The sequence below is a fragment of the Magnolia sinica genome, chromosome 4, assembly GCF_029962835.1.
Source record: "Magnolia sinica isolate HGM2019 chromosome 4, MsV1, whole genome shotgun sequence".
NCBI classification, from domain to species: Eukaryota; Viridiplantae; Streptophyta; class Magnoliopsida; order Magnoliales; family Magnoliaceae; genus Magnolia; species Magnolia sinica.
The window spans coordinates 16,683,766-16,755,854 of NC_080576.1; the positions used below are offsets into that span (position 1 = coordinate 16,683,766).

Sequence of the window (72,089 nt, forward strand, 5' to 3'; positions counted from 1 at the left end):
AGCACTCCCTCAAGTGACAACATCTAACGTTCGCAATGACCAACACTCCCTTAGTTGTGACCTCGATTGCTGAATCGCCACAATAAACAGTGCAATGTCATGTAACATGTTAGTACAGTTGATTAATTAGATTCATTCATCCAGCAGGTTGGGGAAACTGAAATACTCTTAGCAGAGTTATTGCCCTAATCCGATTACGCGGCTCGAGGGTCGTGGTCATATGACTCTCGGTATCCTTGGCCCTTCATGGGTTCGTTAATCCCGAAATTTTTATACTCAGACGAAGATAATTGGGACTTTAATGTCCTACTCGGCTCACGAGTTTATGTGCTCACTGGTCACTACGGGGAGGCTCGTCACCTCAACGTATACCGACAGCGCGGGCATAATGTCCTATACCACCATCCCTGGCTCATGAGTCTAATGAGCCGTAAATTACAGTTAACCATGGGCGCAAAGGTCTTATGGTACTTTAGGTTCATACAGGCGTGATCAAACATGGTTAACGTACAAGGATAGCCGATTTGTGAGCTAATGTACCCTGACAAGCTGAACCATAAACTAATCGGCCTTAGAACAATGTCTTGTGTAGTTTAACTACGGCCAACAACTTACAGTTCAACTAATCAGGCCAGATTTACTCGTGGGCAAGTCCAACAAAAGGTCGCCCAAGTGAATTCCAGGTAATTGGCCGATCCATAAGGGTATATGCACTAATACACAACATGTATTGTCAAATTTAAAGATAATTCGCACATGACAGGCATAAATTAGCATTTTAAGTACATGGATTGCAATATACCAAATTTCACTAAACCATACGGGTCATGTCCAACATGTTCCAACATATACAACCATAAGGACAACCATGCACCAATACACAACAATTCAGTCTTCCATGGGTTAACTTGAATCATGTAATTCAGTTATATATGGAGAATCAATGCAAGTAATTCAATAAATCAGTAAATTGACAACAATTCATACCTTCTCTCCTAGCATATTTGACATATAACAACGGTTCAACCACAATCAGCAACATTTGGAGAAAATTAAATGTCTATACCCTAGGAGAACATGCAATCGTCAATTCATACATTTGGGAGTATTAGGGACTCAAACCCCTTTTCCCATTTTTGGGAAATCCTAAGTCTATAGTCTCATTTATGCAATCCAAAGAAATTCCAGCAACATGTAATAGCAATGCACCACATATATTTACTAAACCTATGCTAGGCGCGATAATCGGCCACCTAAAGGTAATGATCCGCACCTATTGTTGATCAGAAGTTGTTGAAATCGTCCTAACGTCACCGAGTCTGCAAACTCGACGTGCCGGGGCCCTGCATTGTATGGAATAGGGGTGAGTTACATGCATGTAGCTAGAAATTAGGGAAAATGTTTAGAGCTCAATCTTACCTTAGATTGAACGGGGTTTCACTCCAATGGCGATTAGGTCGGCATTTTTAGGTACATGAAAGGCATAGGTGTTGGGATTTCCAAATCCCAAGCACCCTAAACCCACTCAATCACCTATCTCTCTCCTCCCTCCTCTCTCTCTCTCAGCTAGCTACTGGAACTTATGGGAGTGAGAGAGAGGGCTCAATATAAATATCCAACAATTTATTTCAATTAACCTTGCTCTTTTGTAAATTCCTCCAATGGCCCTGAGGGGCCCATTTCTGATCATTAGGGTTGTCCTGATAGTCCCCTTGTAAGACCCGTATCATAGCTCGTACCGTTTCGTATACCTTCGCAGTTCTCCCAGTCAAATTTCGGTGACCCGCAATCTATTATCAGCGTTTGTGCGCGATGCTGAGTCGTGTCCCGTATATTAAAATCGGCTCGACTCGAGACTTGTATCTTTACGACCGCACCGTCGCCGCGGTTTCAACGCCTCGTCTTGCATACCGATCCGATACCCTGGCAGGGAGATGCGGACCCACATTCAGTTCAAAGAAACACCGCGCTTTTGTAATCCCAAGAGAATCTCTACGACATGTCAAATCAATCCCATCAATCACCTCATGTCAAGTACAAAGCACAGCCCATGCTTTCTTTCTCCACAAGTCAAGCAAACTCAAAAGTCAATTAATCCATCACCTCACCCATCACTCACATCCATCACCCATCTCTCATCACTTTTCTTTTAACCACCCTCTCTCTCTCTCTCTCTTTCTCTTCACAAATTCTAAGCAACCAAAATGAGCTCACGTCCAAGCTCTTCCATGAGAGAAAAGTGAGTTATGTGGCCCACTTTCCATCTCAAAAATCCATCATCTTAGCCCTTCATTTCTCATCCTCTCCATCAAAGTAAAGCACAGGGAGACCGACGTTCCAACAGACCGAGAAGATCGAACTGTGGTTGCTTCTAAAGGCTAGTTTCATGTTTTTTTTATGATGGGCCAAGTGAGGCCTACCAATCGATGGTATGGATCTCACTTTGAACCCTTGATGTGGCCGATGGACCACTTGGATTCTCATAATCATTCCATGATGGGGCCATTCTCCATGGACCCCATCATGATGTTTATTTTTCCTTGCATTATTAGAGGTCATTTAGACCGTCCATTTTGGGTGGAGAAGGATCTCCACCGTTGATCTTCGATTTGATGGGCTCACAAGTAATGGGACCCACTTGATGTATGATTGAATGCAAGGGAGGGCCCATAGTGTTGCGGTCCCTCCATCATCACGTGTCTCTCTTTCTCTCTCTCTCTCTCTCTATTTTTCATTTATTTTTGTGTGTGATGATATGATTGTGTGGCCCACTTGGATTGACCCCACCTTGATGTATGTATTACCACACCATCCAACCCTTTCTTGTGGTGGCCCCCGTCCCTAGGTGGGTTCCACCTTAAATGAACGTATAGGGTCAAACCGTCCAGCGTCCAGGGACACTGGACTTAAAAAGGAAACAAATATATATATATATATATATATTAGCCTTGTTTTAAGGAAATTTGGGTGGGCCACTTATACAGGCCCTACCTTAATGTATGTGACTAATCTACACCGTCCATTCCATTCTCGAGTCCATTTTAGGTGTTGAGCCGAAAGATGAAGCTAATCTGAATTTCTGGTGGGCCATAGCATAGGAAACAGTGGTGTTCACCATTAAAATACACCCTACTATTTTTGTATGCCAATATGTGCCCAATATTGGGCTTGTTTAGCTTGTTTTGAGCCATGGGGGCCAGTGGGCGGGGTGGATTCACCTAATGCGGGCCCCACATGAGGAAAATCGCAGGAAAATGGGTTTTTTTTAAAAAATAAAAAATGATAAGAAGCAAGGCAGCAACGCCTACTGCTGTCGCTGTCACCACCAGAGGACGCACAGGCGTCCTGCATTGCGGGCGGATGGCAGCGACCCATGGCCCCCAGCCGTGGGCCCCACCATGATGTGTGTATGACATCCAAACCGTTCATTAGGTGGGCCTCTGCTTGAAGTGGGCCCCCTCCAAAGACCAGGCCGATCTGACGCTCAGGTGGCCCACATCAGAGGAAATAGTGGAATTGAACATCTGGCATTGCAACCCTTTTAGGTGTTCCTGAAGTTTTGGATCGTCATGAAATTTGTTTTCCTTCTTCATCTGGCTCCATGTGACCTTATCAACGGATAAGTATGGCATATAAACATTATGGTGGGCCCCACGTGAGACCCACTTACAAGTGGATTGGCTGGCACACGCACACAGCAGCGTAATAGCTGCTGTGTTGACGTCCCCTAGCCTCCCAGGCCATGTGGGCCCCATCACAAGGTATGTGCTATATCTATGTCATCCATCCTAATGGGACCCCCCTATGATGCATATGTTGCATCCAAACCGTCCAATCATTTTAAAAGCTCATTTTATGATATGAGCTAAAGAATGAGTCAGGTCCATAGTTCATGTGGACCCCCACCATGATGCATGAGTTGCATCCAAACCATCCACCATTTGGCAAGCTTGTATTACAGGCTTGAAGATAAAAATAAGACAGATCTATAGTTCAAGTGGACCCTACCTTGGTATATGTATGGGGCTTTTCTTGAGTTATTTGTGGCTATCCATTGAGGCCCACCTTGGTGTGCATATAAGGCCCAAGTGATTAGGCCCACTTGCCATATTTATGGCTCATTATTGAGGCCCACTTGAGGTATGTAAGTCCCATGTGCGAGGCCTGTCGTTACGGCCCACCTTGATATATGTATTTTATATACACGCTGTCCATTTGGATGGTGCTGTATAGGCCGACCATGATGCATGTGCTTTGCAGCAACGCCGTCCATCTATTTTGTGGGATGGTGGGCCCCTTGATGCATGCGTTCTATACCCAGCCGTCCATTTGTTTTGTCATAGGACGAGTAGGGCCCACCTTGAGATGTGTTGTATATTCACACCGTCCACCCACGTGGCCCCCATGTGACATACATGCTTGATCCAAGCAGCTCGACGTGATGTATAAGGCCCATTGACGCGGCCCATTGCGATGTGTAAGACCTATACGATGCGTGCCACTTGATGTATATGATATCCATGTTTGAGGCCCAATATGATGTGTACTCGACCCATGTGTTGGGGCCCGATGTGATGTATTTATGCCCCATGCGCAGGGCCCAGCTGTTGTGTATTTATGGCCCATTGATGTATTTATGGCCCATGTGCATGGCCTAGCTGTTGCGTATTTATGACCCATTTAGCGAGGCCTATTGTAATGTATTCCCGGCCCATATGACGAGGCCCATTGTAATGTATTTCCAACCCATTTAGTAATGCACATTGTAATGTATTTGGGGCCCATGGGTTGAGGCCCATTGTGATGTATTCAAGGTTCGTTATTGAGGCCCACCTTGATGTATATGAGGCCAGTTATTGAGGCCCACCGTGATGTGTATGAGGCCCGTTGTTGAAGCCCACCTTGACATATATGAGGACCATATGATGAGGCCCATTTGATGTATTTGAGGCTCATGGGTCGAGGCCCAGTGGGATGTATATAAGGTCTATCTCATTGTGTGATTCCACCATGGGTTATGTAATGACATTTATGGCGGGTCGTGCCTTGGGAGTAATGTTGGTTTGACATCTACATTGTAAGAATAATACCGGTTAAATGTCCGCATTATAACTCTCCCTAGGGCCCATCAATAGGCCCATACTTGTTGTATGTAGGCCATTAAGGCCCATCTTCGTTGTGAGGATTGTTCATCACCATATAAAATACTTAGTATAACTTCATGATTCATACCCATACGCATCATATGTATGCCTGATATGAGGAATATTTGATCATAGCATACGCTATTGGGTAGACTATTTACGGGACTCCTTATGAGACGGAGTGCCCACATTATCGCGCCGTACACGCATGATTGCTGCATGACTGGATAGTGTGATTTATGCATCTCGTATATATGTGACTTGATCATTGTACGTCCTAGCGACATCAGGGCCGTGACCTCCACAGACACATTGTGGATGACCAGATAGGACACAAAAAATGCTTGGTTCTAGCTCTGTGGGCACGCAGGATGTCCTTAGGTAAAAATCTCAGAACCTTTTTGGTACCAGGAGATGCTCCAACGTTTAGACCGAGTGGAATATGAGCGTCGGTGCCTATACCATGAGGTCATGTCTCCCACTGTGTCGTGGTCGGTTGGAAGGGGATGTGGCCTTATCCGCCCGAGTGAGGGGGCTATAAGCTAGGCTGAGTATGACCAGCTCGTAATGGGTCCGGTATCGACGAGCCAGGCCTGATATTGGCAAGCGGATAGTGAGGTCACTTCCACTCACTGGGCTGTGCAGCTAGGGAGGAGGCAGTCGGAGTGGAGTGTAATAGACCCCGGTGATTTCTCCAAAGAGCAACCGTACTGATATATGAACTTATTGAGTAGGAATTGCATATCAATTCATTCATTCATTCATTATCCACTCAAACTGGTGGTGCGTAACTATTTGTTACGTGTACCTTCGCATGGCTAGGATTTCGGTTGGGCGCGCGACTAACCTGAGATCAGGAGTTTACCACACTGAGTCGGACTATCCAAATTTAGGTATGAGACTGGTTTGGATAGAAGTCCCTTGTAGTGGACCCCGTAGCCTGCAATACTATATACTATCATCCCGACTCCACATTCCAGCATGATCATTTCATTCGCACCGCATATTACATTGCATCTGCAGTACTTAGCATTTAGATTACTATATTTTTACACTTATATAGCTTAGATGAGGTTGATGGTATTCGTGGCTTGTTAGGATTTGCATATTGCATTGCATCCTCAACATTTGTTATTGTCTTATTATGTTTTGCATTGCATAGCTTTTATATGGCTGATAGCATTCATGATATTGTCAATATATTTTCGCTTACTCTGATATCGTATGATTCATGATCTTGTCAGTATTTTTGTTTATTCCGATGATGTATGATTTATGGGCTTCATGGTATACTTGACACTTATCTTATGCACACACTTTCACTATCTCTAAGCTTTTGTAAGCTTATGCATGATAGATGCATGCAGGTGGCGATAGGTTGCAGCAGCGTTGAGCTTGGAGTGTGCAGCTATCCTTTGGAGCTTTGATTTCGATATATGTATTTCCCTTTCAGCATTGTATTCAAATATTTATATTAGTGGATATGTGGTGATGATGTTGCCTTTATGATTTGGGTATACTTATGGTTACGCTTCTTATGAGATAAATGTACGTTGGAAAATCCTCCTTGTAACACGTGATGGTGAATTTTGTGAGCCCAGTTTTCGAGTTTGGGGTGTGACACCTTTGGCCCATCTGATTCATGGAACACGTGCCTTATGGCCCAATGAAGGGTTGGGTAAAGTTTGATCATAAATAGATGTGGGGTTTTGTTGCAATGGCTCAATTTGCGATCAACGGTCACCGTTCCTCGATCAATGGTCAAATTTTTATGGACGAGTGTAGGGGAGTATTTCTATCCTTCAGTGAAAATTTAGAAGAGATCCGACGGCTGAAATCCCCATAATCAATGACTCAAATCATAAGGTCACTTGATTAAAATTTCAACAATTAGGGTTTTAAGTAGAGCGATTTGCGGTTTGCAAGCGCCGACTAGAAGGCACAATAAGTCCATTTCTGGGCACCATTCGAGCCTGACGTTCGCATTGGACCTCAAGCCCAGCGAGGCCCTTGGCCACCCTAAGTTTCAAAATTTTCTATCCTATCTCGGTCGTTGCACGATTCATACAGGCAGCCACCAAGTACTATGGACCTGACTGGTCCTATGACCCATGCTCGGCCCAATGTAGTTGGATTGCATCACATTAGCGGCTTAATCCGAATTAATTTACCAGTAATTCACCTGCACGTGTGATTGATTCATACGGTCCTGCGCCAACTTGCACGTGGGTGCCTCAGGACATTGTTCTGGTTTGGGCGGGTTGTTATAGGACCCCATAATGTTTATTTAGTAGGATACTATGTTATTCAATACACAATCCATATCCTCCGGTATCCTACAATTGTTTAGCTTCCAATAGGTTGATTTAATACTCAAGTGGGCTACCCCATAAAATTATTCTTAGTATGGCCCACCTAATTTTTAGAATTATGTGACTTTTGGGTAGTGCTTTCAACCTTAGAAGGCCTATTAGATGAGTGGATTTGGTGACATATAAACACCATGGTGGACCTACACAACTATGGATGGTGGTAGTCCCCATTCTAACTATTTCCTAAGTTATAGCATATATGAGCTTCAGATTATTGTGATTTTTTAGTTCAATGTTGAATGAGGCAACATATTTGATAGACGTGATGGATCTCATGAAAGTTCACACACAAGGATATCAAACGTGTTCTTGTTTTCAAGGAGAGGTATGCTTGAAGACATCTCAATGTAATGCAATATAATATATCGGGATCTTGCAAATGGGTTTGAGTAATCAATGACCCAAACTATTTATGGTTGTTTACACCCATTTTTTACACATCCTCATGAACTAATAAGATGTCACCATGTGTTGACACTACGCGCTTAATAGTGTTAGAATCATACTCTCGCTCAATGAGATCTTTTCCTTCGATAATATGCCTCCCATCATAAATGTGGTATTACAGAACCGTATGCATACCTTTAAGGGAAAAGAAGCGTCAAATGACATGTAACCTTAATTCATATGGCATGTGACCTAAAAATTGCACTCATCACAGTTATAAAAGACCCACCGAGGCAACGATTCTATCACATATTTGGATATGCTTGGTAAGTAAGGTCGTCTCTTATAATCCTTCTAAAATGGGAGTTCTTCCTAAAGACGTTCGGAGCTCTCGTGACAATTATAAAGATTCTAAAGATCCAAATATTAAACCAATATCTAAGCAATTTGGAATTGATTGATCGGGGCACGACCAAAACCTAGTGGGACCAATTCCCCGGTACCATAAATATTGAAGGTCATAAAATGGGATATATGGAGATGACTCTATCGAGCCAGATTTAAATGCAATAGAGCCCTGAAAATGATTTCTGATATAAGGAGATTTTCATAACTATGCTGGCAAGAGATCCAAAAATACTTTTAGATTTATAAAAATCCCTTGTGAAAAGAGTATATAAAAGTCGTGGTTGCAAAGTATCTTGAACTAACAAGAGATGGCTTGATAGGAGCCATCCGAGATGGCTCCATCGAGCCACATTTAAATGCAATAGAGCCATGAAAATGATTTCTAAATGGTTTTAGATTTATAAAGATCCTTTATGAAAAGAGTTTATAAAAAGTCGTGGTTGTAAAATATCCTGAACTAACAAGAAAACCAAGTGAGAGTTTTGTCGCCTTAAAAAATTATAAAAGGAGAACGAGATGAAGAGTTCAGAGCTTACACCAAACACAATCTATCTGCATAATCTATACCTTTATCTTTTATCTTAGCATAGTCCAGCTTTAGTTTAGATTGTTACTGTCCAGCGTCACTGTTACAATACTGTATGAGTAGATTAAATATCCAGAACCTTTTGTAATGATCATTTGCCTAGATCATATGTTCCCACGGGTGGTTCAAGTAATTATATTTCTTTTTGTTTTATTCTCTATTTTATTTAGCACTCTGTCAATTGTAGTGAGCATTATTTATGATTTTTTTTTTTAAATCAACATTGTTTTTACTTCTTTTCATTTTATTTACTCATCTTAATTTATTCCTTTGAAAAATATATTAGCTGTGATTAATGGTGAATGAACAAATTTTTAAGACATAAGGTAAAAAGAATTCATCAGGGATTAACCCTTACTCTTTCGCAAATCACTTAATTGCTATTACAATCTGTAGTTGAAAGTGCAACTAAATATTTGAATCTGGTGTTAATTGGTCCATTTTAGTGTGGCGTAGTGTTCAATCAGACATTAAGTCAAGTATGACTATGACATGCTCGCACTTCCTAATTGCATGTGTAAATTGAATATAGACGCTTGCTAATGATGGGGATTTTCTCCTCATTGTTGGGTTCGATGAAATCGAACCAGTTTCGATATCATCGATAATTGTCAAAATTTTCACTGCTGGTCGCTGGACAGTTTTGTGTCCTGTTTCGATATCATGGAATGATTTTAAATGATATCGAAAGCTGTCATCGAGAGACCTTCAATGACATCGATAATTGTAGGAATTTTTCACCCCTGGTCGCTGGACAGTTTTGGTCCTATTTCAATATCATCGAAGGCTGTCATCGAGAGACCCTTCGATATCATCAAAGAGTTACGCAGATGCGATTGTGGAAATGCAGATTCTGCGGAATTTGTTTCCTATTTTGATTATACCTCTTTCTATTCTTATATAAAGGGGTGTATGCGGGATTGGGGTGTATTCTAGGGTATTCTAAGGTTTCCTAAAGGTTTTTTAGGAGGGCTTAAGGCTATCAAAGGAGAGAGAGAGAGAGGAAGCTTGTGGAAGGGAGATTCTGCTCGTAGAGGTGATCTACTTTGCAGTTCACGTCTCAACGCTTTTACGTCCTCGTGATCGGTGAGATCCCTCTGTTTTTCATTATTCTTTTATTGTTCATCCACTCCTGTATGAGTGAAGAAGGTTTGATCTAAGCAGTGTGTACTTGTGAACGGTTGTAACGTTCTACTTTATAATAGATTGTTGATCTGGACGAGGTCCCGTAGTTTTTACCTCCTTGAGGATTTTCCACGTAAAATTTCCTGGTGTCATGTGGTTTATGCTTTGATTTATTTCATTGCTTTATTATCCCATAATTCTGATTTGTTTCGGGAGGCTAGATCCTAAGGTTTTGTGCAAGGCCCCCAACAAAGTGGTATCAGAGCTAAGTTCATTAAATGGGTAGGATCGATTTTGAATTATGGAAAGTGGCTCATCAAGGATGATCAGCCTCAATGGTTCTAACTGGACCATATGGAAGGCTAAGATGGAGGACTTGCTTTATTGCAAGGACCTATATTCTCCAATTTTAGGCATATCAACAAAATCCAAGGATATGTCTGATAATGATTGGAAGAAGATGGACCGAAAGGCGGTGGGGTTTATTAGACAATGGTTAGATGATTTCGCATTCCACTATATGTCTACGGAAACCTTAACCGCTAGCTTATGGCTGAAATTGGAAAGGTTGTATGAAAGGAAGACAGCTGATAATAAAAAATTTTCTGATAAGACGACTTATGAATCTCAAGTTCAAAGATGGTGGTTCTATGGCCAAGCACATGAATGAGGTCAGCAATATAGTGAACGAGCTCTCCGCTATGAAGATGGTTATGGATGATGAGTTGGAGGCTTTGCTATTGCTTAGTTCATTGCCTGACAGTTGGGAGACATTGGTGGTGTCTCTAAGTAACTCCGCACCAGACGGAAAGATATCCATAGAACAGGTTACTAGCTGTCTCTTCAATGAGGAGATAAGGAGGAAGTCTTAGGGATCTACTCAGCAAGAGGCCCTTGTGACACATGAACGGGGGAGAGAAAAGAACAAGAAGAGTGGGAAGGATAAATCAAAAGGCAAGTCAAGTAAAAGGATGTTAATTGCTGGAATTGTGGCAAGAAGGGCCACTACAAGCATGAATGTCGTGGTAAGAAGAACGACAAGAAAGGAAAAGGTAAGGAGAAGGAAGATTAATCAAATTTCACTGCGGTCGCTTCAGATGGCGACGTTGTAGTTATTCTTTCAGCAGATCACGATATATGTCTTAAGGCTATGAGTCAGGACACCGAGTGGGTGATAGACTCGGGAGCCTCGTTTCATGCGACTCCACACAGGGACTTCTTCACAAGTTACAAGTCAGGTGACTATGGGACCGTGAAGATGGAAAATTCTAGCATATCGAAGTTCGTAGGAGTCGGTGATATTTGTATGAAGACCGATGTAGGCTGCACATTGGTTCTCAGGAATGTGAGGCATATCCCAGACCTTCACCTCTACTTGATGTTGACAAGAAGGTTGGATGATGATGACTATGAAAGCCGGTTTGCTGGTGGGCGATGGAAGCTCATCAAGGGTTCGTTGATCGCAACCAGAGGAAAGAAGTGTTGCACCCTTTACAAGGCAAGTGTCAGTGTGTGTAAGGGTGGGTTGAACACAGCAGAAGATTCAGCTATTGACATGTGGCATAGGCGTCTAGGCCACATGAGTGAAAAAGGGCTTCAGGTACTAGCAAAGAAGCGACTCCTTCCAGACGTGACAGGTACACCTCTCAAAACCTATTTGATTGTTTATCAGGGAAACAATATAGAGTTTCATTTATTAAATCTATTTCTCATGTTAATAAAGTACATATATTAGATTTGGTTTATTATGATGTTTGTAGTCCTATGAGGACAAAAGCCTTGTGTAGGGCATTTTATTTTGTCACTTTATAGATGATGCATCTAGGAGGGTTTGGGTGTATGCTTTGAAATCCAAGGACAAGGTCTTTGGTGTGTTTAAATTGTTTCATACTATGGTCGAGAGAGAGACAGGTAGATCATTGAAGTGCATCCGCACTGACAATGGGGGTGAATACATTAGCAACTTTCATGAGTACTGCAAGTTCCTGGGTATACGGCATGAACTGACGGTTCCCAAGACCCCCCAACATAATGGTGTAGTTGAGCGAATGAATCGCACCATTGTTAAGAGAATCAGATGCATGTTATCTCATGCGAAGTTGCTCAAGATGTTCTGGGGGAGAAGCAATCTACATGGCGGTGTATCTGATAAACGGGTCTCCATCAGCCTCGTTGAATGGAGAAGTGCCTTTGAAGGTGTGGACTAGACATGATCCATCGTCCAGTCATCTCAGGGTGTTTGGATGCAAGGCATCCGTTCACGTACTAAAGGATGAGAGGTCCAAGCTCGATATGAAGATCAGGAAGTGTGTGTTCTTGGGATACGGTGATGAAAAGTTCGGTTATAGATTATGGGATCCAACCGAGAAGAAGCTCATTAGGAGCAGAGACGTGATTTTCTTTGAAGATCAGTGTATAGAAGACATTAGTAAGCCAGAGAAGAACCAGCTTAGTTCAGGTGAGTTAGAAGACATGGATCCGATTATTCCTCCCGTGGTGCCTGATGACGGGGGAGTACAGCAAGGTGCAGAGGATGAGGGAGTTCCTTACGAAGATGGACCAGGAGAGCACCCCTCACTTGATCCACCTGTTGAGCCACAGGTGAGGAGGTCATCTAGGGACAGACAGCCGTCCAAGAGATACTGCATGAGTACATTATGCTCACGGATGGGGGAGAGCTAGAAGATTATTCTGAGGCCCTAACCGACGAGCGTAATGGGGAGTGATTGAAAGCTATGCAAGAAGAGATGGAATCCTTGTATAAGAACCACACCTATGATATGGTGAAATTATCTAAGGGTAAGAAATCTTTGAGCAACAAGTGGGTGTTGAGAAAGAAGGTTGAGCAGAAGAATTCACAGACGAAGTTCAAGGCTAGACTTGTGGTGAAGGGGTTCGGTCAGAAGAAAGGTATAGACTTCGAGGAGATATTCTCACCAGTGGTGAAAATGACATTTATACGGGTGTTGCATGGGTTGGCAGTGTGCATAGATCTGGAGATAGAGCAGTTAGATGTTAAAACTGCCTTTCTCCATGGTGACCTGGAAGAAGAGATCTACATGCACCAACCAGAGGGGTTCGAAGCCAAGGGCAAGGAGCATATGGTGTGTAGGCTGAGGAAGAGCTTGTATGGGCTGAAACAAGCTCCACAAAAATGGTACAAGAAGTTTGACTCGTTTATGTTGAAGCATGGGTATGACAAAACGGAGTTGGACCACTGTGTATTCACACACAAGTTCTTAGATGGTGATTTCTTAGTTCTGCTATTATATGTTGATGACATGCTCATCATGGGAAAAGACATCAAGAAGATCAATAGGCTGAACAGGAGTTGGGCAAGACGTTTGCGATGAAAGACCTAGGCCCAGCTAAACAGTTCTAGAAATGGAGATAACCCGTGATAGAAGCAGCAGGAAGCTTTGGCTGTCACAAGAGCGGTATATTGAGAAAGTCCTAGAGCGGTTCAATATGAATGCAGCAAAGTCGGTCAGTACTCCACTGGATGGTCACTTCAAATTAAGCGACAAACAGTGTCCCCAAGACGAAGGTAGAGGTGGAAGAGATGCAGAAGATACTCTACATGTCAGCAGTAGGAAGTTTGATATATGCTATGGTGTGTACACACCCAGACATATCATATGCGATTAGTGTTGTCAGCCAGTATCTTGTCAATCCTGGCAAAGAGTATTGGGCAGCGGTGAAATAGATACTGCGGTATCTAAGAGGCTCATCTAGGTTGAGCCTATGTTATGGTGACAGAAAACCTGTATTAGAGGGCTACACAGATGTAGATATGGTAGGTGACATAAACTTTAGAAAGTCTACATCGGGGTTCATGTTAACGTTTGCAGGGGGAGTGGTTTCTTGGCAGAGCAAGCTACAAAAGGTCGTAGCATTGTCGACGACAGAGGATGAGTACATTGCAGTCACAGATGTAAAGAGATGCTTTGGATGAAGAGATTCCTATAGTAACTTAGCCAGAAGCAGGAGCAGCACGTGCTCTATTGCGATAGTTAAAGTGCTATACACTTGAGCAAGAATCCAATTCAGCACTCCAAGTCAAAGCATATAGAGATTCGGTATCCCTGGATCAGGGATACTTTGGAACAGAAGGTGCTACAACTTGAGAAGGTCCACACGGATAATAATGGGTCAGACATGATGACCAAGGCTTTACTCAAGGGTAAGTTTAAGGTTTGTAGAAACCAATCTGGCTTGAAGAAGATGAATTTCTCCTGGTCGAAAAGAGGAAGATTTGATGAGGATTTTCTCCTCATTGCCGGTTTCGATGAAATCGAACTGGTTTCGATGAAATCGAACTAGTTTCGATATCATCAATAATTGTCGAATTTTTCACCGCTGGTCGCTGGACAGTTTTTGGTCCTATTTCAATATCATCGAAGGACTTTAGATGATATCGATAGCTGTCATTGAGAGACCTTCGATGACATCAATAATTGTAGGAATTTTTCACCCCTGGTCGCTGAACAGTTTTGGTCCTGTTCCGATATCATCGAGTGACCTTAGATGATATCGAAGGCTGTCATTGAGAGACTCTTCGATATCATCGAAGAGTTACGCAGATGTGATTGCGGAAACGCAGATTCTGCGGAATTTGTTTCCTATTTTGATTATACCTCTTTCTATTCTTATATAAAGGGGTATATGCAGGATTGAGGTGTATTTTAGGGTATTTTAAGGTTTCCTAGAGGTTTTCTAAGAGGGCTTACACCTATCAAAGGAGAGAGAGAGAGAGAGAGAGAGAGAGAGAGAGAGAGAGGAAGCTTGTGGAAGGGAGATTTTGCTCGTAGAGGTGATTTACGAGCAGTCCAAGTCTCAGCGCTTCTACGTCCTCGTGATCGGTGAGATCCTTTTGTTTTTTTATTATTCTCTTATTGTTCATCCACTCCTGCGTGAGTAAAGAAGGTTTGATCCAAGCGGTATGTGCTTGTGATCGATTGTAACGTTCTACTTTATAGTAGATTGTTGATCTGGACGAGGTCCCATGGTTTTTACCTCTTTGAGGGTTTTCCACGTAAAATTCTCTGGTGTCATGTGGTTTATACTTTGATTTATTTCATTGCTTTATTATCCCATAATTTTGATTTGTTTTGGGAGGCTAGATCCTAAGGTTTTGTGCAAGGCCCCCAACGGCTAATCAATGTTGTCTCATGTTTGATTGAATGACACCAAAAGTTCTATCGATCTCTCCTGGTATGGGGATGCACAAGAAATACTAGATTGAGTATTTCGACGGTTTGATTACCTAAATGTTACGGTGACCGTTAACTTTTAAAGAAAATTACTGGGCAGTTGAAATCATACAATTTAGAGCTTCTACTCGTTGGTATTCCACCATACAGAGCTCGGCATGTCATATAAACAGTTGGGATCATTGGAGGATGAGCCAAATTCGTACAGATTAGAGGGACGCCGATTTCGTACAAAAGGCCTTCGCAGGAAATTCCTGCACAAGGATGTTCCGTGGGGCCTACTGAGATGTTTGTCAGAAGTCTATCCCGTTCATCTATTTTGATAGATAATTTTAAGACATGTGACAAAAAATGATGTGTATACAAAACTTAAGTAGATCACATGAGAGGAAACTGTGGATGTTCAGTGTGAATTGTTGAAACATGCTCGTGGCCATAAACTTTGTATCAGGCAATTTTTATTTATTTATTTATTTTTTTTTTTTGGGGTATTTTCACTTCATCCCAGTGGCAATGACCATATAAATGATTTGGATGGTATATAAACATAAGGTGGAGCCTAAGCAGGTTTCAACTGTATGAATTTCTTTCCCAATTTTCTATCTAGTGTGACTCACTTTAGTTTTGGATCCACTTTATTTTTGCTCGCATGTTCTAAAATGAGCTCTCAATACAGATGAACGTGGTGGATTTCTCACAAACATCTGGTAGGCCTCACCCAGCATCCTTCCGTGGAAACTTCCCAGGGAAGACTTTCGCAGGAAATCGGCGTCGGATTAAAGGATTAAAGGAACGCAGATTTCTGCTAAAGCCTTTGAAAGGAAGTTATAACCGAAGGATGCTGGGTAGGGCCACTGCAATGTTGGTGAGAAATTCATTTCGTCCATACGTTTTATGATCTCATTTTAGGATGTGCGATTAAAAAAGAGTAGGGTCACATGAGAGGGAAATTGGGAAAAGAAATCTCCACCGTTGAAATCTTCCTGGGCTCCACTTGATGTTTATATGCTATTCAAATAGTGCATAAGCTCATTCCCACAGGGATGAAGTGAAAACAGCAAAAAGATAGCATGATAGAATACTTTTTTATGGCCATAAGAATGCTTCAACGGTGCTCACTGAGTGGTCACTGTTTCCTCTCGTGTGGCGCATTTGAAAGTTACATACACCTAAATTTGGTCGAACGTCCTTAAATGATCTTGCCAAACGGATGGACGGAGTAAATTTCTCAACAAACATCTAAGTGTGCCCCACCCTGCATCCTTGCGCAGGAACTTCCGGCTTTCGCAGGAAATCCGCGTACGGATTAAAGTACGAAAATATAAGTACTTTAGTACATCGGGATGCATTGGGCAGGAAACGGATCGGCTACTTCCCCCGACACCAGCCCCGTGGCTGGTGGTTGGTGCTCGGTGGGCCCCACCATGATGTATGTGTTTCATCCATTCCGTCCATCCATTTTTACATAGCATTTTATGATTTGATACAAAAAAAATATAGGGATAAAAATCTTAGGTGGACCACACCATAGGAAAAAAAAATAATGATTGGATATCAACCATTAAAATCCTCCTAAGGCCCACTGTACTGTTTATTTAACATCCAATCTGTTGATTAGGTCATAAAGACCCAGATGAAGGGAAACAATAAATATCGACTTGATCTTAAACTTTTATGGCCCCAAAACGTTTTTAATGGTCAACAGTCATTCAACACTGTTTCCCGTAACGTGGTCCACCTGAGATTGAAATATAGCTCATTTTTTTGCTTCTTACCATAAAATGATCTATAAAAATATATGAACGGAATGGATGAAACATATAAATCATAGTGTGGCCCACGGGGCACCGACCACCAGCCAATGGCTGGTGGCTGGGGGAGTAGCCAATCCATCTCCCACCAGCTCCTGGCTGGTGGCCGGTGCTCTGTGGGCCCCACCATGATATATGTGTTTCATCCATTCTCATCATCCATTTTTACAGAGCATTTTATGGCTTGATACAAAAAATAATAAGGATAAAAATCTTAGGTGGACCACATGACAGGATAAAAAATAATGATTGGATATTCACCATTAAAATCCTCCTAAGGCCCACTGTACTGTTTATTTGACATCCAATCTAATTACGTCGTAAAGACTCAATGAACGGAAACAATAAATATCGGCTTGATCTAAAACTTTTATGGCCCTAAAACGTTTTTAATGGTCAACGATCGTTCAACATTGTTTTTTTACCGTGGTTCACTTGAGATTGAGACATAGCTCATTTTTTATTTCATATCATAAAATGATCTATAAAAATATATGGACAGAATGTATAAAACATATAAATCATAGTGGGCCCATAGAGCACCGACCACCAGCCAATGGCCGGTGGCTGGGTAGTAGCCAATCCGTTTCCCACTAGGGAAACCTCCTCCAAGAATTTTTCGCGACGTATCGTAGTTACGATACATTGATTCTTTACCCAACAAATATGGCAGTTGTCAAATTTGCAGAATGTCTTATCGGCCAAACCGTAACTCATGCCATGATAATAATCGAATTGGAAAATTAGTTCGATCCATTCATTGGATGGGCCACAACAGCATACGGAGTCCTGCCATTGCCGGATAGGCTTGATTTTCATACCATGTCATCATCATATCGTGGCCCACCTTTTGTACGGATAGGATATTCTGCATACGCGGTGCCTTGCCGTGAAAAGAACGGTTGTATCATGAATTGATGCAGCCGCTGTATCTGATATTTCTCCTTTAAGTTGTACTATGTATTGCCGAAAAATGGACCCCATATATCAGAAATGAAACCCGCGTAAATCCGTGCAGAGACGCCCACACGGGGAACGGATTGGCTACTCCCCCTGACACCAGCCCCGTGGCTGATGGTCGGTGCTCTGTGGGCCCCATCATGATCATGATGTATGTGTTTCATCCTTTCATCCATTTTTACAGATCATTTTATGACTTGACCCCAAAAATGAGAGTTATATAAGTTTCAAGTGGACCACACTACATGAAAACAATATTGATTGGACATCTATCATTAAAATCCTCCTAAGGCCTACTGTACTGTTTATTTGACATCCAATTGGTTGATTAGGTCATACAGCTCCAGATGAAGGGAAAAAACAAAAATCAGCTTGATCCAAAACTTTTATGGCCCCAAAATGTTTTTTAAAGGTCGACGCTCATTCAACACTGTTTCCTATAATGTGGTCCACTTAAGATTGGGATATAACTCATTTTTGTTCTCAGATCGTAAAATGATCTTTTAAAATAGATGGACGGAATGGATGAAGCACACACATCATGGTGGGTCCCACGGAGCACCGACCATCAGCCACTGGCTGGTGTCAGGGGAGTAGCCAATCCGTTTCCCCCACACGTATGGTCCAACGAGGACCTGATGTTTCGACAGGTTAGTAGGGCCCACCTGGTGCCGGACCATCTCCCACACGCTTTTTAGTAAAATAGTTTCATACACACATTGGCACGTGAGAGTTGTTGTATGTTTTACACACGCACTCACACCCCACATACCCCCGCTGCAGTGGAATTTCACCGACACCGACGCATGAGTAAGGATACATTTGGTTGTATGTGATCATTTAAGAGCAACGGTCAAGATGGACCACACCATAAAATGTATTTCTAACCTACCTCTGCAATATAGTGGGCCTAACATGCCTAATCATCTTTCTGGCGGGATCTATATAGTTGGGCAAGATCAGGGAAATTGACGGCAACGTGAGACTTACCATCGAATTTATGACCTTTGATCGTCTAATTTAATTTTTTTACTTGAACTATCAATTTAAGTACAAAGAGGGACCAACTAGATTTTATTTATTTTCTATCATCTGTCCATTAATGTTGGAACTTCCTGATGAACGGTTTGGATCATTGATTGGTGTCCATATGTACAGTAGCTGGCCTTGCGAGGTACGATTTATGGCACTCCGACGTATTACCTGTCGTTTTCCCATTAAAAAACCGCTAATTCTTTTGGCCACTACTCAAACCTTTGCCGGCCAACCATTCAGGGCATTTTCGTTATAAAACATACAACCAGTACCAAATTCGTAACCTGCATAAAAAATACGATTCGTGTGCTTACCTGACTTCACCTACATTGTATTTAATGGACGCGTCTCATCGCATGATTTTACAAACCCCACTCCAAAAAAACTCTGAAAACCTATGATGGTTGATACACAGGCACATAGTAAATACTTAGAAATTACGTACGTTGCATGCAGGTAATTACAACTGACCTGTGCAAATTATGGATACCAGTGTAGATGTTTCATGAATCAAATTCACGTTCATAATTTTATATAGGATTTTTGGATATTTATTGGACGGTTAAAAATGAAAAATATGTAGGGGTCCCACTTCAACCAGAAATGTCCCGAATCCGAGGTTATGATTGCTCAATCGATGTCGTTTTAGGGCGGTGATTTACAGGCGCAGTGGGCTCCATAACCTTGTCGGTTTGATTAGAGGTAATACATGCAGCGTGTACAAGTTCCGAGTGCCAGCGCATCAAACGTCATGCCCTGCCAGAGTAGCAGATAACTGGACCCGTTACCTGGCGACCCTGCCACTAGCCAATGGCTAGTGATCGGTGTTCCGTGCGGGCCGGCATAATGCATGTGTTTCATCCATGCCGTTCATTCGTTTTTTCAGATCATTTATGATATGAGCCCAAAAATAAGGTACATCCAAATCTTAAGTCGACCACATCACAAGAAACGGTGTTGATTGAACGCTCGCCACTAAAAACTCATCGGGCCACAGAAGTTCTGAACCAAGGTGATATTTGTTTTTTTTTCCCTTCATCATGTCTGTATAATCAACAGTTTGGATGTCAAATAAACATTACAGTGAGCCGCAAGAGGATTTTAATGGTGGAGATTCAATCACTACTATTTTCCTATGGTGTGGTCCAATTGAGAATTATATCTGTCTAATTTTTGAGATCAACCCCTAAACTGATCTGGAAAAATGGATGGACGGCGTGGATAAAACACATATTTGGGTCTGCAAAGCACCGACTATCAGCCACTTAGCTAGTGGCAGCGTCACGAGCCAAACCGCGTCCCATGTTAGATATTACTACCTCAAAATTAAATATAATAAAAAAGAAAAATAAAAGTTATATTAATATTGTAAGTCCACCGATACGAGTGCACGTTTTTAGGACTGGCTGACAGAAAGCTCCTTTAGTCGGAAGTTCTGTGGGACCTACAGAGATACCCTTCACAAATCCACTCGGTCCATCGCGGTGTGTGCCCCACCACACAAAAAATACGGAACGGGTTGAAACCAACTTCCAGGAGCTGACTATGATGCATATATGCTATCCAAACCATTCATTGGGTTATTACCAATCAAATAAACGGTAGGCAGTAATATCATCACGATAAAAACCTTCTATGGCCCCACGAAATTTCCAATGGTGGCCGTTCAATCCCTTCTGTTTCGTACGGCGTGGACCAAATGAGTTTTGGATCTATCTGATTTTTAGTATCCTGTACTATTGTCATCTCGCAAAACGGATGTATACGGTGGATTTGTCACGAGTATCTCCGTGGGCCCACACAGCTTCCGACCATAAGAACTTCGTGTGCCCCGCAATCCTCGTAGGTATTATGCGTACGAAACAGACTCGTTTAATTTTCTCCATATAGTGTGGTTCGCCTGATGAGTGGCTCGGATCTTATACACGTATAGTCCGTTGATCATTTTATTCGTGTCTTATTCGATCAACGATTCTAGACTGTTGTCCCACCTGATGAACGGCTCTCTCAGAGGTGTCAGTTTGGCACGTGCGAGGCGCGAGTGAAGAACAATGCATTCGCTGGAGCTAACGGTGCCACCTACAGGGGCACCAGATTTCAAGCGCCAAACACAAGCAAGAGGATTGCGTCCTGCCCTGCCTGGACAATCATCCGTACAGGCAGGGCTCTGTAGGGCCCACCGTGATGTATGATTTTTATCCATGCCGTCCATCTTTTTTTTAAAGATCATTTTAGGATACGAACCCAAAATGAGGCAGATCCAATACTCAAGTGGACTACAAAGTGAGGATTAAACGATCACCATTAAATGCTTCTTGGGAGCCGTAGAAGCTTTGGATCAAGATGATATTTGTGTTTTCCCTTCATCCAGGTCTATATGACCTTATTAACAGGTTGGATGGAAAATAAACATTACGATGGCCGCTAGGAATGTTTCAACGGTCAGTATCATTTTCACCGCATCTTCATTCGGTGTGGTCCCCTGAGCCTTGGATTTGCTTATTTTTGGGTCCGGCACAATTGATGGACGGCGTAGATAGAACTCATACATAACGGTGGATAAAACTCATACATAACGGTGGACCCCACAAAGGCACCTCGACTGCCGGCATTATGGCATATTCGTGTTGGACCTGACGTTAATATCAGATGGTCAGACCGATAAGTTTGTCCCATCCAACACCAAAATCCGACCCACTTATCAAGCGAGTGATACATTTGCCTTGAATCTAGACCGTTGGTAGTCATCTTCCTATAAGTTTCTTTAATTACGAACTACATGTTAAAACTACATTATACATTTTGTTGACAGCAACAACCACACAACAGAGAACAATAAGAACATCCCGGATTCGTCACGGATGAGCAAAGCTAGCACGTGTGCACCTTTTATAATTGGCGCTTCAAAATGTTAAGGAGAATTTCCCACCATTGAGCTACAGTGCTCCTAGTTGCATTGGGATACCTAGACAGTCCAATCCATTGATCTCGACTGTTCATTAGCTTCAAACCTCATTCACGCGCTGCCTGCCATCATAACAGCAATTAAACAGTCTTAACCATCCAATCAATAGCATTTAATATTGATTGTCAGGATCATTTACAACAAAATAGTTCCATTCAGCAATTTAATCCGTGAATTGCTAATGATAGTAAAGTATAACTTTTTAAGAAATCCTAATCATCCCATCAATGGAATCATCTAATCGTTGTGATTTTAGTAAGGTAGACCATTATATGTTTAATGGAATTAACGGACAGTTCAGATCTGTAGATCAGACTTCTTAAATGACCCAACGAAACTAGGAGCACTATAGTTTATGTAGTGCTCCAAGCACCCGAGCATTTCTCAAAGATAAAACCGTTTCTATCTGCATCGCCCGCCAGATTTTTTTCCACGCATCGATGCAGCATTTATTGCATTTTTCAAGGAGGAGTCCTCCTTAGTGGACAAGAGATTCAAGAACAAAGAGATAGAGAGAGAAAAAACAGTTAATTCCGGATAGAGAGAGGGAAATCAGTGAATCATAGAGAGTTCATATTCATTTCGTCCTTATCCAGAGCCCCGGTAAATGAAACTGGTCTATTTCTAGTCCTGACACATAAACAAAGAACCCCATCTCCCTCTCTCTCCATACAAGGTGGGGCCTACACGCCAGCTCTATATATGCCCATGTGGTTTCACTGCTTTCATGCAATACGATAGGAACTGAAGTTGGGTCCTGAAATTCAGGCTCTCTTTGATTTTCCCTTTTTTTTTTTTTATCAATTTGGTTTTCTTGTTTTTCAGTGTTCTTGAGTTGCAGAGATGGATGCGGTGCGGTTCCTTCATTTCTTGTTTGGAATTTTTGGTTAGTTGTTTTAATCTTCTTCCTTGGTTTCTTGTTGATCTCTGGTTTTTTTTTTTTTTTTTTTTTTTCTGAAATTGTCTTCGGATTCTTGGAACAGGGAATGCAACTGCTCTGTTTCTTTTCTTGGCGCCAGTGTAAGTAGCAGAATCTCAATCCCCATTTCTTTTCATTCTTGGATCATCTTGATTTCATCCCTGCTTGTGATTTTTCATGGGTTTTTTCTTTCTGGTATGGAAAAGGCAGTATCTCCATCTTTCTCTTATCCTTCTTTCCACCTGATCTTGAATTGGTGTTCTTGATGAGTTTTCTTTCTTAGATTTATTTTTCTCTTCTTTTTTCGATTCATGAATGGTTTTGCATGGATTTCAGGCAAAGCCAAAAGAAACTAAAAAACAGTTCCTTTCTTGGAAAAATTCATTGCGTTTTTTCTTTAATCTTTGAAAACAAAAAAGAAATCAAGACTCTTTTTCTCTTCTTTGAGGTTCTAGATCTCAATGGTTTGCTCCTTTTCTTCCCTTCTTTTCTGCTTTGTTCTTACTCTCTCTGCATAATCTCTTCTTCTTCTTTTTTTCATTTTATTCAGTTTTTTTATTATTTAAAATGGGCGTAGGATAACATTTCGAAGGATCGTAAAAAGCAAATCAACCGAAGAATTTTCAGGCGTACCGTACATATCCACCTTGCTCAACTGTCTCCTCTCCGCATGGTACGCTGACTACTCGCTGATGTCCACACCTCTTTTTTCTTCTTCTTTTTCGTTCTTGTAAACCTCTGATTTCCCTTTCTACGCTTATTCTCTTTCTTATTTGAGGAGGGATTCACCTTCAAGGTTTTTTAGGTTAAAAGCTTTCTCCGCACCGCGATGTGTGGGGCCCACCATGATGTGTGCATGGCATCTCGTGTCCGCTAGCTCAGGTCTCTTTGTCCAGTAAAAAAACATGCCCGTACAAAAACTGAAGTGGGCCACAGCTGCAATGGGTACTCAGCATTAAAAACCTGAGAGATTGTGTGGGCCCACCATACTTTTTAAATGGCATCCACCCATGCAGATGATGCTCGCCCAAAAATCAGGCCATTCCAAGACAAAGGTGGGCCACATCATTTATAAGAACTGGAAACGCGTGTATGCACTTAAAAGATGCGGTCACCGTCTTATATAATTATAAAAAGATACACGTGGCCTGCATCTTTGCATGGCTTACACGGTTCTTCATTTCTCACACGTGGGTGTTATGGTCCGATAATTAGAACCGTTGGATCAGCCTTGGATGGACCATTCCATTTGTGACCAAAATACAGACGGTTAAGAAGTGAAACTGAATTAACTACGCACTTTCTACTGAAATTGGTGCGACCATTGGACGGAGGGATCTCTGCCGATTGGAAATTTCTTGTAGCATGGGACATGGGACCGACGGTCCTGATTACCGTACCATGCACCCACTTGTCTGAACGAGATACACGTGGAAACTGCTCAAACATGCGGGCCACGTTTCGTACAATCCCTCGCCTCTCTAAGCAATTTTTATATAAAGCTGGGGGTATATATGTCTTTTGCTCAGACCACGTCGATCAAACCTGCAACGTACAATACGTGGATGCGAACACGTCGTCGTGACTGGTGGTGTTAAAAGACAAGAGTGCCCTTATCAGATCACGCTACGTCGATGCCCCTCTCAGACGGGCGACGTATGAGACGTTGCGTTAAGGGTACTGTGCTCATTTGACGAGAGATTCTATCTTCTCTGGTTTTCATTTTAACACCTGTTTCCGACTCCAATGCGGTGTTCAAAAAGGAGTTCGTTTCGACACGTCGCGACTCAGGATCCCACGTGTTTCAGCCACTGGGCCCACGTGCTGAGTTCATCTGATAATATGAACCGTCCATATCTCATGATCTAACCTGTGATGTTAGGAGTTGAATTGGAGGCAATGAGAAAGATTTCTGGGTCATGGAAGGTTCATAATCGTGAACCGTCCAGGGTAATTTTTTATAGTTTTTTTTTTTTTTTAACACGCGCACACACACACCCCACACACACGCTCACACACGCACACACACCCAACACACGCACGCCGTGGGATTTCACCACTGGTGGGTACTGGAACCCTTGACCCGGTGTTGAAACTTCTGGGAGTCTACCACCCGGGTAAGAGTAAGGACCCAGGTAATTTTTTATAGTTATTTGCACAGAGTATAGTTCATAATATGAGTCGAGATCCTCTGTTATCTGGTCAACAGGGATTTCCTGCTATCCTGATGGTTTGGCGTCCGAAGCTTTTTTTATTTTTTTTATTTTTTCAGTGAGTGGTGACGTGGACCAATGAGGATTGGGGTATCAGGAATTCTCTGTTGACCAGGTAACAGAGGATCCGGACTCTCATAATATAGATGGTTCCGATCATGGGACCACTCAGCATGTGGGCCCCAGTGAGGGGCGACTCACCAAAGACGGTGTGGCCCTTACTGTGTGGGACCCAAGCATGTATTCTATATCCACGCCGTCCATTCGTTTTCCCAGATCGTTTTAGTTGATGAGCCCAAAAATGAAGCTGATCCAAACCTCATGTGAACCATACCATAGGAAACAGTGGTGATTGGAACTTAATAACTTATAATGAGCCACAAAAATTTTTGATCATCCTGGTTGGGAAATTTTTAATGGTGGGAAGTTCAATCACCACTGTTTCCTATACTATGGTTAACCTGAGACCTTGGTCTGCTTCATTTTTGGCATCAGGCCTTAAAATGTTATGGAAAAGCGGATGGACGGAGTGGATATAGAATATATACATGAAGGCTGGCTCCATGGCAGACGACGTACCGTCTTTCGTGGGGCCGGGGCCGCACCTAATCAGCCGTAATTCATCCCGACGTAATAAATCGGAGGAGATGATTCCTGGCTGTGGGGCCTACCGTGATGATGTGATTTACATCCACTCGGCCCATCCGTTTTGGGAGATCATTTTAACGAACAATCCAAAAACCGAAACAGATCCAGATCTTAGGTGAAACACACCACATAAAGCAGTGGTGATTGAATATCCACCATTAAAAACTTATTGAGAGCCACCGGAATGCTTATTTTCCATCCAACATGTTGAGAAGGTAGCTACGACCTGGATGAAAGGACTACATAAATATCAGCTTGATCCAAAACTTTTATGGCCCACAGGAAGTTTTTAGTGGTCAATTACCAATGTTTCCTGTGGCGTAGTGCACCTGAGATTTGGATCTATTTCTTTTTTGGGATCATACACTAAAATAAGCTTTCAAAATAGATGAACGGCGTGGATGTGAGGGACCTACATCACAGTAGGCCCCACAGTCAGGGATCCACCGAAGCCGCGCCCTTAAAAAGGAGAGATCCGTACATCCGGGAGGAGAGAAATTATTTCCTCCCACTTTGCATGCAACATATTTTTATGGCAATCGGAACCATTCATCCTAAGATTCCATGGATAGACAATATCCAAAAACTCACAGTGATCAGACGATCCTATATATCCATGTAAGCAATGTCGTCCAAAAATTTCTGGCTGGATTTAAAAATGGACAGTTAAAACTACAATCGCCAGTGCTCCAAATTAATGTGCATACTCATGTAATTAACTTGATCAGTTCATTTACGCGGGCAGGTATGGCCTACCGTTCGTTTCCCCAAACAACCTACTGGTGACCACGATCAACGGCACAGGCGCTGCGATCGAGTCCATTTACGTGGTCATGTTCCTGATATACGCGCCAAAGAAGGTGAAAGCAAAGATGATGGGGCTCCTTGCGTTAGCCCTGGCCGTCTTCGCCATGGTGGTTTTGGTCTCCCTCATTCCCCTCCATGGCCAGAAAAGGAAGCTTTTCTGTGGCTTTGCTGCCACCATCTTCTCTATCTGCATGTACGCCTCTCCCTTATCAGTCATGGTAAGAAATTAACTCTTCTTCTACTTATATATACTCACTCTTTCTGATCCGGTCCGTTGGATTAGTAGGGCTCCCCTTTTCTCGCCCATGGCCCGAAAATCAATCTGATTGATCAATTACATGGTTGGAACCAATTGATAAATCACCTTACCCCGAGTGATGAGATGAGATGAGATGGCTCTTCCATTTTACTAGCCCAACGATTGCACGATCGACGTTCATGGTCATGCATTGCGGTGCGCAACAGAGAGTTATTTGATGGTATGGTGGAGTGTGCTGGTTCATACGTATGCGCTCTAAATTGCACAAGTGGCATGTGTGGGGATTCAAATCCCACCGTCTAAATCCTGGGACCTACTGTATATTGGGTATAGATGTAAAATTAGATTTACTTTTTCAAAGATTTCTAACCCTTGATTAATGTATGCAGAGACTGGTGATTCGAACAAAGAGCGTAGAGTTCATGCCCTTTTTCCTTTCCCTATTCGTCTTCCTGTGCGGGACCTCTTGGTTTGTCTTCGGACTTCTGGGTGGTGACCCTTTCATCGCTGTGAGTTTCCTCTTCCTATATCGGCACTAATTCAATGGACGGTTAGAAAGAAAATGGATGGAACAGATTGTATTTTGGGAATGCTCCCGCGATTGACCTCTACAATCTCTCATCGCGAGTCGCTTTAGCACTCCTGACTAGTCCAAAGTGATGTACACGTGGCAATCGGGCCTGTTGTTCTGGTGGTCCCTCACGTGTACAGGACGTCTCCTGGTCAGCTAGAGGGTTGGACTGGCGTAGCGATCCAATCAGTCGCCTCTCAAGAAAAACCACTGGTTGGTCTCTCGAGGCAAGGGATGGCCCAGTTATTAAACGGTTAAGATAGTATAATCTAAAAAAAAAAAATGTCTGGTTCAGATCATCATGTAACACGGGTGTCGTACACAAGCTATCCATTATCGGAAGGAACGAAGAGCAAACGGCGGAATATAGCAGCGGGCTCTAGAAAAGTCCGTAGTTGAATATTCTCTTTCGCTGCGGCGCGATACGCAAGGCGCAGTGCAGCTTGCATTCGCGATTAACTTGCATCGCGCCGATCTGCTATCGTCACCGTGCTAGGGAAGCCTTTGTAATATTAACTATTCATTTATAGGACAGTAATCGAAGGGATATGAACTACTGATCTGAGATGCGCTTTGGGAAATGGCCCATCCACAGTAGAGAGCAGAAGATAAACAGTTCATCATAGATTGGTACTGTTTTGACGGTGATAAACGTGTATGTTGCAGGTGCCCAATGGATTTGGGTGTGGACTGGGGGCTCTACAACTGATCCTGTACGCCATCTACAGAGATAATAAAGGTACGAAGAAAGGAAGTACGAGTAACAAAGGAGGTGACGTGGATCTCGATTCCATCGAGACGGGTTTAGGCAAGCCCCACCATCAGATCACCCAAGACAAGCTCTCCATCCCGGCCCACCAAAATGACGGTCACGTCTGAGCCACGTGCATCTGTGGGCGGGCACCAGACTCCTGTTCTGCCCCATGGCGCGCTTCTTTCTGTTACGTTTCGTTTTTCTTTCTTTCTCTAATTTTCTACTTTACCGACTGTACTCCAACATACAGACTAGCATACTGGGTTTTCATGTGCTGATTTATACATGCAAGAGTGTGATGGTTGATACGCAGCTAATTAAAAATTGCATACCCTGATTGCAATTATTCAAATTAAACTGTCCAAATTGTTGGGGGGCACTCTATGAGAGCCTGCGTATCAAGTGCGATACGCAGCCCGAGGATCAAATAACTCCTCATTGGATAATGGATATGCTCTACCCACGATACAACGTAACTCCCAGTATATTAAGTGCACGTAACATCCAACCCGTCCAATAGGTTGGATGTTACGGGGTGGGTGCACCGTAACTTGTGATGCAGCTGGTAGGAATATGGTAGAGACACCTCCACATTACACGTGGCCAGATTATCCATCAATCTGGACTGTTCAGCAGTGGATCTAAGAATGGACTAGGTTTCGAAAATCATACTTAACAGAAGATCAGAGCCATTGATTATCTTTACTTTCCAGAATTTAATGTTGACCGTTAACTGTTTATCTTTACCACTGTCAATTTGAAAGCCACTGCTTAGATGGCTACGATCATATATATCGAATCAGTTTCCTCCCGCTCCACGGGAGCGCGACTTGGCTGCGATGTGGGTGAGACCTTGACCGTAGGGGCCCACCTCGATGTATTCGTTGTATATCTACGCCGTTCATCTGTTTTTCCAGAATATTTTAGACCATGGTCCCTAAACTCATTCATATCGAATTTCATGTGGACCACATCACAGGAAACAGTGGTCGTTGAATGTCTATCGTTAAAAACTTCCTAGTATCCACCGTAATGTTTATTGACCATGACAATGACCTAGATGAAAGGCAAAAACAAATATAATATTAATACAAAACTTTCATGGTTCACAAAAGGTTTTTTAATGGTCAACAATAATTGTTTCCTGTTGTGTGGTCCATCTGAAATCTTTATCTGCTTGAGTTACAGGACCATGGCTTAAAATAAGCTGGAAAAACAGATGAATGGAGTGAATATACAACTGCATACAACTCAAACTCATGCGTCGACCACTTCTTTCGAGCTTCGCTAAGCTTCTCGTTATAGAAGGTTACTGGCCTGCCTTCCTGTGATAATACTCCTCTAATTCCGACAAATGAAGCGTCATACTCAACCTCAAACAGCTTGTCGAAATTAGGAAGCACCAAGACTAATGTTGTGAACAAATACCAATGCTTAATCTCATGAAAGCTCTTATCAACTTCATCGGTCCATTGAAACGATCTTTTCTTCATGCAATCTATAATAGGAATGACTATTGTGCTAAAATTTTGCACGAATCAATGATAAAAGGTCGTCAACCCGCGAAAACTCCTCACCTCAGGAATGTTTGTCGGAATCGGCCATTCTCTAATGACTCGCACCTTCTCATCGTCCACACAGATGCCTGTGGACGTTACAACAAATCCTAGGAACAACAGGTTGTCCGTTAAAAAGTTACACTTCTTCAAGTTGAGGTACAACTTATTAATTTGTTGAACCTGCAGCACCTGCCTGAGATGTTTCCTGTGCTCTGTCTCATTCTAGTTATATATTAGTATGTCATCAAAATATACTACCACAAATTGGTCAGTGAACGGTTTTAGAACTTGATTCATCAAACATATAAAAGTACTTGGTACGTTCGATAAACCGAAGGGCATGACTAGCCACTTATACAACCCTTGGTCTTGAATGTTGTTTTTCACTCATCACCTAGTCGAATACGAATTTGATGGTACCCACTCCTTAGGTCTAGTTTAGGGAACACCTTGGCCTCTTCTAGTAAATCAAGTATATCGTCCAACCACGGTATTGGGAATTAGGGTTGTACACGAGTCGAGCTAGCTCGAAAAGTTCACTCGAGTCAGCTCGGATTGACTTGGCTTGAAAGGCCGACTTAGGGCGAGTCAAGCTCACTTTCTAAAGCTCAAGTTGAGTTCGAGCCGAGTTCGAGCATGGTGCATTTCAACTTGACTCAACTCGACTTGAAGCTCGAACAGAAGCTCGACTCGGCTCGAGTAATATATTATAAATTTTTAAATTATATATATATAAAGTTTAAAGTTAAAAAACCCTACCCAACCCTACTTGTCCCATTCAAACATTTAATTTGTATTTTTTAGTCACAAATAGGGGTGCACACGGTTCGGTTTGGTCCGGTTTTGGGGTGAAATCGGAACCAAATCGTTCCCTACGGTTCTAGGATTTTTGGAACCAGAATCGGACCGTTTGCACCCTAGAACCGAACCAGAACTGGACCATGAAAACCGGTTCGGTTCCAGATCGGTTCCACGGTTCTGGGCTTTTTTTTTTTGAAAAAGAAGATCCTAACCATTGGAAAATGGACTTCAATGATTTCCATGATTTTCTGTTCATAGATCTAATGGATGGAATAATTTGCAGCAACTCATAAAGTTCCTGTGGCCTATTTTGTGGGGCCTACCTAATTGACGGTTCCGATCATCAACACACTCGGAATTCACTTTAGTAGTCCACGGACTACTTTTTAGTTGTCAATCTTCGCCTCTAATTTTTCATCATGGTCGTCATCCATGAATCTTTGACAGCTGTAAATTCAGAACGGCTCTTATGTTTCTCGATTCGTTGTGCCTCTGTCGCGATTTAGCATCTAGCATGTGTCACCACTCATTGGAGCCACATCCTTTGTGTACAAATGATCGGAACCGTCCATGTTGTGCACCCCATTTCATAAGGGCCACCATATAAAAATAACAATGGACAGATGATTTTGACCATCTTTTTTGCATATGAATTTAGAACAATAGAAATCAATGGCTTATACTGAACAATACCTCGTATCCACGGTTCGGTTCAACGGTTCGGATCGGTTCTACATGGCCCTAAACCGGAATCGAACCGTAACCAACAGTTTTGGGATTTTTGGAACCGGAACCGGACCGTTAGCATCCTGAAACCGGACCAAACTGGACCGATCCAACTGTTTCGGTCCGGTTACACGGATCCAACGGTTCGATGTGCACCCCTAGTCACAAATATAATAAATTAACATATGAACAAGCTCGACTCAACTCGAGGTAAACTCAACTCGACTCGAACCACTAGCTCGACTCGAACTCGAACTCAACTCGACAGCTTTAGAAAACAAACCAAGCTTCAATGTTGAGCTCGAGCTCGAGCAAAGCATGGACGAGTCGAGTCAAGCTTGGCCCACCTTGACTCTACTCAGCTCGATGTACAACCCTATTGGGAATCGATATTTAATGGTAATTTTGTTGATTGCCCGGCTGTTGACACAGATGTGTCGAATTCTATCTTTTTTAGCGTTAATAATGCCAATATGACACATGGTTTCATGCTCTCTTTCAAGAGACCCTTACGGATCAATTCCTCCACTTGCCCCTGAAGTATCTCACACTCCTTTGAACTCATCCAATAATGAGAGCGGTTGGGCAGGCTAGTCCCAGGGACGAGGTGTATGTGATATTGGATGTCCCTCATAGGGGGCAATCCATCGGGTAAATCTTCAGGCCAAACTTCTTTGAATTCATTTAGAAATAGTCTTAAACTTGGAGGAATGTTTGAGGGTTCCAATTCCTCACCCTTCACTACTACGGCGTATACCTCGTCAATTTCTTTGGATTTCTCCATGAAATCCTGAATGGTCAGGAGGAAACTCCCCTCCACTTTAGAGGCTTTAGGGTGGTTCTCTGGTGCCATAGGGGTAAGGATTATTTTTTTACTATCATTGATGAATACGTAGACATTATCTCGTCCTCGATGGGTCGCATCACGGTCCGATTGCTAGGGTCGACCGAGTAACATATGACATGCTTCCATATCAACCACGTCACAAAGTATTTGATCCTTATAATTTTTATCAATTGAAAATGAGACAGTGCATTGTTCAGTTATCTTGGTCTCGTATACCTTTTTTATCTAGCCAATTGAGTACGGAGAAAGATGTTTTGTCATTGGTAGTTACAACTTGTCCACTATCACTCTTAAGATGATGTTCTTACTACTACCACTATCTATGATCACATCACAGATATTTCTATTGACAGTGCATCGCATACAGAATATATTGTGTCACTGTAGATGTAATTCCTTCCATGGGGTATACAGTAATAGCCTCATAACTAGAGATTCGTCATGATCCTGGACTATCAACTCATCGCCATATGCTCATTCCTTAATGGCTTGCTCATGTTCATCAAAGTCAGGGTCTTCTTCTGCGGCCACACCTTCAGTGCCCCCTTTGTTTATGGCCAAGTGTACTATGGGACGTTGAGGACAGGTGTTTGATAAGTGATCTGGTTGGCCACATCGGTAACAATTGTTCGACCTTAGCCAAACGTAAGGATCTCGAATCCTACTCGGGCCCGCTATTGTGGGGGCTACACGTTGAGGCTTAGATGAGCTGCTTCTTGTATCACGGTTTGCGGTCGCTGGAAGTTGAGGATGTTCTCCTACTAGTTCTTTTCCTCATACCACTACTGGATCCTACACGGGACCCGTTATGGTGGGTCGAGTGGCCGATTTGAGACTCCTGAATTGTTGATCGTAACCCTCCAATAAATTGTGCCACCTTCTGTGACTCAGATTCTGATAGATTATTTCGTGTTGCCAACCGGTGGAATTCTTCAGTGTAATCTGTGATGGTTCGATTTCCTTGTCGGTAATTCTGGCATTGCTAGAATAATATGTAAGCCCTAAAAATCGGGGTGTTGAGTAGAAGCTCAACTCCCGAGTTCCAATGCATCACTTATGCAACATAGATAGTGATGTTTAAATGTTGTCCATATTAGAGCATTAAACATGAGTAGGATTATACTAAAACAGCATATCATACTCCAGAAATAATTAAGTTAAGCAAATGGAAGACTGGGATATGTATATAATGTATAGAAGTGTTTCTCTATCCTCAGAATATGAGTATGATTCCAGGCTAAATATATACATGTATTATTCTAAAATTTACAAATATCAAGGTGTAACTGTCCAACTAATCCATGCAACCCTATAATCCCGTCGAATCAAAACAAGATCTACAAAGACCCACCTGATAGCTGAACATAGGAGAATTCCTCCTCATCATTCATGAAGTCCATTTCAGTTGTATAGACTCCGCCATTACCTTCATCTACAACAGAGTCTGGTTAGTGTTTTAAAACACCATCCCAGGTGGAAATGAGTAGCTAATTCAGTGGAACTATAAAGCAAAGGTTAACATGTTATCAATTTAGTCAAGCAGTAATGATAAAGCAATACAACAATTATATCCTAAATACTCTTGTTAATGCAAGAATGATATGCGTAATGATGCATGCCCTCTCCTACACTCCCTCAATGACATCATCTCACGGTCGCGCATGGCAGCTCCCACTGTGCACTTCCTCGCCAAAGCACATCCTAAATAACCTCACCCAGCACCCTACCAACTAGAGCGTTATTTTCGAAGGGGGTCCGGATCAGACGGCTCACCCCAACCCACGCTAGGACCACAGTCAGGCTGCAACTGGGTGTTAGATGTAATGCAATGCATGGTTGTGTTAGCCAAGTAATTTATTAAGCTTATTCATACAGCAAATTCGAGAAGCTAAGGTACCTCCCTTTATATCACTTATCCAAACAATGATCCATTTAGGGTCGTCAATCCTAGTTAATCACATACGATAGGCAAGTTGTAGGGCATCACCCCTAATAAAAGTAGTGGATAGGTAAGTTCAATTAATTATACTCGAGGTTACTCCACCAATGCCCTACCAACTAGAGCGTTATTTTTGAAGGGGGTCCGAATCAGATAGTACACCCCAACCCACACTGGGACCACAGACAGGCTGCGCCAGGGTAGGCCGACAGCTCGAATACAGTGTCTCATACCACCGTATTCGCCTGACGAGTTTTTGGTTGCTCACTGGTCACTATGGGGAGGCTAGTCACCCCAGCGTAAGCCAATAGCTTGACCATGGTGTCTCATACCACCATGCCCGGCTCATGAGTCTTAGCGGATCGTGGTATCATGGTTGAACAGGCTTTACATTGGTAAGTGATACCTTAGATTTAAGCAGTAGTGTTCATACATGGTAAACACACAATAGGTCAATCGGTTTATTAGACAAGTTCGACTGGTATGAGCGTACGCTGAATTAATCGACATGGAGCGCATAAGTACTCCACGTGGCCTAACCACTGTCGACAATTATCGTACGACTCGGATTCACTGAACGCATTAAATGTGGCGAGACTAATTCGGCCACTCAAAGAGGAATTGTTACTGATTGCCTGGACTACATAGTAGTCCCAATCATACTCAAATACAATAGGCATTCATATGTAATAGTCAAAACAGCATGTGACAATCAATTCAAATATAACTCTCATTTGAGCACATTAACAAACACATAGTGTACATGTTATCATACATAGGTATTTCATCCATAAATCACATAGTAGCGAGGTAGGTTACATGAAGGAAACTGTAACTATAGATACGGTAATTGAGAATCCTATCTCAACGCCCTTATTAAATACATTTCAACAAGCAACTTCTCATTTAGACATTTTATCAAACACTTAGGCTACACATATCAACATGCATGTAATAAATTAGTTATAACATATATTATAGCAAATCCTTTCATAAATGATTTGTCACACATACAACAATCATATATTCTCAATTAATAATCATGGCAAGCACAAATCATAATTTCATATTCATTCAAATATTTCAACAAACACATGGAATACATTATATTTAACATAGTTCATATATATGTATAATACGCGTAAAACATCGCATCTAAGTACATGTGACAACAATCAAGTCAGTCATAAATCATTAACTGACATTGAAAGCCATGAAAATCATAACCTAAACGTTTATAGTCCGCACCTTTCGTTGGTACGCCGATTACGAACACGGCTCGTACACTATGCCTTCATATACGGCACAACGGCAACCTATAGCATGAAATAAGTTAGCTATTTCACCGATCTACCTATTTGGGTACCTAAAACAGATTAGGGTTAGGATTCCTTACCTAAAAATGGAGTCAAAATCGTCGGTATAGCGATACGGATAGGATGATTCGGCACGTAGAGCGACGGAAATGAATCTTAGCAACAAACCACAACTCTCTCTCACTTCTCCTCACCTTCTCCTTCTCTTTTCTCTCTTCTCTCCTAGGGTTTAGGGAATTCGTATGGAATGAGAGAGGGGTGGGTTAAGGCCCTTATATAGGCCCAGAACTGATGTCAATAGCCCCAGGGCTATGGTATACTTAGGTTATAGCCAAAGGATGGCTGTTTCAGGCCAACGGAGCTCATCTGAAGGTTCATTTCCTACATACGGTCCGAAGAAAGTTTCTTGGCAATGGATCTATGCTAGGCTAAACTTTTAGTCTGATTGAATTTGTAGATCAACCGTGGAGGACCAGTTTCAGATCAACGGCCATCGTCACTCGATCAGGGCCACAAGTGCACTGACATGTGTTGAAAAATTTTCCTGATCCAAGGGTGTAGCTGGGTCAAAATTTGACGGTCCAAAATCTTATATTTGGCCTGCAAGCGAACGACCCAATTCACTTAAGTTCGAGTTCATTTTCTGAAGATATTTGTGTTTCTCACACACTTCGCTCCGGGCTTAAGTTGTGTGTTTCTGGATACTCTTTGGACTTGATTCCCGAGATGATTGTCAAGCCCAATAAGGCGATCATAACCGTATAGTTTCGCATTAATCGGACTTTCGACGCGCGGTCCAGGTCCGATATGGAGTTTCAATGTGCTCCCGAGAGCAACTGGGTTTTGAAACTGATCCTAGGTTTCTAAGTAATGTGGGGTTAACGATTCTAATAGTTTTGGGTCTTGCAGTTCGTATAAAAAGTGGTTCGAGCTAATTTCACTGATTATTTAGTTTAGTACTTAATTAATTTTCGTCTAATTTCTAAAGGATTTGGTCCTTAATGATTTCTGCCTGAGGTGGTACTCGGGTCTTGATACGAATTTTTTCGAGGCGTTATATAATATCTGCTTGTAATCACTTGGGAGGAATCGTGATCGAAGAAGACGTCTCATCTGTGGCCATGATGAGATAGGCGCCTTGTTTTGGCGAGCACGTGAGAGTTGTAATTACTCCCACCATGCAGAAGCACTATATTTTAATTTAAATGCTACCAATTTTACTTTTTTATGATCTGGCACGTCCATGTAATCAAAATATCTCTATACTTCAACTAGTCAATCGAGGAAATCTTCTATGCGTAATAAACCATTAAAACTAGGAAATTCAGCCTTACCTCGATAGTCTCTTTCAGCACGATCTAGATGATCACCTCCATGGATTGGTCGTCGGGCAAAGCCTTCATTAAGGTCCCTGTTGCTAGAACATAAATCATCTGGTGTAGCCCTACAGTTTGCCACTGGTAGTGTTATACAGAAATCGGAGTTGTATTGTACAACAACCACAGCGGTGGAGCATCGCTTAGGGCTCAAGGCAGAAGTAACACATCCGCAAGACGGTCGAGAGTTGTCTGTATCCCTTGAATGGTCAATGTTGAGGGTTAAATATTGCATATCAGACCCAGTTATTGCCTGGATTTATGAACATGGTACCGTTGAATAGCCCATTTTTATCATGTTTGTGTTGCAAGGTGGAATTACGAGCTGAGACTGGATCGGGGTGGTAAATGCGTGGATTTGACACTCCAGAAGCACCAAGGCAAGGGACGGACTCTAGGAGACCAAGATCGACAGATTTGCACGCCAGGGATTCAAGAAAATCGAGGAATTGAAGCTCAAGTGGCCTGAAAAGTGTCCAGAATGCAAGATCACTGGGTTTCCATCATCTGTTCGGCTCAAAACTTTATTCATGGCTCGAGGACAAAAAAAAATAACTGTATACGTCAAATTTCAGCCATTGGATCCCTCTGGAAGTGGTCCAATGGTCAGATCAGCCCATGAATTACTGATCTGAGGCCCACCTGATATTCAGATATGCTTCAAACTTGGACTCTATCCATTAAATGAGATGAGAAAAGGGACGAGTGGATCCGATTTCCCACAAACATCAAGGTAGACCCCACTTCAAGAGGCGAATGTGCACAGCCAGTGTACACCCGCTGTGCACCGGACCAACAAGAGCGGTCAAAGTCGGTTTTGACCGACCTTATTCAAAAGAAAATGGAAATCACCGTCTCTGTTCGCAACAAGGAGTTGCGGGTGACTTCAGGTGGGCCATCATCATCGCAGATAAGCCTCATCCGGACCGTCCATTTGTTTCAGAAGGTCAAACCGACCGTACACATGAGGCTTTTCCAAATCGATGCTTGCATACACAGGATAATACTGTTCAAACGCAGGTTGAACGGTGATATGGAAAATCAGGTGGGCCGCTTCAGCGTCAATCCAAAACCGACCATATCCGAACAGTTTTGTGAGTAGAATACAGTGGACGTCGTGGATTCCTCGAACCAGCAGTGAAGTGGGCCCCACCAGCAGTACAGCGCTCGGATGTGCGTGCCTCTGTTCACGCGATCCGGAAAATCCGGGACGATGTGGTCCACCCCTGTTGATTAGATGGTTGATCTGATCCGTCTAGTAGGAGCGCAGGTCAGCCATGATCCTAGCTATGTCGCCGGAATTTCGACTGAAGGAATCAGCAATCCAAAAAGTTCAGTTGCAGCTTGGTATGTTGCGTACGGAATCCCGAAACCTACAAATTGGTTGCGAAACGATTTCGCGGCAACCATTCCGCATTGTCTTACGCACTCCCAGCCGAGGAAGGTTGAGGCCACCATATAAGCAAGAGAGAAAGAGAGAAACGGGGACCGGGAAGCGGAAACGTGAAGGAAAGGGAAGAAGGAAGTTGGCTACTGGACGTGGACAGAGGCAGTGTGTGAAAAAAAAACGGAAGAAAAGAAGAAAAAAAAACTGAGGAGAAGCTGGACGTAAGGCTGTTCTTCTTTTCTCTCCTTCTTGTTCTTTTCTTTCTCTTTTTTTATTTCTATTTTTATTTGATTTGTTCAGGCCATTCATGTGTAGCTAAACCTCTTAGCTAGGGCTAAGAGGTGAAGCCTGTAACGAGATGGGAGAGTCTATTTTATGCATTTAATTTAAATTTCTGAACTTAATTTGATTTTAAGTTGATTATTAAAGGAATATTTTCTCAGTCTTTAATGGTCTGTTGTGACTGAAATTACAATGGATTTGCAATGGCTTTGAATATTTCTTTTTTCTCTTTTAATGTTTATGACGTCAGGAGGCCCTGTTGTTCACCATCGTCTCCTGGGCATGGTTGGATAATAGTACCCTTCCTAACTTTCATGCACTGTTGATTGGTTGGTAATTAGTTTAATCTTGTTGTTTGCTTTATCGCCTGGGCATGGTTAGATGATGGAATCCATTCTAATTCATATACCTTTCATCTTTTGAAAACCAGATCAAGTAAGTTCAACTTAATTCCATAATCTTTGATGCAAGCATAAGATCTCCCTGATCTTTACAAGTGGATCCTCTGAATCCCTAGTTTCCCTTCCTTGAATTGTTTAAAGTTTTAGATAATTATTCCACAATTATTCTGAAATTCTATTTGATTTAGATTGCATCTTAGGCTAGTTCTATTTCTATCTAGTTTCAGGAAACGTACAAGTTTCAGTCCCTGTGGATTGGACCTCGGTAAGACCGGTATTTCTTCAAGTACTGGTGCAGTATCAAGCAAGGTACATGTCTTCCTAATCATGTCATCATCAAAATCATGGGAGTGGGCCAGGTACGTCTCTAGATGGTCGGAGGATAAGGTTAGAAGTGTCGTATCTTCCACTGACTCTTCCGGTGGAAAGCTTCCATTTTTTTCAAAAGATAACGAATCCCTGGATCACCGTCCAAGGGATTTTGGCTCATCCCTTCGTTGTTTGCCATCAGCCCGAGGGGAATCCTCACTCTGATACCAATTGACGCAGGGGTGAAAGTGATGAGATCGATCACCATCTTCTTCAAGGATAACTACTCCAAATCCACGGAGCTTCTCTAGACTCCTCACAGAGACTTCTCGAGTCCATGAGGAAAGAAAGCAAGAAGAATGTAAATAAATTCTAATAAATTCGTAATTTGATTAATGAATGAAATAAACGAGTTCACAACCCTTTAAATAAGGATACCAAGCAATGGGAGAGAAATCAAAAGCAAACTATAACTAAAACTCCTAGAATTCTCAACTTACTATAAATAGTAAACTTACTATTTATAAACGGTCGTGATGTCTACTAGTGTGCAAGGTTTTCGGCCAAAAATAGTAAGTGTCCTATTTGGCTTTACCAAGTTGTTCTCCTAATTATTCTAAGCTCTTTTCGCGTTGGGCGCAACTCCTAAAGCCCAACGAATGAAGAGTCATAATCAAACTAAAACTTACTATTTATAGCAAAAATGGAATTAAAATAGGGAAACGACCGTCGATCCGGGGGCATTTCGCAAATCCGGCTTACGTAACCCAGCATAGCAAGGTTGGGTGGCTAAAGTAACCCGTTCTACCCCAAAAATCATATATTTTACACCCTATAACTCATTCCAGATTACGAGATACGCCCGATCTAAGGTTTGACGGTCTGGATCACTTTTGTCGTCGACCGAGCGTTTTCTAATCCATCTTGGCCATAAAACTGTCCGCGACCCGCTCTACATCAACTTGGGTAGTAGCTTGGGTATGGCTCAGCTTAGGTAATGACTTGGCTTAGATGATGGCTTGGGTTCAGCTAGGGTTTGGCTTAGGCTTGGAAATGGCTGAGGTTTTAGGTAGGATTTAGGGTTTAGATTAGTTCATAAGGATCATCCATGCTTCATCAAGTTACTAGTTTGGGTAGGGTGTCTACGCCCACGTGAGTTTTGGATACGATTAATTTTTGACATATCCCACAAATTAGAAGGGACCTACCGAATGTACAGTGTGGATTTCCATCACACATCACAGTGGGGCCCACAGAGCTTGACCTCATGAGAAGCTCCCATAAGGTCAATGTAATGCCCTGAAATTCGAGGGTTAAGCAAAGCTCTACTCCCGAGTTCCAACGCATCACTTATGCAACATGGATAATGATGTTTAAATGTCGTTCATTAGCAATACAGTAAACATGAGTGAGATTATACTAAAACAGCATATCATACTCCAGAGTTAATGTAATTTGGCAAGCGAAAGACTGAAATATATGTATTTAATTACGAAAACATTTCACAAATTTCGGAGTATAAGTATGAAACCGGGCTAAATATATATATATATATGTGTGTGTGTGTTGTTTCTAACCATATAAATGCGGGAAGTAGATGTGTTCAACTAAATAAGTATCTCAGTAGTCCCTGCGCATCGGTATGAGATCTACATAGATCCACCCAATAGTTGAACGTAGAAGAACTCTTCCTCCTCACCTACGAAGTCCAACTCTGCTGTATAGACCTTGCCATCGCCTGCATCTAAACCAGAGTCTGGGTGGTACTAAAAACACCGTCCCAGGTGGGAATGAGTAGCTAATTCAGTAGAACTATAAAGCAAAGGTTAACATGTTATCAATTCAGTCAAGCAATAATGATAAAGCATCACAACAATCATGTCCTAAGTACTCTTGTTAATGCAGGAATGATATGCTATAATGATGCATGCCCTCGCCTGCACTCCCTCAGCGACATCATCTCACGGTCGCACATGCAACAGTCCCGTTGTGCTCAACTCCATCGCCAAAGGCACATGCAATGTGGTGCATGTGCGTGTTAGCCAAGTTCTTAATTAGACCTATTCATACAGCACGTTTAGGAAGCTAAGGTACCTTCCTTTTTATCATTTACCCAAATGATGATCTATCTAGGGTCATCAATCCTAGTTAATCACATACGATAGACAAGTTCGAGAGTTTACACTCTAGGTCACTACGAGAGGCTCGTCACCGTCAGCGTATGCCTATTTTGTACTCGAGGTCACACCACCAACGCCCTACCAACTGGCAGTCTATTTTCAAAGGCTCGTCACCAACCCAACTGGGGACCACAGCCAGGCTACGCCGGGGTAGGCCGACAGTTCGAATACAGTGTCCCATACCACCATATTCAGCTCAGGAGTTTGGGTTGCTCACTGGTCACTACGAGGAGGCTCGTCACCTCAGCATAAGCCGACAGCTCGACCACGGTGTCCCATACCACTATGTCCGGCTCATGAGTCTTAGTGGATCGTGGTATCATGGTTGAAACGGGCTTTTGCATTGGTAAGTGGTACCTTAGATTTAAGTAGTAGCGTCCATACATGGTAAACACACAATAGGCCAATCAGGATACTTGACAAGTTTGATTGGTACGAGCGTACGCTGAATTAGTCGACATGGTACCACTGTCAATAATCATCGTACGACTCAGATTCATCGAACTTATCCAATGTGGCGAGACTCGTTCGGCCACCTAATCTGGAACCGTTACCGATTGCCTGGACTACGCAGTAGTCCCAATCATATTCAAACACAATCGACATTCATATGTGATAGTCAAACAGTATGTGACAACCAATTTCAATATAAATCTCATTTGAGCATTTTAATAAACACATAGTACACATATTGTCATACATAGGCATTTCATCCATAAAGCATATAGTAGTAAGATAGGTTACATGAAGGAAACTATAACTATAGATAAAGTAATTGAGAATCCTATCTCAACACCCTCATTAAATACATTTTAACAAACATTTTCTCATTCAGGCATTTTATCAAACACTTAGACTACACATAATCAACATACATGAAATAAATTAGTTATAATATATATATATTATAGTAAATCCTTTCACAAAGGAGTTGCCACACATACAACAATCATGTATTCCCAATCAATAATCATAGCAAGCACAAATCATAATTTCATATTCATTCAGACATTTCAACAAACACATGGAATGCACTATATTCAACATAGCTCATATATATGTGTAATATATGGAAAACATCGCATCTAAGTATATGTGACAGCAATCAAGTCAGTCATAAATCATTAACTGACATTGAAAGCCTTGAAAACCATAACCTAAACGTTTATAGTCCGCACCTTTCGCCGATACGCCGATTAGAAACTCGGTTCGAACCACGTCTTTGTCTACCGCACAACGGCTACCTAAATCACGAAAGATGTTAGCTATTTCGTTGATTCTTCTACTTGGATTCCTAAAACAAGATTAAGATTAGGATTCCTTACCCAAATCGAAGTTGGAGATGATCGTGAAGCGATGTGGAAGGGTGAATCGAGGCGTGGAGTTGTGGGAGAGAATCCCAGCAGTGATCTCCCACTCTCTCTTCGCTCCTCACACTTTTCTCCTCTTTTCTCTCTTCTCTCTCCTAAGATTTGAAGCAAATTCGTATGTGAGAGAGAAAGGGTGGGTTAAGGGTCTTATATAGGCCCATAACTAGTTCAAATGGCCCCAGGGCCATGGTATACTTAGGTTATAGCCAAAGGGAGTCTGTTTCTGATAAACGAGGCCCATCTGGAGGTCCATTACTTACCTGCGGCATAGGGTAAGTTCCCTGGCAATGGATCTAGGCCAGGTTAAGATTTTGGTCCGATCGGATTTGTGGATCGACCGTGGATGACCAGTTTCAGTTCAACAGCTATCGTCGCTCGATCAGGGCCACAAGTACACTGACCTGTGTAGGAAAATTTCTCTGATTCAAGGGTGTAGTTGGGTTAGAATATGACGGTCTGAAACCTTAAATTTGGCCTGCAAGTGAACAGCTCAAATCACTTAAGTTTGAATTCATTTTCTAAAGATATTCGTGTTTCTCACACACTTCGCTACAGGTTCAAGTTGTGCGTTTCTGGATACTATTTGGACTTGATTTCCGAGATGGTTGTTAAGCCCAGTAAGGCAGTCGTAACCGTATAATTTCGCAGTAATCGAACTTTCGACGCGTGGTCCAAGTCTGATATGGAGTTTCAAGATGCTCCCGAGAGTAACTGGGTTTTGAGATGGATCCTAGGTTTTTAGGTAATGTAGAGTTAGTGATTCTACTGGTTTTGGGTCTTGCAGTTCGTATAGAAAGTGGTTCAAGCCAAATCCATTAATTGTTTAGTTTAGTACTTAACTACGTGTCGCCCAATTACGACAGACTAAGTTGCTCTATCCAAATCACCTATTTATTTTGTCAGATTCCATAAGACTAATGGCCCAAAACTCATTTTTATTTATATATTTACTATTATAGTAAATTTAAGTTTAAGTATTATTCTCCATCATTTAAATGTTAGGATTAGCATCTACTATGAAAGTACTTAGAAAGATGTGAAGAATAACGTGATAAAAGGTGAGATTTGTGAAGGAAATGGGTTGAAAATGGATTTTAAACTTTGGAATTAAGTTTTGAGAAGTCAATAAGGTATTATGATCCACCCATTACCTAAGGACGTTAACTCCGGGTTGGCCAAAATTCGAGACGTTACAGTCAACCCCATAGTATCATTTACGTATAAAGAGTATTTAATGTGTGTATATATATAATACATTCATATATATAGACACACATTATATATTGTGTATGTAATGTATATATATGTGTGCATGTATTCATATAATACATACATATGTAGTTAAATGTTCACCTGCACACTAGTTCTCATGAGAACTCATGAGAACTTTTTGAGAACTCATCACACCTGATGTGTGCCCAAAATCTAAACTGTCCATGTGATGCAGCACCCCCATGAAACCCCTAAATCCCAACTTTTATCCTGATCCAAAACATTGGTGGGCCATGGCAAAAGGAAATAGTTTCCTCCCTTGATTTCCATCCCTCTTTGCTATGACCCACCAGAGTTTTGGATCAGGTTGAAAGTTGGTCCCTAAGGAATTCATGGGGTACTGCATCACATGGATCATAAGGATCTTGGGCCTATGATATGACACGTGTGCAAAAGTGTGCGAGTGCGGTGTGCTGGTGAGCATGCCTCTACATATCTATAAGTACATATATACATATATGTACACATACACACATGTATGCATTTATGTATACATATATGGAACATCCGTGTCATTCACAAAAATGTTGAGGAATTCATGACTTAAGGCATCAATGTGCTTAAAAGGATGGCAATTAAGTAATTTAACAAAAATTATCAAATTAGTTTTTATGAAGTTAGTAACATTGAAGACCTTAAAAATCCAGCAGAGCATGCCATTAATCAAAGGAGTAGCAGGCCTCAGCACCTACCGACGTAGACGTGTGCATGAACTCTAGACCTTATACCAAGTGGGGCCCTCTAATGTGAGGATGATCTCTTTGAAATGTGAGATTGCATATGTTAGAGTATTACTGTAGTGTGATAGGGAGAAATGTTTTTATCAAAGCTTTTGTTGATTGATAAATAGGTATCAATTCTTATACATGCAATGCACATGCCAACATACGTGCAAAACATGTATGTGCTAGCAAAAAACAAGTCAATGCCGACGGCTAAAAACCGTCGGCAATGACCTTCCCCGACTGCTACAAGCCGTTGGACGGTCCGTCAGGAAAAGGGGTGTCAGTGATGCTCGCCGACGGATTTAAACCGTCAGCGTTTCTGATGGCTGAGATGCCTGAAACCAACAGCGTTTCTCGTAAATTTCAAAAAAAAGTAACGAAATTCCAAAACTAATATACCCATTTCTCCAAAGCCCTAAAGCAACGTGTACGCGTAAGAAGGAAGAAATCAAAATCAGATATATCATCCAAATTCTGAACACATCCAAATTACAAACATATAAAAATGAATTTTCATAAAACACCTTTAGTTTCAAGGCAAAGATGGAGGCGTAACAAGGAAAACACATTTTGGCATGAGAATACCATGGTTTCTTTCTCCATTTTACAGGCATCACCTATCTATTCATATATTGGGCAACATTGTATGTGCATTCGCCCAAAACAGACAAATCTAATCGACATTCGGATCATGTTTATGAGAGCAATGCACTGCCAAAAATAAAATTGACTAATACATGCTTTGAGCAATGCATTTTTAAAATAATAATTGATGGAATCTAACAAGAATGGAAGCATAGTTGTGAAGAACTTTGCCTTGTGATAGAAAAAAAAAAACTTTCTTAAAAGATCAATAATTGATAATACCTAAAATTGACTTGGTATTTGAGAACTCTAGTCTTGCATTTTTATTTAGATTTTAGGTCCAGTAAAACTTTCAACAGCATTGGGATCTGACCATCGCTGTGAAATGAAAAAAAAAAAAAGAGAGAGAAAAAATGAATACATGTTATGAAGCACTTGGATGTAGTGACCAAGCTATTCATGGTAGCATTGGGATCTGACCGTTGGCGAAGCACAATGCAGTGAAGAAAATGCAAAATTGACGATGGCTCTCCACTCCTTGAAATCTGAGTGTATACAGACTAGTATTTTGTGCACCTTTCCCAATGCTTGGAGATTGCTCTGCGCATCTTACGCCAATAGAAACTTTCTTCTAAGCTTAATTTGATTAAAGAGATGGATGAGCAAATCAATTTCAGTAACTTTGCTACCTGATCAAAACTTATAAATGCTACGATCAAGCTGAAACTCGGGAACATTTCACAATGAGCATTTGTAGTCAGGAATCATAGGATACTAAACTTCAACAAACATACAGTTCATTGAGGTGCAGCAACCCAGACGTGGGGTCTAAGAGTGCTTACATTGTATAAGCCCTCTGTGGATAGGAGGCCTCAAATCTCCCAGGCTGCAAGATCCTAACTCTTTGATCAAAGGCCTACAAATAAACGGTTAAGTGTAACTGTTGAAAGAATGGATGAAGATCCCCCAACCCCGAAGATTTTCTGGGCATCCCCCATCCACAGCAAGGTCCATCAGATTAACAGTCTGGATCAAACCAAGCGCTCCACGTGCATGAATTCCTACGCCCCAGGAAATGGTATGTTTCTTGATGCTCTTATCCTGTAATTTCACAATATCAGCATCTTAACTCCCATATTGTCACTACTCATGCAGAGTTATAGTTTTTATGTAACTTCACTTTGAGAAAAGGTCTAGATAGAAAAGAAAATATCAGGATATACCTTGGAATAGTCCATACCACCGTAGATGTCTCCAACAAGCATGTCTATTGTTCTATTATTTCCCTGTTGACTCAACTCCAGCAACTCATCAAAGCTGGAATTGGAAATCGATGTCAGTATTCCAAGTAAGGGGCTAAATTTGGGTCCTGTTTGGATGTACCCCAGAATGAGAATTGAATTGAATAAGGCCCAACCAAGTGCACGTCTATATAGTGCATCCCACAAAATGCATATGGCAAGATGCATTAAACACTTCCAACGAATATGAATGTGAGGATAACAGATCAGACCCGTTACCATCACATTCTCAATCTAGGTAGTGGATGCAAGGGGTCACCGCCTGCAATTCATGTATGCCCAAACTGGTCCATAACCTAGATGACAAACAGCAATTCTAGAACCTGAAAAACATCAAAACTACCTGTTGAACTTTGTTAAAAGCCTTCCCAAGCCCCAATAAGTACCACCTCCAACATTCGTCCCACCGACCCGCTGAAAGTTCCCATCTCCATCCACCTATGACCATCTGAAGATGGATGAAACAGCTAGAAATCATGGTTTTAAGACTCATCCAAATCTAAAGCAACTCAGAGGAGTCAAAATGGACTCAGTGGGACCCAATTCATTTGACACCACGAGTTACCCCCTACTTGGGTGAGTCACGACTCGACACAGGGCCGAATGGTCATGATAACAGCTTTCATGACACCGAGTATCATGAAATTTCTTCATAAATTAAACAGTCTGTTCGCTAATGTACATGAGCTCTACCAGCCACTATCGTACTTAGTACAGCTATTATGTTCAACTGGTACATTCCTTATAACCAAAGGACGTAAATCATCCACAATACTACGTAAGGAAATAAATTATATGCAATAAAAGCTTACCTACCAATCAAATCCCACCACATTAGTATCACATGAGCAGTACCCAATCCTATACAGTATGTAAAACAGCCTCCACAAGGCCCACCATGCTGTATTTAATATGAGCATGATAAATATTAAAAATATATATATATATATATTAAAAAATTAAAAAATTAAAAATTAAAACAAAGTTAGGATAGCCTGCACTATGGAATCAATGTAAAATTGCCCCTAAAATCTTTTAGTTCTCGTAATGTGGCCTACATGAGCTTGGGATCAAGCTAACTTCTATATGGACCCTTCATCGTGGTGAGTCACAATGGATGAATGGGTTTGATGAAGGATACACATCATGGTGATCACACATACAAACCTATGGGTGGCATCCTATCTCCATTGTTCCATGTGGTATGACCCACCGGAGATGTGGGTCTGTCTGAATTGTCTAGCATAAAGGAGAACCTGATGATCAGGATTCCACACAGACAACATGGCATGCCCACATCTTATGTTTGGGTTGGGGAATTACCGTGGTGTGCAGGTTACATCCGTGAGCCACCTGAATAAACAGCAAAACGGGTGGACAGCTTAGAAAAACACGGCCAATTTTTTCATCCATCCATCTGTTTAATAAATTGTGGCTCACCTGAATAAACAGCTTAGATCCCAGCCGGTGTCCCACGCTGGCTCACCACAATTACTGCAAGGGAGTTGATGGTGGAGAGTACCTGTTTCTCCACCATGGTTTTAATCTATCATAGTAATATTGTCTGGCTCCCCATAGTTTTCCTATTTTGTGGCAACTCATCCACCGTCCACGTGGCAGAACATGTCAATCCAGTGTACAAATCATGGGCCCCACATTTTGATGGACAGCTTGATAGCCACACTGATTTTGAGCAATAAAACATTTTTATTCAAGAAAACATGAATAAATAACCATCCAATCCTCCAAATCGGCCATCAAAACCCTAGAAATAAACAAAATATGAACAAATAAACATCAAATCTACCAAATCAACTATCAAAACCACCTGAAATCCCCAATTTCAAAAATCCTCAAGATCCCCAAAATTCTAAAATCCCCAAATCCCTAATTTGTAATATCAGAAAATCCCCAATTCGGGATCCACGTTCAAATCTGTAAACACTAAAATCCCCAAATCCCTAAATGGGGGTCCACATCGAATCGGGAATCCACAAATTACTAAATCCCCAGATTCGTAAATCAGAGAGACGGGAATCCACAAATTACTAAATCCCCAGATTCGTAAATCAGAGAGATTGAGAGAGAGAGAGAGATACCTCACATTCAGAGAGAGAGAGAGAGAGAGAGAGAGAGCATGCGTGGGTAGGGAGGGCGTGTGCAGGCAGGGAAAGCGTCACCTCGACTCCCTCCCTTCTTTGGATCAAACAGAGAGAGAGAGAGAGAGTGGGAGGAGGGTCGAGAGAGAGAGAGACAGAGAGAGGAGGGTTGAGAGATACTTAGAGCGGACGCGGATTGCGTCCTAACCCCGCCCAGACGGTAATCCGTCCGGGCAAGGATCTGTGGGGCCAACCGTGATGTAAGTGTTTTATCCACGCCATTCATCGTCTTTCACAGATCATTTTAAGATGTGAGACAAGAAAGGAGGCAGCTACAGCAATTAAGGGGACCACAAGGTGGGGATTGAAAGTCCACCATTAAAAACTTCTTGGGAGCTGTGGAAGTTTCGGATCAAGCTGATATTTGTTTTTTAACTTCATCCACGTCTACATGACCTTATGAATAGGTTGGATGGTAATAAAACATCACGGTGGCCCTTAGAAATATTTCAACGGTGGGTGTCATTATCACTGCATCTTCCTTTGGTGTGGTCCACTGGAGTTGTGGACTTATACATTAAAATGATGTTATAAAAATAATGAATGGCGTGGATAAAACACTTACATCACGGTGGGCCCCACAGATCCCTGCCCGGACGGTAATCTAGGACGCAATCCGCGTCCATTGGGCGCTCACGCTCCTCGAGCTCAGAGTTGTACGAACGGTTCAAAGGAGATCAATGTTAAATGAGCTTCACAATGATGTATTTATAATATCTACACCGTTTATCATTTTTGAGAGATATTTTCGATCTTCATCCAAAATATGAGCAATTTCAAATGTTCCAGTGGACCACAGCAGTGGGACCATGATTCTAACTGTTAAAACATTCACAACAAATTAGGTGGATGCTGTGATGGACCCACCATGATGTATGTGTTTTATCCATGCCGCTCATCCATTTCTCAAGATCATTTTAGGGCTTGACTCCAAAAATAATCCATTTCTTAATCTCAAGTAGACCACACCAAAGGAAAAAATAGGTACTTAATGTCCACCGTTAGAAATTATGAACTTTTGCCAATGGTGTTTTAGGTTACACCTTCGCTGACGGCTAAAAGATGCCAGGGAAACCACTATACAGCCGTTGGCATTGCTCTGTTTATTTTGTGGTGAATATTTAGCCAAACTTGTCGTTAAACTAAATAAAATTTTGAAAGTGAGATGTGCATGGCCCTTCCACTGATGTAGACAACTTCCAAGACTTTGCACGCACGGAACGTAGCAGGGAGCACGCGCAACGAAGGCTCCATGAAGCTTATGTTGGTGATAGTGTAACATTGACTCTGTAAATATGCTGTGCCAGCTCATGTTATAACATGCTGTGCCAGCTCATGTTATAACTTAAGAAGCCACTGGGGCAGTCAAGCTCACGGGAACTTCACATGAGGTTGAGATGCATGGGCCCCACCATGATGCGTGTTGAACATCAACACCGTGCATTTCATGAGTCCCCTTTAAATGATGGGGTATGCCAAAAATGAGCCGTATACGGAAGGGATGCAGTCAAGCTCATGGGAACTTCCCATGAGGTTGAGATGCATGGGCCCTACCATGATGCGTGTTGAACATCAACACCGTGCATTTCATGAGTCCCCTTTAAATGATGGGGTATGCTAGAAATGAGCCGTATACAGAATTCAAGTGGGCCATACCATCTAAAATCATATGAAGACATGCCTAAAACATATAAAAGCACTTGGCGGGGCCCACCTAAAATTTGGATGCATCTGAAACTTGGTCTGACCCCTCATCCAAGTAGGAAACACATAATGGATGTGCTGGATTTGTGAACCACACCTCGGTGGGCCCAACAAATAATTATAAATGTTTTAATGGGAGGGTAACCCCTCTCAACTTTAATTTGTATGTGGTGTGGACCACAAAAGTCATTAATTGACTTGATTTTTAAGTCCGAGGCCCACCATAGAATGGTGCATCGGACTAAAGGGGTAGATGTTCGACACGCATCACGGTGGGGCCCACACATCTCGACCTCATAGAAAGTTCCCATGAGCTTGACCGCATAGAACCATCTCCATATATATATATATATATATATATATATATATATATATATATATATATCTATATATATATATATATATATATATATATATTAAAGAACAGAGATGGGACATAAATCATTCCATAGCCTTTTTTCTCTTTCTATGTGTAGCACACACCTACACGTATATCACAATTTTTCTCTTATTTCTCTCACTTTTCTCCCAACTCTCTCCACATGTGTTACACCCGCCAATATCCTCTAGTTGGAACAGTGCACGAAGTAGCCCATACTTTGAAGATGATCGAAACTATAAGACTTTTCTCATTATCGTATTTGAAGCACACTGCATGTTGCATATTGGAGTCATACACATCCCCACATAGGGGGATGTGTCAGAAACTGACGAGTATGTGCAATCAAAGCTTTCCATCCAATGACATACATTGTTTAGATTAGGGTTGTACACGAACCGGGCTAGCTCGATAAACTCGCTCGACTCAGCCTGAAAAAGCTCAGCTCGGCCTGTCCCGGAACTGAGTTCGGGTCAGGACAGGCCATTTTCTTCAGCCTGAAATTGAGTTCGGGCCGAGTTCGGATAAGTTCCAGTCCGACCCGACTCAGCCTGAAATCCAACTCGACCTGGCCCGACTCGGCCACGTGTGTGTGTGTGTGTGTGTGTGTGTGTGTGTGTAGGGAAAAGGTACTATGCGCTCGACCTCACGAGTCTGTCCCATGAGGTCGAGCTGTGTGGGCCCCACCGTGATGCGTTTCGAACATCTACCCCATCAGTCAAATGCACCATTCCATCGTGGGCTTAGGTCTCAAAAATCAAGTCAATCCGTGACTTTTGTGGGCCACACCACATACAGAAGTGGGGAGGGGCCATGCACCATTAAAAAATTCGTAATCATTTTTTGGGCCCACTGAGATGTGGTTTACAAATCCAGCCCATCCATTATGTGTGTCCCAGTTAAATGAGGGTTCAGACCAAGTTTCAGCAGCATTCAAAACTCAGGTGGGCCCCACCAAGTGCTTTTATATGTTTTAACGGTGTCTTCACATGATTTTAGATGGTATGGCCCACCTGAGTTCCGTATATGGCTGATTTTTGGGATATCCCATAATTTAGAGGGGACCCATCAAATGCACGATGTTGATGGTCGACACGCAACACGGTGGGGCCCACACAGCTCGACCTCACGGGAGCTTATCGTGAGGTCGAGCGCACAGTACCTTTTCCCATATATATATATATATATATATATATATATATATATATATATATATATATATATATAGATATATAATTTCTTATGCCTTGGTTAATCGTGTCCATCCTGCAGTGACCGAATGGACCTAAACAAAAGCCCGAACTCGCCCGATATCTGACCAGGCCGGGTTCGGACTGGACATGTTGGCCCGATGACCGGGCCGGGCTGGGTTCGGGCTGGTTTGACTGGTGACCGTGCCGGGCTGGGTTGAGCCCAATTCAACTCGGTTCGGCCCGATGTACACCCCTAGTTTAGATCATTTGGTTAAAAAAAACATACATCAACTGGATTACTACATACCCATACAAATGAATAGTAAAAATTTTAATTTGTTAATAAACACACTAATAAAGTGCCTAGGCAAACACTATTTCTTAATAATATAACATGAAAGCTCTGGGCTTCTTTCTTTTTTCCATGAATCTTTTTCTATATATGCTTAGGAAAAACATTTATTTTCAACAACTTTTTAAGTATTGACTATTCCCACTCCATATGTCCCAATAGCATGCACTTCATCAACTGTGAACCTTTTCAAAAGATCAAATCTCATCCACATGTTTATGTGATTAGATCTGGATGTGTGTTGAACTACACGGATGTGAAACTAGCAAACCTTGCTAAACTCCTAGTAATTTTCTTCCATTTTCATTTCTATAGTTAAATAGATAATATCATTTTTACTACTTCTAGCAAGACAACAAAATCAAGAGGACTATATATAAACTGTGACATGTAAGAAGACACATCCATTTATATCTAGGATTCATGAGTTCTTAGAAAGGAGCGGAGACTACTTCTCTCAACTCTGTGAGAGGAGGAGGAAGCTTGAAATGTGTTGCAAAATTATTCCCTTCTTCTACAGAGTCGATGACTGCAACATTTCCCTTCTGTTTTGCACTAACCACTGGTTGTAATCCCTGCACCATGTCCATAAACAATTATTTATAGAGTCGATTGTGGTATATGATATATATACACATGCAGGTATAGATTGGTCCCAGTAACACCTCATGTTGAATCAAAATTAGGTGGGTCCAGTCATCATTTGAGTCACATTGTAGAAAACAATATACAACTACCAATCTTATCTAAAGTACAACCAAGACACCTAATGAATGGATTGGCTTGATTTTTGCACCAGTTGGATGGGTTGGATGTCCTGCATAGTTGTTACTATCTTGGACACAAGAATGTACTGGTTTTGGACAGTATTGTCATCATCCAACACGCATTTATTTATCAAGCACTTAATTGATCTCTAGATGCATGCACATGACATCCAATCTACTCAGAAAGCTAGCCCCAAGAGAAGATCCTGAGTATAAAAGTTAAGCCAACCCACTGATCAGTGGGTCACACATTTGTTTGAGATGGGCATGGGAGGCCTACTTGAGGGCAACCACGAGTGGGTGGGTCTCACATTTTCTTTCTCGAGCATCTCATTTTTCACTTTTTTTCGAAGTTGTAATCTGAATTCAAATTCAAACCAGAGAAAATTTTGATGAAGTAAAGTTCGAATGTGATAAATCCGATTCTAAATTCTCTCAGTTTCTATCTTCATAAAAATGGGCAATTTTCCTTCAATAAAGACACATGCGAGTAATTTCATATTGAGAGAGGGAGAGAGAGAAATCCTTTTCAACTTTTTTGAATTAGACGAGCTTACATAGGCATATATGTCAAAGTTACCATGCATAAGCACGAAGGAACGATCTCCCACACTACGCTGACAATTTCCCATGCATGCATAGAAACTCCGTCAGATTTGGATGCGTGATGTTTTAGTGTTGGCATGCGCGGGAAGTTACCATGCAATGGGTTGGAAATAAACATTCCTCAAAAAATGGAAATCCATGTCTATGTACGAATATATATAAAAGGATAGAAAAATGATCCATTAATGTAATTAAAAGAAGAGGATCACTACACTATATAAGCCAAATCAGCTTATGGTTGCATCATAACAGATATTTAAAATTATAACGGCTACACTACCTCCGTGAATATGCGGCGAGCTTCTTCTATGGATTTCGTATTCATGATATGGAGTGCCACCTCCTGCAATTTTATTCACTCAAATCACTTCAATATAATAATCATGAAATATCAAGCAAAAAATTCAAATAAATGTGATATGTTATGGAAACCCATATGACCAAAATACCCATGGGCTATCTTCCTAAAGATGGGATGTTAATATAAGATCATGGGGACAAAATAGTCTATTTTGTAAACTAAATAAATGATATTTAATTAATTTATTTACCCTTGCATTATCAAGGTTGAGCGTCCGAGGCTCGCTATCGATTGATGACTTTCTTTCTAACTGCATTGCTTTACGTTTTCTTCCCTCTATTACTTAACGAAGATTCTCTCGTTCTCACAGCTCTTATAAAGAGAAAATGGGTGGCCATTTGGATTAGGTTACCAACACGTGTCAGTCACACGTGGTAGATGATTCACACGTGGCAGAGAGCTTGTGGGTGTTGGACACGTGTCGCGAGATAAGGTTATATCAGATGAAATGAGGAGAGGTGTCGGTTCAACCGCTTCCGTTACACCTTGGTCCGAAGGAGTACACGTGTGAGGTGTTGATGATTTTGAGGTGGGCCACACGTGTCCATATGGTTTTGCACCGTTGGATGATCGTTTTTGTAGACTGTCATTCGTTTTGCACGGGTTTGGCCCACGTGATGATCATACATACCTGACGTTTGTTTTTAGTGGGCCATCTACACCTTTATGATCGCCTAATAATCGGCTCCGATCACGTGCACGTGTATATCATCATAACCAAGTGGGAAGTCCTGTCCAGAGGATTGGGCCATCTGGAACGTTTCAGGGGTCGCGGCTTCGGTGGGATCCGGGGGACTACTGAGGTCTCCGTGGTTCCGTGATTGTGGTGCACAACTTGATCTATGTGTTCTATATCCGAGCCGTCCATCCGTTTTTCCAGATCGTTTTTGGGCATGAACCCAAAAATAAAGCAGATCCAAATCTCAGGTGGGCCACACCATAGGAAAACCATTAAAACTTTCTGAGGGGCTACAAAAGTTTTGGATCAAAGTCACATTCGTGTTGTCCCTTCATCCAGGTTTATGTTACCTTATCAATGGGTTGGATAGTAAATAAAAATCACGGTGGGCCCTAGGAAGTTTTTAATGGTGGGCTTTCAACCACGACTGTTTCCTGTGACGCAGTCCACCTGAGATTCTGATTTGATTAATATTTTATCTCATGATCTAAAATGATCTGAAAAAATTGATATACCGTATAGATATAAAATAAATATATAACGGTATACCCCAGAGATCCACCGATAGTGGTGGACTAGGGGTGTACACGAATCGATCCGAGTCAAATTGGGCTCAACCCGACCCAATCACCGGGCCAATATGTTCAGCCCGAACTCAACCCGGTCAGCAATCGGACGAGTTCGAGCCAGTTTCGGACCTTATAACAAGTTCATAGGAAGGGCTTTAGTAGGTAATTCACGTAGCATTATAAGACTCTCGATCAACGGTTTAGATAGTTGAACTATAAACTCCACAAAAAATCTAACTAGTGAGGACATTATAATTCCTTTTTATATTTGGATAAATATAGGCCGCTCAAGTTATACATCTGTGAGGTGGATTAGTTACTATCACTTTAAAGATAGGCAGTGAACTATCCCAAAATGGTAAAGGAGAAAGGGACAGGTAGGGTTTTAAATATATATATACACCACTTGATTGAGTCAGGCTGCGTCGAGCCAAGTCAAGTTTCGGGCGACTCGAGCTGAACTGGGACCTATCCGAACTCGGCCCGAACTCAGCTTCGGGCCGAAGAAAATGGCCCGTCCTGACCCAAACTCAGTTCCAAGTCAGGCCGAGTCGAACGAGTTAACCAGGCTAGCCCGGTTTGTGGACAGCCCTAGCGGTGATTCCCACCCAAGCCGCGTCTGCAGAAGCACATTTTACAGTGTTGCGGGGGATGACATGAGCCGTGATTGGACCACCTACATGACGTCAGTATGATATTAGGGCCTTTATTTTCTGTGGGCCCCACTGGAATGTCAAGGCCTGAGAGATGAGAGATGATAGAAATATCCTGGCCGTCTATTTAGTGACCTGCATGCTGCCTCGCTCCAAATATAGTAAACAGGTGAAAATGATCAAGTGGACTGAGTGCATGGAAAGCTTCCTAGGCACCCAGTTGTATTTGGACTCTTCAGCATCCGGAGTACAATCCAGACCTTCGATTAAAGTGGGTTTCCCACTGACGCTGACAGTAGCGAGGTGGCTACTGGACAGTGCTCTGTAGGCCCCGCTATATATATATATGTGTGTGTGTGTGTGTTTGTTTGTGTTTTATCCACGCCGTCTATCTATTTTTCTAGATCATTTTAGGGCATCAGCCTAAAAATGAGATAAATCCAAATATCAAATGGACCACACCACAAGAAAACAGTGGTGATTGAACGGCCACCATTAAAAACTTCCTAAGACCCACTGTAAAGTTTAATTGCCATCGAACCTGTTAATTAGGTCACACAGATTTGAATGAAAGGAAAACAAAAATATTAACTTCATCCAAAACTTTTGTGGTTCACAAGAAGTTTTTAATGCCGGCCATTCAATCACTAAATGTTTATGTGGTGTGGTACACATGAGATTTGGATCCCTTCTTTTTAGGTCACCCCTAAAACGATCTGAAAGAATGGATGGACGGAGTGGATAAAACATATAGATCATGGTGGACCCACAGAGCATCGTTAGCTACTGACAGCGTCAGTAGGTAATCCGTTCATTCCACTCTTCCTTCATTAAGAAAACAAATAATGCACATCCTAAACCTCAGCAACCGGACATATTTTCTATGGACGAATCCTGTCCATCAATTTTATTTTTTTTACATGCCACTGACTGTATATTGACCATCCAATCAGTGTGATTTTTTCAAGGTAGCCGATGAAAAATGGGCTAGACTTAATGGGCCATCTAGATTCTAGATGGATGATGTGGATGCCAGGAACCCTAAAAATTAATTAAATGCATGGGAAGGTTTCAATGGACTTAGCCCACTATTATATCATTTTCTCTTCGTTTTTTTCTTTATCTATTCTTAAAGACAACAGTCTCTTTGCTTTCCCAAAGGGATGCGTGAGTAATCATCAGAGTTTGGTTGATTCGATGGACTATTAAAAAGAAGTCTAAGGTCCAACTCGTTGGACCACAAGTTACGGTCCACCCAATGAATATCTTCCAATCTTAGACATCCAATTTTTTGGCACCACCATGAGTGCTTCAATATGAAAAAGACTCAGCCACATTCACTCATTGAGTGGACCACACGTGTATTTTTCTATTTATCAATGGCTTGATAGTGTGCCATTGTACCACACCCAACGAGTAGATGGAGCTGATTTATTGCATTAGGTGATCCTCATGATGGGTCCAACCTATTGGACGGATTGGATGTCTCGTGCATATGAAAGGTTGGGAAATATCTGCTGGTGGACCATAGCTTTTGGTTCAACCGATTGGACTGGAGACGTGGTCATTAAAATAGGGCACTCTAATTGTTTAGGCATACATGTCTGCATGGTATGCATGTGACATCTTGCAAGACGTGGAATATTTCCTATCAAAAGCATAAAGAAGTTAAAAAGGATGATGTTTTTCAACTGTGTTTGCTTGCATCTCCTGTTAGAAGGCAAAAGGAATTAACTAATCCTGTTAGGTGCTGAGGACTCTTTTTGGAAGTTTATAGACCTATGCCAAACCTATTAATTAGCGAGTCGGGAATAATAAAAAAAGCATTAAAAATATATTTTTACATCCACAATATTTTTCAAAAAGGTTTTTAATAAGCCACTTCATTAGTCTTAAGTAATTATCAAGGAAAGGGTTGGGTAGCTCCAGTGGGCTCCACTGTGATATTTATGTGAAATCCACCTTGACCACTAGGTAAGTGGTTTATTGTTAGGCTCAAACCCTAAAAATAAGCTCCACCTTGACCACTAGGTGAGTCATTTATTGTTAATTAGGCCTGAACCTTAAATATCAGCTTCACCTATGATTCAAGTGAAATGCATAATTTAAAACAATGTACAAAGCAATGCTCACCCTCTAAATTGCTTTCTTGGTGCGGCTAAGTTGAATCATGGATGAGCCCAATTTTTTAGACCCAACCCTAAATTTAGTATAAAATCTAATGATTGGAGTGGATTTCATATAATCACCATGGTGAGACTGTAAATATTAAGTGGGGATGTCTCTCTCAAATGTTTAGGTTAACCTGATTTTTTTAACTCTAGGCCTAACATGGGATTACATGCCTATGGTTGGAGTGGGTCTCACGTACGCTTCACAATATGACCCAAAATTTAGATGATCATATGAAATCTACTCGAACCATTAGATGTCATATCAAAACTTGGGACCCAAAAAGCAAGTCCATCCCTAATTTAGGTGGGCAGCAATAAGGAAAATAATTTAGAGAGTGAGCTTGCCTTCTACATAGTTTCCAATCATGTTCTATACTAACAGTTGAAACTAAGTTTTGAGCCCTGAACCAAATGAGGTAAGGTGGATTTCACAGAAACATCACTCTAGAGCTCATTTGAGCAGCCAACTCCTTTGCTTGCACTAGCGACCCTAGCCATTGTTAAGAAATCTACTGAATGGTACTACATAATGATAATTACTTAGATTAATGAAATTGTTTATTGAATTTTTTTAAACAAAAGTTCAAGAATGTAAATTTTATATTAAATGTGATTAGTTTTTTTTTCTAAAAAATAAACCCATTTATTTAAATGAGCTTTAGAAGACTGAAAACTGGCTCATTTATCTCATTGGTTATTGGTGCAATGAGATGTTAGATAAGCCATATAACAATTGTATAGAATTGTTAAATACCAATGTATTATATTGTTATTACATTATTTCAGAATAACATACCATAAAATAATGTGGTTCTTTTCACCCATGCATTGATACAACACTTAAAAAAATTAAAATAATATTATGTAGAATTTTAATGAGGTACAATTTTTGGTGGTCCAAGGTGGAGTCATTTAAGAGAAAAAGTCAGTTTGCATGAGGTCAACTGTAATTAGAACAACTATCATCTTTTGAGATCTCGATGGGGTGGGCCACAATGCATAAACCATCTGGATCATGCCTTGCATACACACCTTTTCAGATTTGAATTTTAATAACAAAGGGAGAAGAAAAGACAGCAAAGCCCACAACCAATACAAATTGTACCATAGATCAGATGGTGAAGAGATACAACACGGCTGAACACAAGGCCTCCAATATCAGAAATAGCTAGAAGACAGCAAGGTTGCCAAATTGTGGCCACACACCAATCTAGACCATCCAAAACATAGACCCCATCAAATGGTTAAGATCATCACATCAGTGTGATTTTTGGGCTATTCTCCAATGCAGACGGTCCGTGCAATCTGAATGGTCTAGAAAAACTTTCATGCATGCCTGCATACACAATGGATGAGCTGCAACAATATAGTGAGCTTTACAATGCAATGAGTAGGCAAATGATGTTTTAGCTTGAGAAAACATCTGAACATGTGGGGTTTATAGGTAGGAGACTGTTCATCGAGTGGGCCTTTCTCTAGAAGTTTGGTCCACTTGCAGATCATTTGGAAAGGAAGATGTGTGTGTGTGTGTGTGGCCAAATCAATATTGTATTTGGGCCCAAGAGCCAATTTGAGGGAGGAAAATTAGATCATCGGAGCACCAGGATTTGATCATGTGTCTCAATCTGAACCATCCAGATGCTGCCCCATTGTAGATGTCCTAAAATTTGATTTATTTGACAATCATAACCACTAATGAATGATCATTTCTATGATACTCTTGGAACACTGTCATTTTTCCTCCCAAAATTTAGATTTTCAAGCCACGAATATATGAAATAATGTAGTGTTCTTGAGCCCAAAGAATCGATAAGGGGGGTCCATAGCATCCTTAGGTAATTCAATCTATGATGACCAGATGGGCCCCTCATGGGTGGATCATGTGATAAATAGCTCTGCAATCTAACCATTGTGTTTATGGCCTGACGAAGGGAAAAGGTATATCAATGGCTCACATTCAACAGGGAAAATAAGATGGAAAAAATAAGTAAAAGATTGAATGGTCAAGATAACGTAGTAGATGTTTTTTTAGGCATGATTCATTAGCTATGATACCTATCAGATTACCCAATTTGGATCACCAAACTATGGGCCCCACAGGTAACGACTTGGAACTCAAAGATAACCACACATATCCTACAGAGGGCCTGCAGTGTTAATGTGGCCAGATGCAGTAAATGAGCTTAAGGGATGTCAATAGGCTGTAATGGCCCATTGGGCTCTGGGCCCATTCAGCTCAAACCGGTTTTTTTTTTTTAATCCCAGGAAATGGGATCTTGTCTTCTTTTTATTTTTATTTTTTATTTTTTGGCCTCAAAAAATAAAAATTCTCTGCCCATAGTTCAAAATATCAGACAGCACTCTCTCCACAAGCAATGGGATGAATGGGCCATGCTAAAATGGGGCCATGTTGGGTCATATATAAGTCTACAAGAGCTCTCTTCTTTTTCATTTGTTCTTCCATTCCAACCTCCAAAGATGCTAAAAGCTCTCTCCTTTTGTCACTTGTTCTTTCATTCCAACCTAAAGATGCTTAGAAACTCATTTTAGGCTACACTTAAGCTTGTATTGAAATTCAAATCTAAAGATTGAGTGGAGTTTAATGAATTGACGTTGAATGGACCATTTAGAGAAACCAAAAAAGGAGGTGAGACGTATCTTTGTTTTCTTTTTTCATCTTCTCTTTATGATAATTTAATGTATGAGCCATAGCCCACCAAATTATGCTTAATTTGTGTTCCATTATAGCTTACTAAGGAAGTGACATGTTCAATGCGCGTATAGAGAGGAAGAGAAGGAGAGGGACATGTGGAGGCTACACGTAGGTGTGTGCTAGAGAGAGTGTGTGAAGGTAACGGTGCCTAATCCACTTAAATTTTGGGCCAATGTCTTAACATGAATTGATATAATATGTACGGAGTGGATATTATACAGTAATCAAGGTAGACATGCAGAGCCTTTGTTAAATAGCTTCATGCAAGCTATACAAAAAGAAAAGTAGACATTGATTTAAACTACATATATTAAAAGAAGTGAAGGATAGTTGATAAAATTATAGCCAACCTATTTGCAATAAAATCTCAACTTACATCTTATGATGAATTTTTTCTCTCTTAACTAATGCTTGGAAGTCTCTTTATGAGAGCAAAAATGTCCAAAGCCATTGTTATATATAATAGTGATTTGGTTGACTTTTAGACAAATAAGTTGATTTGAGAATGTTTTTATATTAAAAAAATAATCCATTAAAAATCTAAAATTAATAATTATATGGTTTTGCATTTTTTTTAAAATTTTTATGAAAAAGAAAATATTTCATACTAATACAATGCGAGCTTGATCCGACTCCTACGCGATCCCATTCTCTATCCCTCCTCCTCCTCCTCCTCCTCCTCCTCTTACAAGCCCGGCATCCACCCACCACCATCACCACCCTCCTCGTCTCTCTCCTCTCCACTCCCTCCCTCCCTCCTCTTCCAAGCCCCCCCCCCCTGATCCAACTCGATATTTTTGGCCAGGGTGAACTCGGTTCAGATTAATCCAGGTCACACCCGAACTTGGACCAGGTCAAGCATGCTAAGTCAGATCGAGTTCAGGTCTGGCCTATTTCAAAATCGAATCGAGTCAGGTCAGTCCTAAGCCGGTCCGACTTAACACGATGCCCAGCTCTATGTGTGAATGCCACCCAAACCCATCAGCCCGGTACATTACTCAGGTGGACCACACCAAGAACAATGGTGGACATTGGGGAGGTGGGCCCTCGCTATGGAAACGTCCACACTTAACGTGGGGTGCATTGTGTTGTTGTTTATATGCATCTAACCCGTTCATTGGGTGAGACCCAATGGGATGAAATGGCAATCCAAAACTCGGGTCATTCAAAATTCTCAAGTGGGTTACACCACATGAATGTGTACGTTTTAGGGATGATTTTACATTTCCCCTGTGGTGTGTCCCTCCTGAATTTTAGGTGGGGATGATTCTTGATCTGTACGGTGAAAATGAGGAGACACACCAGTTTCACGGTTTGGATTCCAAGAATCGCATCACAGGTGGGTTCCAAACAGCTCAAACGTTTGGTAACTACCATACATGGCATTCGTATGTGATCAAGGTACAAATACGGACCAATCCATTCATCAGGTGTGCCAACCGACCAACGTAGCAAACGTCTATAGCATCCCATCCACTGAAAAATGTGAACACAGATTGCATGGTGATCCATCCACCACAGACATCAATGGTGACCCAGCGTGTCAAGATTTGGTTGGGCCACGTGTGTATATTGATTTGACCAAGTGGCCATCTGTTTTATACAGTTTTTTACAACACCTTCCCCTTTATCAAGGGCGGAAATGGGCTGGGTTTGATCTGGGCCAAGGAAGACCCAGATCCGGCCCTACACTCAAAGACCCCGAGACCATATCCGGACCAAGCCCAGCATGGCGTAGCACGGCAGGACCGAGCCGGAGCCCAAAACGATTGGTGGGCCCAGCCAGACCCGACCCGACACGGCCCTACCCGAAAATTCATAAAATCCGCATTCAAACCGTCCACAGCCACAGGCCCGCCCAGACCACCCTTACACTAGACGCAAGAATCTGCATGATTTTTTAGGAAACTGATTTTCAAGGCTGGCCCACCTTTTCTGTGGCTCAGGTGTTATGTACGCATAGCATACTGGCAGATGATTAAATCCTTCTTGGTGATCCAGACCATTGATCTGATGGACCAAACCGTCTTTTAGAATGCCCCAAAATTGTACATTGGATGATCCTAACCCTTCAATCAGTGGTCTACAGAGATTATTGAAAAATTCAACAATACAGGTAATGAATCAAAGATTGGATGGCTAGTAACTTCCAATATTGAAGATCAACGGTCTGAATCACCTAACCATGGGACCCAGTCCAATGAACCGTGTATCTCTACAGTACAATGTTCTGTTGGATCCGGACCCTCTAATTCCTCGGTTCCAAGTACTGCGATGGGATCAGCAGCCTGCCGATACATGTCGGCGGATTTTAAGGGCTTTTGGACAACCGTCTCGTGAAAAAACATTTATAGTCTGCTACTGTATGACTATTCATACTCATATACGCTAGAAATATAAACGTGCTATATATCTACGTCAATCCATGCCGTCCAAATTGTAAGACTCTTTTGCATATGTGGACCCCAGAAAATAAAATGATAAAATGATAAAATAAAATAAAATAAAAACCCTATCCTCCGTTTGATGGAAATTTGTCCCTGAATTTAGATGATGGAATAACTTCATCATAACCTTAGAATTTAAGGCCACACATCTAACGGTAAAACTATACTTTCCACATTGGTATCCCTGATATGGATGGTTTGGACTGAGGTAGATGTGAGCCACGGGTACTGTGGCTTTTACCATGAATATAGACGGCCACACTCTACCAGCCTACAAATAGCTCCTCAGTCTTTAGAAGATTTAATTGACACCTGTAGATTATAACGATCCATACTCAAGCATATGTCAGCGTACAATTAAAATTATTTTCTCTAAATCCTGACCGTTCATTAGTACGGAAGATTTCTAGACTCCAAATATATACTATGAAGAGTTCCAAATATGATTAATGGACATTATTTGTTGAAATTGAATCTTTATCTTTTATTTAAATCTAAATTTTATTTTATCAATGTAAAAGTCTTTTCTCATGTTCTTCTATGGTAGATCCATAAAATTTACGGCTAGGATTGAATCCTATGTACGTATAAAATGAAATGGATATGCGCATGTGTATGGATCGTCGAGAGTCAAGCAATTTCTCGTGCTCTTTTTCGATGAGTTATTTTAACAAACGATGGAGTACCAAAATCCATACTCATTCCTACAGTTGTTGTACATTTGACTTGCATCTACGCCAATTCAAATCATCCAAAGCGTGGACACCGTCTTGCTTGTGGTATAACAAGAAATGGCACACACAAAAATATTCTAACTCCTGATTATTGTCCAGTGATGGACAGTTAAAATTAAGATATTCAACGGTCCATTTAAAACAAATAAAATATTTAGTTATAAGGTTTTTATATAATCCGATCAAATTTATCCTGATTATATTTCCAATAAAAGTTTTTTACAGATTTTTTACGGTCTTGATTGACGTATGGTTGTTACACGTGTGCATTATCTATATGCATGTGTATAAATACTAATACTCATTCACAGCATCAAAAATTTTCATTTTTTCGGTTCTCCGAAGAGAATCTTCTATGAGCTGGCGGGGAGGCTAAAAGTATTGAGAAAAAATTTCATACTCTGGTAGAGTGTGATGATTGATACACCGGCACAAGTAAATGAAAACCTAGAACATTCTTAACTCAAATTCAACTGTCCAAATTGTGTGGTTTCATTTAGATGGATCATAAAGTAGAATTTTCACTGATTCGAATATTTAAATATTCGATTGAAGCACGTTTATTGGATGGATAAAATGAAAAAAATCCAACCATCTTAATTTAGAAACATGCGTCCAGAGATCAGAGCATAGAATTCTTAAACCAATATGATTTTGGACTTACGCACTATTGTTAGTGGATCAAAAAATCTGGGTCGTTTAATTTCAGTAAATACATGACACGTTTCAATTTCTGAACGCCTGTTCATCAACCATCACACCATGCGGAGTATCAAATAACTCCCTATAAGCATTTCACAGCGCTCTGGTTTTGCTAACGGTGCTGAGCCGTCAATGGACGAAACACGTGACTCAGAACCGCGAATAAAAAAATGAGAAGAACTGTGGTAATTTGTAATCATGGACACGCGGGCACAGAAAAACTTTCAAGACTGGCATAAATCAACTCAAATAAAGACCGTCTGAATTTCGTGCCTTGATCAGATGGGCTATATGAAAAAGATCATGTTCATTGAATTAGTTAAATGGCAGATTGGAGGACATATATTAGACGGTTAGAATTGAAAATATCCAACGGTCTGAATTAGGTAAGTAGGTTCTGAGAATCGGAGGTTAGGATCATTCAACTGAACTGATTTTGATCTGATGAACTATCTATAGTGTATCCCTAATATTGCACGGTTCAGTTTGTGTTCGTGTATGTCATTGATACAATTCCTTGGTGCATGAGTATCGGTTATCTACTCTCTCAGAGTATCAAATAACTCCCCACACATACTTGCATACTGGCATGGATGCCATGCATGTCACTTGTCAGGCGCATGTCGTACTTTCATGATCATACATACATGAGGTATGATGCATGGCTCATGACATGACTTGGAGGAGACCGAGGATTGGAATGTTTATCCAGGCTAGGGTTTCCGTGTTCCGACTGTCTGATTGCTGGATAGCTATAAAAAAACAAAAGAGATTTGAGAGAAGGTCCAGATTACCCTTTTCCGTATGACCAAGCTACCCCTCTGCGATTTGCGTACTTTTTCTTTCTTTCTTCTTTTTTGCATGGGAGTGGGTTAGATGCGGCACTTACTGTGAGGCCCACATTCGTGGTTTTATTGTATATCCATTCCTTACATCCGTTTTGAAATATCATTTTAGTTTGTGAAATCAAAAATGAAGTAGATATAAATCTCAGGTGGACCATATAATAGGAAAACGTGTTGATTTACAATTAAAAACCTCTTGTGGGGCAAAACTGTTTTGGGTTAGCGTGATATTTGTTTTTCTCCCGTCATCGATGATTTTTTTGACCTTACCAACAGGTTGGAGGGAAAAAAAAACATTACAGAAGCATTATGGGGCACTAGGAACTTTTTAATGGTGGGATGTTTAATCACCACTGTTTTTTCTAGTGTGGTCCACTTAAATTTTTGATCTATTTATTTTTTGGGATAATGTAATAAAATGATCTGGAAAGATGGATGAACGGTGTGGATATAAAATAAATATATAAAATTGGGCCCCACGGTAAGGGATGCACCGTCTATAGTGAGGCCGGAGCTGCATCCAATCCGCTCCCGTGGAAGAGATCCAGCGCACCTGCAGGCAGCAATAGATTTTTACGGGGCCGAGTTAGGTGTTTCAGGATGTATGCAACACAAAGACCCGTTGGCCCATTTTGATTTTTTTTTCTAAGATCCAATCCGTCCATCAGCTTATCCGGATCATTTTTGGATGATAATACAAAAATTACAAAGATAAAATATCCAAGTGGACCACACCACAGGAAACAGAAGAAATGGAACTTCGCACCATTGAAACCTTTCTGGGGCTCAACATGATGTTTTTATGACATGTAACCCGTTCATAAATTGACTACCACTATGACGAAGGGAAAACAAATATCAGCCTCATCCGAACTTCAGTGGGGCCCACAGGGCTTTTTGTTGCGGGAAATCCTGTTGCATGCAACTCGCGACCCATTTTCACCTTACAGGTGGCATCCGTCCTAGGTTTTGACTATACATTTGCCATGTAAATGATGATCCAAGCCGTTCATTCATCATAAGGTTTTTTAAATTGGCAGTAGGAAAATTCGCAATGGACGGAATTGTAGTAACTTTTGTACACTATTTTGTTAAATGCTTCGGATTGTCCCATCACTTCAATTATTGGTGTATGGCCCACCAATTTCTTTCCTTAATGAGTAAATGGTTCAGATCAGCCCAAAAATATGCCGTGGGCATGATATAGATAGTGAGCGGACTAAAAATTTGGTGCGGCCTAATGTACTTCATATATTTTCACTCCGATGTGATGGACAACCTACCACCACCTCTTCTTAAATCGCGACAACTCGTCCCTCGGACACTTTTACACATCTCCACCAATCCAGACCGTCCAGCTGTTACTATGGTCGGACTATCCTACCCTTGAAATTATAGCCATCAAATGCATGGCTAGACTGCTTATCAAATTCAATGGATGGTTATAAATACTCATCCTAACTACTGAATGGGTGACTTTGAATGATTACAAATGAAGAGGTTTGCGTGTGTTTAAATAAAAAATAAAAGACAAATACCTTGTTATTCATTTTAATGACCTAGTTATTTTCACGTCATTCATTTTAGTTTTACAAGCTTATGTTAGAGCCTATGCTCAAAAAATCACTTAGATCTAAAACACAAATGGGCCACACCATGAAATAGTAGAGTGGGGATGCTGGCCATTGGGATCTTCCTGGCCCACTATGATTTTCCTATGCTATTGAACCCCTTCATAAGGTGATCTAAGGGCGTGTTTGGACGGGCCCATCTCACGGGATTAGATTGTATTAGGGTGCATGGCAGGTAATGATGGCTGCGTCAATGGATTGCTGGGGATTGCTATACTTAGGGAATTTACCGCCAAGTATGTTTGGCCCGCCTGGCCAATCCCAAGATTACGCCTGGCTAATCCCTTATAATCCGTCCACCCAAACATATCCCAGGCAAAATAGATGGGACCAGGAGGGATTAGGTGGATTTCAAAGTAATGATAGTGATGTCAGTGGATTGCTCCAATTCAGGCAGAAGTTCAACATGACTATTTGGCACGCCCGGTTAATCTCGGGATTGCTCCTTTCATTCCCTTCCAATATAATCTAATCCCATCCAGTTTGCCCGGCCAAACAAGACTTAAGGGGAAACAAAGTATTAGCCTGATTCAAACATCCCACTTCTCCAGGAGAGCAGATGAGGTGTTACCCATAGTGTGGAGCCCACCTTGATAATATGATATATATCAAGGCCGTAAATTCATTTTTCCATCCCATTTTAATAACATGGTCCCAAATTTCAAGCAGATCCAAATCTCAGGTGGACCACGCTGTAGGAAACAATGGTGATTTAATGTTGGCCATTAGAAACTTCCTAAGGCCCACTGTAAGAAAATCTGTAATGTATTACACATCGAACGTGTTGATAAAGTCAAACATGTAAGAAACGAAAATACAAATATCAGCTTGATGCAAAGCTTCTAAAGCCTTAAAAAAGCTTTTAATGATCATTCACCACTTTTTACAGTGGTGTGGTCCACCAGAGATTTATATCTGCTTCAGTTTTGGAATATTACATGAAATGAGCTGAAAAAACGGATGGACGGCATGGATATACAATAAATTTATTGAGTTGTGCCACACATGACAAGGGTAACACCCACTATGTGTTACCCGGGTAACAGCCAATCCGCGCCCTTTTTAATTTGGTTTAACTCAACTTGGCTTTGAATCTACGTGATTTTTGGGTTTGCATGTTAAAATGATATGATGCAACAGATGGACCGAGTGGATGCGACACGTACATCACGATGGGCCTAATAGAGTTTTTGTTTACCCACGCCTCATATAACCGGTGTTGTAGGAAATTCGCGTCCATTCATTGTAAGGGCAGTTTTCGTCATTTTGGCCCAGAGGTTTCGATGTGAAGGGCATTTCACTTATTTCAGAGGCCAGGGTAGTTTCGTGATTTGTTTATTTATTATTTTATTTTCTTTGGTCAATAAGCACACTACTCTATTGAGAAAAGGCCACATGCAGCGGCTGTACGTTAACTTTCATATTCATCCATTTGTTTCCAGCTGATTGTGACACGTGCAGAGCATCAGATCAGTGGGAAAGTTTTCCTCACAATGAAATTGAACTTTTATAAAATTCAGACCAAACTACTCATTTAAATGAGTGGACCAAAGCAGCAGACGAAATTATACCGTTGGTTATTCGTTGACTTCCAAACTATGCTCTTATCTATGAGTGGATTCACTGGAATTTTATATCAATTTCATCTTCATAGCTTGGCCCACTTTCTTCACGGATCGGATTTTCTATACAATTGATGCGTTTTGGAAAAGAAATGGCTGTATATGAAAAGCTCACACACAATTGCTGTACGTGATCATTTCTTTAATTTATTCATTATTTTTAGCTATTTAATTTATATTTGTTGCAAGCGTTTTTTGCCACTTTAACAGGTGAGGTTTGCTAGAATACATCCAAATGCATTTCAATAGAATACGTCGGGAAACGAACGGACTGGATTTGGCATTTTTTTCATTGCCACAACTGTTTATAGGATAGGGTTTCCGTTGAATTGGGGATGCTCCAAATAACTGTTGTATTGAGTCTTTTGAACCCTTGATTACACAGATGATATGATGACCGTCCATATACGAGTTAGAAGTGCAGAAGCATTGAAAGGTTGAAATAGTCCAGCTTCAAGCTTTTATTGTTTTTTATGAGAAACATCATTTAAACGGTTTGGATCATTTGAAGTGTTGATAAATGAGGTATCTTACTGCAGTATGCGGTGATGTATTCTAGCAAACCTGTCTGTACGTTCGGCTTTGATGGGAAAACCATCGCACTCTGGCAGCATGATTCTTCATGCGCATGGGTACTTCCATTGTACAACTACTACATAAATATCTCCATCCAAACCGTCCAAAACGAGGCCGCCCATGAATACTTTGCTTTTTCCGAAATCAGGCTGATTGGACAGTCCAAACGTCGAAGTAATCTAGACCATTGACTTTTCTCATTTCACCAGTCATTTGCCACTAATCTGACAGTTATGATTATCTCTTTAGCGTAATCTTTTACTGAAACTCTAGATTTTAAAGGCTTGGATGGAGGTGTATAAAAAAGGATTAGATGGAGGTTTCTAAATAGTATATTTAAATATTGTTTCTATGCGTGTCTACAGATCAGCATGCTCAAGCAGCGTATCAGGGAACTCGTCAGAGGTTAGCGATGCGACCTGTGGCTGCTCCGCCAATGGAACAGTGACACGTTGACAAGGATGCCGATATTTACTGAACTACCCCTAATGAGTGGACATTTTGTTGTGTCAGTGCAGCGTGGGTACATGACTTAGCTTCAGTGCCGGTCGGGGGCACGTGTGATTCCATCGTCAGATGATCGTGACTGTACATCTGGTGGACCTTGACGTGGATGGCCCATATTTGAACTTATCCCTGAGGGATCTGGATCATTAACGGCCTGTTTGAATTTGAGCAAAGTTGTGTGGCCATTAACAATTCATGGCATGCCGTTAAGGTTAGCAGATCGTGTGCATGCTGCAATAGAGTAGCTATTCGGGAGCTGATTGCCTATTGGGTTTAGTACCGTGTAAACTTTGAGGGCCCAACATGGATGTACGTATCCTATCCACTATGCTCGTCTTTTTTTTCCGAATCATTTAGGGCCTGTTTGTTTGGGAGCGTCGATTTGAAACCCTCAATTTGGAAGCCCTGAATTTGAAACCCCCAGGATTTGAAATCCTCTTATATTTGGCACCCTTGATTTCTTATATTTGGCACCCTTGATTGAGAATCAACTTTAATCTAAATAGTTATTTATATTATATTTTGCAGAGATTTGAATTTAATTATTAAAACAACTTTAATATCCATAATTAGTGAACTTATATAATTTTTGACATAATGGTTGTAATAAGCCTTAAAATATTTACTTTGCCGAACAATAATGAAATTTCAAGTCTAAGATGGGCCACAAGCATAAGATCATATCTGAGTGACTAACCAATTATTTTTAACTGTTGATTTACATGGTCAATGTTTGGACAGTGCTGATCATCATATTAAAGTAATGATAATGATGCAATTGATAATCTAATTATTTTAGGATATCATTAGTGGGTCATGTGTCCAATAGATTAATAGTCTAGTGGTACACATGTTACACATGTAATTATGGGAATGATTTTATATGTAATCCAAGGTCTCACTTTAGATTTCAAATCCCCTAATTGGGGATCAGAAACCCCATGAATATGAAAGTTGCAACCCCTATTTACTTTATGGTGTCAAGCAACCTCAGTGGATTTGAAATCCCTTCGAATCCCCCCCAAATCTATGATGACAAATGACCTCTTAGGACACGAGCTCAAAACAAAAGCAGATCTAAATCTCAAATGGACCACACTATACAAAACCCTGGGAATAATGACATCCCATGTAGAAACCTTTCTATGGCCTATAAGTAATGTTTATTTGCCATCTAGCCATTTCATAAGTTCACATATACATGAATGAAAGGAAAACACAAATAACAACTTGATCTAAAACTTTTGTGCCCCAATAAGTTTTCAACCCAAAGTTTTAGTTATGGTTCAATTATTATCTCACGGCCTAAAATAAATGGACGGAGCAGATGAGACACATACATTATGACGGGCTCAAAAAAGTTCACCCAATATGCAATCGACTTATAGCTACTTATCACACGTGTGTAGAATAAATATAACACTAAAGTTATGATGTCATTTACTATTAGCTCTGCCTTTGAGTGTAAATATGGCCTGTCGGCATGGCATGCCCTAGCATAGTAAAATAGGCCCGTAGCATGATCATGTGCGCTTGTCAGGGTTGACACGACACCATAAAATAGTGGGTTGTATCAGGCTTCAATATCCTAACCTGCGGCATGGCGCGAAGCACAGCTAGTTTACTATGGTCCAACAAAAAAAAAAGTACTACTATCAAGTAATATTTCTTTTCTTTCTATCAATTGTTATAGGTGAGTAGGTGCTCACTTAGTTAGAACGTACTCAACTAGTAATGAATTTTGTAACTTTTATTTCAACATTTGATTCATATATTAAATAAAACATAAATTTTCAGTATATCAATGTGTTTGACTTTATTTTAAATTGAAGGATATGTACAGCCCGTTAAACACGGTGAGTACATTTGCATGTTAGGAATGCTAGTTGTGTCAGGCCTTACTTTCCAAAAATGGCTTAGCATGACACAACATGTCATCCAGCACAGCACGATATGAGCATGGTTGGGCCCAAATTGTTCAGGCCCAACACAGCACGGCACGGCCTATTTACACCCCTAGCTCTGCCTCTCTATTAAACACACTCAATTTATGGTTTAACAATTGTTTGAAAACTAAGAAGTAAAATTTAACTGCATCAACCAATGAGTCAAGATTCAAATGAGCTGACCCAACAACTTGGCCAAAGTCTTGTAAACTTTGAC

General features: G+C 41.3%; 1 protein-coding gene and 1 long non-coding RNA gene across 2 annotated transcripts; both read left to right on the forward strand.

Moving 5' to 3' along the window:
- The first annotated feature begins 22,726 nt into the window (after window positions 1-22,726).
- Window positions 22,727-28,489, forward strand: LOC131242605 (bidirectional sugar transporter SWEET1). The gene is made up of 6 exons (XM_058241354.1): window positions 22,727-22,892; window positions 22,990-23,026; window positions 23,503-23,598; window positions 26,532-26,811; window positions 27,242-27,361; window positions 28,090-28,489. Exons 1-6 carry the CDS (start codon window positions 22,850-22,852, stop codon window positions 28,300-28,302), a joined length of 789 nt encoding a protein of 262 aa, XP_058097337.1. The 5' UTR covers window positions 22,727-22,849; the 3' UTR covers window positions 28,303-28,489.
- LOC131242607 (uncharacterized) lies at window positions 23,605-25,787 on the forward strand. Its single transcript, XR_009169666.1, has 3 exons — window positions 23,605-24,875; window positions 25,061-25,105; window positions 25,285-25,787. It is a non-coding gene; the product is annotated as an uncharacterized LOC131242607 (long non-coding RNA).
- Window positions 28,490-72,089: the final 43,600 nt, after the last annotated feature.

Bases quoted from the DNA above. Each gene is read 5' to 3' on its own strand.
- LOC131242605 (XM_058241354.1), top strand. From the start codon at position 22,850: ATGGATGCGGTGCGGTTCCTTCATTTCTTGTTTGGAATTTTTG. The intron at 23,027-23,502 runs GTAAGTAGCAGA...AAATGGGCGTAG, and splicing joins TTTCTTTTCTTGGCGCCAGT to GATAACATTTCGAAGGATCG. The intron at 23,599-26,531 runs GTACGCTGACTA...TTACGCGGGCAG, and splicing joins AACTGTCTCCTCTCCGCATG to GTATGGCCTACCGTTCGTTT.